This window comes from Diospyros lotus, chromosome 14 (assembly GCF_014633365.1).
Source record: "Diospyros lotus cultivar Yz01 chromosome 14, ASM1463336v1, whole genome shotgun sequence".
NCBI classification, from domain to species: domain Eukaryota; kingdom Viridiplantae; phylum Streptophyta; class Magnoliopsida; order Ericales; family Ebenaceae; genus Diospyros; species Diospyros lotus.
In genome coordinates this window covers 34,026,803-34,098,891 of record NC_068351.1, presented here as the reverse complement: position 1 = coordinate 34,098,891, position 72,089 = coordinate 34,026,803, and the positions used below count along the sequence as shown (strand labels likewise).

The window sequence follows — 72,089 nt, the reverse complement described above, 5'->3', positions numbered from 1 at the left end:
TGTCATTGTCCGATATTATTTTAATAATGACCCTCTCACGGATCCTCTATCTGCGGTAGGGGCTCCGGGAGGCGGGCCGTTACACATTACGTTGAAAAGAATGTATCATCTCAATTAGTAGTGCAGATCCAAATATTTTGCTTGTAATTCAGTCCATAATTTCAACGAAATCTAATTCATATTTAAATCACAAAAGTAAATTAGTCTTCAATTTATCTACGAATCGTGGAAGCAAAATAATCTCCAAAAAATTTTCAAATTTTCTCACTTTTGTTATTTATTTTTATTTCTCAAATCATCAGTTGATGCCACTTTTCTCCTTGTAAAGGTAAGTTTAGTATTTTTATTTTAAATTAATGTGTAACAAATCATCGATTGATGCCACTTTTCTCCACTTAAAGAGTATGTTTAGTATTTTTATTTTTAATTAATTTTTAATAATATAATCATGTATAATTGTTTAAGATTAATTAAGACATTATGGTCATTTTCTCTTTCTGACATATAAATCCGATTTTTTACCCAAAAAATAAAGTTGGAAAAAATTATTAATCAAGAATAAAATTATAGAGAAGTTAAATATTTAAAATTTTAAACTTTCAAAGGAAATTTAATGAATTTCAGCCATAGATTTGGGCTCATGATCTTGGTTTCCTTCTTCATTAATTAATTAGTTGAAATTAAAGTTCATCCTTTTCCTCCTTTTGATTAAATATATTATCTTTGAGTTACCAAAGCTTCAATGTTCAATTCATGTATCACTAATCATCATACATCTCAAAGTCTCTAAAATAAGCACTTAATTGTTGAATATTTGATACATCATTGCCATGTAACTTTGATGCAATTATAGTATGATTTTTTTTATATATCATGATCTAAGAGTACATGAATATAATCATATGAACCATTATTTTTATCTAGAATTTCAATCATATGATTGTAACTCATATTTTTTATTTAAAAATTATCATTTATTATACTCTTTTAATCCAAAGTAGTATTTGTAATCAATTACCTCTTTCGTTAAGTTTTTGTATATGGAAGAGGAGAAGAGGAAGATGGCTCGTCGATGATGACAAAGGATGAGAAGAGAAAACAGGCTTTGGCTAGAACAAATGAGGAAGAGATTTTTGAGTGGAAGGGGCGGTAAGAAGTAGAGAAGATAAAGAGAAGAAGACGATAAAAAATGATGATGTTATACCTATTCCTTTTTTATGTAATATATTATAAATAAAATTATTTTCAGCATCAATTGCACTTGTTTTTTTGTAGTTTGGATTATAAAATATTTTAAATACTCTTTAATATAATATATAGAAACAAAGAGTTGTTAAGAGATATTTAAAATATTTTACAATTTGAACTATAAAAAATATGTAGAATTCTACTTGTTCATAACATTATGGAGATTATTTTTGACTTAAATATCAGAGTGCTCGTGAGAAGAATTCTCGCATACCTTCTGATTATGCATTGCCTTGCAGCATTTCTCTTACGCAATCACCTCACTTTTCTGAACAGTTAAGCACTTTCTCGAGCAAATACTTTGCTATCCCGCTTCAGTCCTTTTGCTATTTGTTCAAGTTCAATAATTGCTTATTCGAAAGACTGCATCTAGTTGATCTCTTCCTCGAACAAAAACACGAGCTTCCCCTCGGACAATATGGTAATAACTCTCCCCCAAACAACAGCCTATTACTTGACTTTCGGCTTGTTGGTTGAGTTTCTTATTTAGTTTTATCTCAACTTGAGCTTCTCATTCCATAAATTTTATTTATTATATTTTTAATAATTAAAAATAATTAATCTAGTAAATCATTTATATTAGATGAAATATTTTTTATAATATAAAATATGGGTGCTCTAACAGTTCCCCTTTGTTTGTGATGGGATAGCAGCGCTGGCTGCCCCATTTTCATCTGCTCTTTGCTTCTTTTTCACGCCTTTAATTACAGAGAGAGAGATTGGGTAGGCCCGGTAGGGGATGGAAAGGGGCGTCTGAAGGCACAAGTGACCAACCCTTGGATGTTGTTGTTCTGTAAAACCCTGTTTGGGTAGGGGATGGAAAGGGGATTCTGAAGGCACAAGTGACCAACCCTTGGATGTTGTTCTGTAAAACCCTGTTTGGGTAGGGGATGGAAAGGGGATTCTGAAGGCACAAGTGACCAACCCTTGGATGTTGTTGTTCTGTAAAACCCAACAAAAACTTCAGAAACCCCTATTCCCTCTTCCTGGCCTGCCTGCCTTATGATGATGATGATGATCTGATACCCAAACAGTACGTACCCTAAACCTTAACTCTGCTGCTGCTGCCCAATCAACTGACACTACAACTACTACCACCATTTCAACCATCTCTGATCTCGTATCTTTGCTCCCTGCTGCAATTTTGATGGTGGTTGGGAATTCTGAAGCTATCACGCACCGATTAGAGTGGCCTTTCCACGTTTTTTAAATGTTTTTATTTTTGAAATATCAAAAAAAGTAAAAACAATTCTTTTAAAATTATTTCATAATATTAAAAAATATCAGAAATCCGTCTTTAATTTAGAAACGTATTTTCATTCACAAAGAGCTTTGAAACGGAACCAAATTAGAGATAGAATTTCTTTTTTGTCTTTACCTCAAAATTTTTAAAAATATTATGAATGCATATTTGATTGTTTTACGTTTGATTATTTTTTTTAATTTATTGTTTGTTTTTAATTAATAAGTTATGATTCATGGATGTCAAAAATTATAATTATATGTTTGTTTGAACGCATTATAAAATTTATGTTTATTTTTTTATTTGAATAATTATTTTTATAATTTTTTATATTAAAAATTATATTTACAAAAAAAATCTTATATTTTTTTTATTTACTTGTTTTCCCTATATTTTCGTTTCATACTTTTTTGAAAAATGTCATTCTCCCGTTTTCGTTTCGTATCATATCAATTTTTAGTTTAAATGAGTTTATTTGTGGAATATTTCTTTCTTTATATAAGTTGAACGAAACAAGATATTCAAAGTCATAATTAAGATTTTCGACCTCGGTAGCTATGGGTTGATAGATAATTCATTGCCAAACTAGGATAAACAATGATTCTCCTGAATTCATTTCGGATACTCCAAGAGTTCAATCTGTTAACTTATCTTCTTATATCTAAGTTGGATAGAAAACATATATTACCGTCTTATTATTTAGGGACAAGGACTCGTGGCAAATTAAGATTTGTTATTCTCCAACGGGACCGGCTCAAGGGATTGGGGGGCCCTAGGCCATTATTAATTTAGGGACCCCCAACCCTTTAACAAAAAATTAAAAATTTAAATAAAATTAAAATAATTATTTATTAGACTCAAGGGGTTGGGGGTCCTAACCACATGCCTCACCAACCCTATCCTTTGAGCCGGCCATGTCTCCAAGAATAGTTCGATAATTTTACAATTTGCCCTTTGGTTGTTTTTTCATTAAATTTCACAAATAAAAATGTTATTCGAATATTTATTTGTAATATACTTTTATAATATTTATATATGAATATGTCATATTTTATGTTATATTAATATAAATATATAATATGTTAATATATAAGTGTCACAAAAAATGTCATACCTAAAGAGTCCAAATAGCATTTTAATTTCACCAAAGTGATTATACGAGTGATAATGAATTATGTACACTTCAAAATTTTCCTGTTTCAATGGATATATCCATTTGGACACTTACTTTCTAAAAACACCTTTTTTTTGGTACAGATGTACATCGATACTCTGTATGAAACGAAAATAAAAAACAGATATCGTACAAAACAGAAACAAAGAAATGATATATTTTTTAAAAATAAAAATATAAAAAAACACGTAAATAAAAAAAATATAATGACCTTTTTGTGAATATAGTTTTTAATATAGAAAATTATATATTAAAAATTAATATATAATATATTATTTTCATATTATATAGTATATATTATAATATAAAAATTTTCCCTATATTTCTATATTATATAATATAAAAAAAATCATCTCTTTCTGGACGAATACGCATTTTCAAATTAAAAATGTGTTTCTAATATTTTTTAATATTATGAAATATTTTTAAAATTATAAAAACTATCTAAAAAATTTTTTTGTTTAGTGTTTCTTGATGTTTTGGTATAGAAAACATTTCAAAAACACCAAAAGAGTGCCCCTGAAGCGTTGCTATGTATCATAGTTGGACATTACACTCTCGTATTATGTAATATAAAGTATCGATACTCACAAATACCCTAGAATTTTATTTTTTTCAAAAATAAAAATTTTAAGAAATGAAAATAACCTCTAAAGAGTATTAAAAAAAATAGTCTAAGAAAAATTGATTAACACGACAACTCTAAGTCAGTGTACTTTAATTTTTGTCTTCATTGTTACTAAATTTTAATTTTTACGACAATTCAATTCATCTTTTGATTTTTCATCAAAAACTAATATGGCATACATAAATATAAACTTCAAAATTACTTGATTGGTAGATTTGTTTTAATCTTAACATTAAGTTATTTTAATGTTTATATTAATATATATCATTTAAATTTTTATTACGTTTGATAAAAAATTAAAAGAAAGGATGAATTATAAGTAGGGGTGTACAAATGATCAGTTCAATAACTGAATAAACTAAAATTCACTAACTGATTAAATTAAATTGAGGAGCAAAACCTAAGCAAACCAATTGATTAACCTGAAAAACTGAACTAATCAATAATCGAAAAAACTGAACTCAAATTGTATAAATTGAATTAAACTGATTAAATAAAAAAAATAAAAAAAATTAAAGTAATCGATAGAAAATATACAAAACTTAAGAAAACAATGTCATTCTATGAATATAAAAAACAATATCATTTTAAAGTTTAGTCAGTTCGATTAGCTTGGTTATTCTAACTAAAAATTGAACTGAAAATCAAAAATTAAATTTTTGAGAAAAATTAATCGAACTGAATTGATGCAAAAAAAAATAAATAAATTAAATCAACAAATTCGATCGGTTCGATTCAGTTTGCTCAAATAAATTGAACTTTTATTCTCTCTTAATTATAACTAAAAAAATAAAATTTAATAATTATAATATTAAAATTAAAATACAATAATTAAAACTTGAGAGTGTGTGACATGACAACTGGGCACGAATGAAAATCTTTTACACTGACTGACTGATGGAACAAACGGAAATACTATTTTTATATTTAGGTATAATATTTTTATTAATATTTTATATATTTAAATTCATATAATTAATATTTTATATATTTTTATATTTAGGTATAATATTTTTATTAAGATTTTATTAAACCAGTGTGAAATATCGAATCAAATCCATTGAGCAAATATGAAAATCAAACAAACTGAATAAATAAAAAATTAAAATTAAAAAAAAAGAAAAAAATAAAAAATACCAAAATAATGCCATTTTTTGACATTTTAGTAAGTTTAGTTATTTTATTTTATTTTTTTTAGTACGAAAACTAAATCAAATCAAAATAAACAAATTATAAAATCGAAACAAACTTACCCTTAGCTTAAATTGAATCGAACCAACAATTTTGATTAATTTAATTCAATTATTTTAGTTAAATTAAAATTTTACTCATATCTATGTATCATATATTATACATAATATCAAAATTAAGGGTTTAAATAATATTTTCTATCCATTAAATTATCTGGCTGTATATATATTGGAAATATTATTTAAATATTTAATTATAATATTTTTAATAATATTTAAATATTATATATTTATATTACAATAACATAAATATAATATATTAATATATATAAATATTAAAAAATATCCTAACTAAGTATATATATATATATATGATGAGTTCTAGACTCCTAGGCAGCCTTCTTCACTGGCGGAGAGGGACGATGGCATGACGCCCACTCGAACGCGAAAGAGTGTCAGAGGCCACAAAGAGAAGTAGCAGGTTCAGTCTTATGATGGTACGAGAATACTATATTTATTATAAATATATTTTCATAAATAATTTTAGTCTTATATATATATAATTTATAATAATTTTATTTAAAACTAATAATATATTTATTTAATATTATTAATTTTTAATAATTTTATATAAAATTATTATGAATTTTATCAATTTATAAGAACTATTTATTAAATTTATATAGCATTTTAATTATATACTGCAAAGAGAAAATACTTGAGAAGGCAAAATTATTAAATTCTTGTAAAGAATAACAGATCATGATTTGTTGCATGTCTCTTGCTCAAACTTATATTTTTGTTTTCCTACTTTTATTTTTTTTTATAGTTATTTAAATTTTTTATTATTTTAATTACACCCTAAACCTGTATTTTTTAGTTAATTTAATTTATTTACTTTGATTTTTTTGGTGTGACAATTCAAATTTTTCGTTATTTTACTTACACTCTTATATCTGCACTTGTAAGTTAATTTAACTCATGTACTTTAATGTTGATGAGAGAAATGCCCTCGGCCTCGTAATTACTCCAATACTTAGGCAAAACGGCCAATAATAGCAAAGATACGTGTTCACTAGAGAACTAAGCCAAAGTCGCTATTTAACCCAAGTTTGGGATAGACACATGACAGGGCCGTCTCAACAAACCGACTGGTAATCTTAGCCTTTACTCAATGAAGATTTCTCAGATTCCTCAACCTCAACCATCACTCTGAAGTTCATGGGGGTAGGGATTATCCTGAGCCCCTTGGAAACCGATTTCCATATCCATTCCATCATGATCATGGCTCCGCAAGGGACAGAATCCTTATCCCGAAAGTTCGAAATGAAAAGTCTTATCTTAATAGGAATGGGGAAAATCACCTTATAAATTCAAGTGATCAAGGCAAGTAAAAGGGATATTCTCCTTCAATTTTTACTAAATACTCTAGTTTTCATAATTTTGTGAACTAACTTGAGCATCGGAGTGATCACAGGGAAACAAGTCCCCAACTTCGTTTGCAAGTACTTAGTCCGAGACAGAAAAGGGTGATCGGCTCAAGCAGCTAACACGAATGTTCGATCCACCCTTGAGGATACTCGTGTGGCTTTTCAAAATGGCTGCGAAGAATTCCAAAATTTTGAGGCTTACGCGTCGGAGCTTGAAGGGGTTCTTTGGGGGTAATTCGAGTATATGAAGAAACTCGCGAAAGAGCGTTTCCCCAACTTGGACGTGAATTCTATTACCTTTGATGCTCCGGCCGCTTTATCCTCTCTAGAATCTCCTTAGGGGATAGCACCACGGTCTCCCCCAACAAAGCTCTCCCTGTCAAGTTTGAGTGGCCCTCAGGTGATATAGACGTTAGTATACGCCTAAAAATTGAAAGAATTGGAATGGCGGGGTACATTAAGGTTGGCTCCATATCTGCAGATGGATGACCTCTTTGAGCCTTAACCCTAACCACCTCAAGCGCTTGGGCAATTGTTTCATCATCACCTCCGAACGGATCTTGAGATGAGGCAAGCGGTGTTCCCAATCGAGGGGAAGGTTAGGAGTCCTTTTTATTCTTTGGAGCCCAAGATTTGGAGGAAGGATTCCTTAGGCAAGCCTCTGTACTGTTCTTCGGGACCTCTTGAAAGGTCTTAAGGTCTCTCTCGGCCGTCTTCTTCGACCTAGAGAGAGTAGGAGATTCTTTACCCTAAGAAGTCTTTAGGAGTTTTCTCAACTCTTTTCTTCAGTTTTGCAAGAACTAAAGAGCCCTTACTTTTGGGGAAATCTAAAATCATCCTTTTGGTAACGGGGGAGTAAGATATCTCCCAAAGGTCTTCAACTGCGTAGAAAAACTGAATGGAATCAATGTTCGACAATGACAAAAAGAATAAGGGAGTAGGAAAGAAAGATAAGGGCTAACACTCACAGGTCCCAACGTCTAGGCCCTCATTGGCAAGGGTTGGATTTGAAAGCCATTCCTCCTTGCAGTCCCTGCTGATCTTCAGGATCCTTCTAGCCGACTCCTGAACAGTCTCGATGCTCGGACACTTATGTTTGGTGTCCAAGATCCACCTGTTGCACACAAACCAGACCCTTTGTGTAGAGCCTGAACCCCGAAGGCGGATAAAGACATAGCGCTCCTTCCAATCATATGAATCCTTAGATCCCCCAGAAAACATGAGAGACGTGGTCATGGCCTCAGTTCCAAGACGCTCATTTGACACGAGAATGGAGCCTTCATTCACGACCCTCGACGAGATAGAAATCTAACCTCTTGGATCGCTGTTGGTGGTGAAGAAATAATCAAATAACTCCCCCCGAGGGGTTTACCCAAGCGATGCTACAAATAACGATGAAACCCATCAAATACCTTTATCCAAAATAGGATAGTTGGACTGGAACAATGGTGAGATGTTGAAAAAGTGACATGACCCTCCCTCAGGAGGGTAGGCGAAAGCCCTTATCAAAAGCACACTTGTAGACACAGAGGCGGCCGGTAACGGGATGGCATGCCCTCAAATGTGTGTTAAACTCGACCTCCCAATCTTCTGAAATGTTATACTTCTCCATAAAAAGCTGGCATTCCGACTCACTCATCCATTGCCATGGAATGGAAGAGGTAGAGTGAATTTCCCACTTGATTAACTCTGTGCCGGTTGAGTTAAGTCTTCTAGATCCAATAATCGCCATGGAAGAGAAATGATAAAGAAAGGAAAGACGAGGAAAAGGCAAGAAGAGAAGAAAAAGAAACAGGGTTGCAAAAGAGATCAAGAGGAAGAAATGAATAGAAGGGCAAGAGTCACGTAGTCAAGCCTTTTGTGTGGAGAATAAAGAGACCGGCAATGATGAGCATTAATTACCCTGATTTGTGCATCTCGAGAGAGAAAATTCAGACAACACCAGAAAAGACTGACGTCAAACCCGAGAAAATTAATAGTGATTCAGTGGAGGGACAAAGCCCCTCGTTAGAATTCGGCCTTCAAAGGGAAAGCCTCGGAGATAATCGGCGTATTATGCCTGAACCCTCGAAAGGACTTTGAGGATAATGCGGAAATCGAGCTCCTTCAGGATGATGGACTTACGAACTTCCGAGGCGCAGGCTGAACTCCACTTCGACACTCCTTAAGCCATCGGAGCTAAATGGCTCGAGAAGTGTGGAGAGGGGCAAATGATGAGGGAAATGCCCTCAGCCTTGTAATTACCCCAATGCCCCGATAAAACGACAAATAATAGCAAAAACACATGTTCGCCAGAGAACCAAGCCAAAGTTGTCATTTAGCCTAGGTTTGGGACAGACACGTGGCAGATCCGTCTCAACAAATCAACTGGTAATCTTAGCCTTTGCTCAAAGAGGATTTCTCGAATTCTTCAGCCTCAACCATCACTCTGAAGTTCATGGATGTAAATGAAATAACGAAAAGTTCAGGTTGTTATGCGAAAAAAAATCAAAATACGTAAGTTAAATTAACTCAAAAATACATTAGATGTAATTGAAATAACAAAAATAAAAAAATTGATTGTCTACAAAAAATATATATATATAAAAGTACATATATAAAAATATAAATTTGACCTTTTCTTAAAGTAATAATATAATAAGACATGCTCTCTTATTCAATTTTAATCAAAGAGATGATGAACAGATTTAACTTTCATATTCATTTTGAGAGAATTAAAAACAGATTGAGGGGATTTGTTGTAATCCTCCTCCGATCTAGAGATCAATCATCCATCAACTCCTCGTGATTGTTGAGCTTGAGAATTTTGAAGAAAATACTAAGGCTGCGTTCTCTTTACTTTTCAATTTTCAGTTTTGAGTTTTGAATTCATTTTCAGTTTTTTATTTTGGTAGTCTGTTTTTAAAAAATTGAAAATGCGTTCTCTTTGTCATTTTGAAAAACTATTTCTCAAAACAGAAAATTAGAAAACGCGTTCTCTTTGAAATTTTGAAAATAATTTTTTAATAATATTTTATTCAATAAATTTGATTATTTAGTAAATTAAAAATATTTAATGTTTATAAATTATTAAAAAATATCTAATTTTAAAGTTAATTAATTTTGTAATATTTTTTTCATTATAATAATAAAATATGAATAAATAAATAAATAAATATGTTTTCAGTTTTGAGTTTGTTTTGGATGAAAACACTCAAAATAACTTTTTGCTGTTTTGAGTTTTCTTTATAATTTTTTTTTTTGTTTTCAAAAATGTATTTTTAAAAACAGTAAAGAGAACGTATTTTCATTATTTTAGAAAATTAAAAACTAAAAATAACTTGAAAACAATAAAGAGAACGCAACATAAATATTCGATCTCTTGTAACTTATATAAAAATATGATCTTTATAAATAGAGTCATAATATTTTTTACTAACTTGATTATTAGAGACTAAGTCGGGAAATCTAATCCCGTACTTTCTTAGAGGTGCTCCCCTCAAGACAAATTTCGGTAACTAGTCTCAACCATCTTCATGGAAGTTTTGATATTTTATATGATAAAAAAGATTATATATCATAAAATAAAATTTGAAATGAAATAGAAAATTCAATATCTCAATCCATAAAATTAAAAATTATGACTACAAAATTAAAAATAATGTGAAAATCTGATAATTTTTTAATAATTCACTCATTATTCTTAAGTTAATTGTTACAACCATATAATAATAATAATAATAATAATATTATTATTATTATTATTATTATTATTTTTAAAAAAATAATCCAAATTTTACAACACTAATTAATGATTTATCGAGTGAGAAGTGAGTTTTCAAAATTAATGGTGGCGTCACATTTTGATTGATTTAATAAATATTAAAAATTAAATATTAATTAATAACTAAATATTAACACTAAGTGAGTTTAAAAATTCACTAAAATATGCATGCACGTGCATTAATTAATTATTTGTGGACGTGTATATTTATTTATTATGCACTTAAATCAAATAATTAAAATCTTAATTAGCAAAAAAAAGAAAAAGAAAATCTATCACCATAATATATAACATATTTTTTGTTGATAAGATATAATAAAAAATTTCTTTGTGCGAGAGAGTGTCTCAAGGGGTTTATGAGTGAACAATTTGAAAGTGACTTATAAGGAAAAAATTGGTTAGAGGCGCGATTAAGGCTCATCTACGAACCTTCCGATACTTAAATTAGTCTCGTGCTTGAAATATAGTAGATGGAGTTATATTTTGAGTAGAGAGTAAGCGTATCTTTTGTTAGATGAGGAGCCTCTCATTTATAAAAGGGAGGAGATTAACTAATAAGGGGAGAGTCACAATTTTCAACAAATATTTTGAGTTCTCTTTCGAATTTGTAGATGAGCATATTGAAGCACAAAAGTCTTTCGACGAGTGATTCATAAATTCTCGAGAAGATCTTTCAATGGCATCAAGGGAGGCTCCCAAGTGAGGTCACTCGACCTCGATATCTCAGTCACTCGACCATATTATCCTTCAACCAAGTCTCTCACAAGTTTCTCATGAATCTCTCACGAGTATCTCGTAGGTATGTTTCTCATAGGTCTCTCAAGAGTAAGTCTCTCGCAAGCCTCTCATTTAAGTTTCTTGATTACTCAAAGATGGTCTCCATTAGTCTTGGTGTTCCAATCATTTCATACTCTTGTCCCATGTTTTTATATAATACTTCTTCTTATGATAGGTTTTTGGGCTTTTTTTTTTTTTTTATTTGGGCCTAACCCTCACTTTCTTTAATACAACAATATTAATACACAAATTTCATTAAAAATGTCGAAGAAATAGACACTCTAACTAATTATATAATTAATATTTTGGGTTAAATTATTCAAAGTGTAGATTTTGGGTACAAAGCTGAGGATCACAGGCGGCGCAAGTGGATTCTGCAACCCAAAAAGGATAAGATTAAAGACTCTTCATTCCATTCTTTATCAGCAATGAAGATAACTACATATATGTATATATATATTAAGAAAAAAAGAAACTATTAACCAAAAAGGGTTACACCAATTGGTCCAACTTATAGAGGTGATGGCTTTGTAAATATTTTACACACACACACACACACATATATGTATATATATATTAATTATTATTTTTAGAAACATTACATTCACAAATAAATTTGATAAATAATTTTTATAAATTAACGTAACAAATAAAATTTATAATAAGTTTATTCAAAATTAACAAAAAATCAACTCATTATTATTAATTTTGGATAAAACTATTACTGAGTTTTATTAATCTGTGAGGGTGGGCTATCAAATTCGTTTGCAGATATAGCATTTTCTATTGTTTTGAGGGCAATAGTTAAGCAACAATAAACATGCATTTTTGTATCTTATTTTTATTATTTAAGTAATTCTTTTAAGTCATAACAAAAATATCATATTTTGAACTATTTAATCAATTAAAAAATATTTAAATGCTAAAATAAGATACATTTGTTACTATATAATCATTACCCTTAAGATAATGATCAAGGTTACCCTATTATATATATATATATGTATACATGTATTTTTAAGAACCTATATATGCATACATGTATTTTTAAGAACCTAGCGAAGGTCATAAATGAAATCAGCTCTACTTGTTTTTTAACCACTATCAAATCAACATTTATATTCTGAGAAAGCAAAGATGCACTGATACTTGAGAACAAAGCAAAGACTGAAAAGAGAAAATATAGACTGTAATGGGAAGCCTAAGCTATAGACTTGGGCTAGAGAGAATCCCTCCGTACGATTAACTTAGCATGATCACATTTATTCTCTAGCTAGCATATATAAACAACCACAGAGAGGATGGGAACTTTCACATGCATATTCTCTCTTTGTTGCATTAATGAAACAACAAAAAGGATCAACTAGCTGCCTAGCTTCTCATGCCCTAAAAGGGATTGCTTTGAAACCATCATTCCAACACTAAAAAGCCCATCAAGAAATCAAAACAAAAAAAAAAAAAAAACCCAATACTCTCAAGTTCAAGACCCTGAGCTATGGCCTTGATTAGTGAGCTTCATACGGCACACGTAACTAAGCCCTTTTAACAAGGAGGGGGGAAAAAGGAAAAATAATGTTTAAGGCATGGTTTTAGTAATTAATATGGGTACTAGTTAATCAGCCAGAGCAAATAATGAATGTTCCAAGTAATTAATATATAGACACTGGTCTGGCTAGATGGGAGTACTCCATGTGAGGGAAGGAAGCAGCTAGCTAGCTAGATAGCTAGAAACTTTAATATGTATTGTATATATTATTGTACAGATACACTTCCATACCCTAGGGATAGAGAGGTAGGAGGGTCTTGAGTAGCTGGTTTACTTCATCACGTCCCTCCAGCTTACAGATCATTCAACAAACCCTAAATATGCCGTCAACCAAAAGTGTTTCCAGGTCAAAATCAAATGTTTCCTCGTCCTCGTCCTCGTCCAGCCAGATCTCCAGATGGGTAATGGTCAAAATTCCATGGAATAGCATAAGGAGATGGGAATATTGAAGAAGAAGAAGAAGTAGAAGAAGGTGTTTGACAGAAAACTCCTGATCCCAAGTAATTACCCACTGATCTTCTAGCCAACTCACCTGGAAGTGAATTGTTCGCCGGAGCCGGCGGCTGAAGGTCGTTGGAGCAGGCGAAGCGGATCAGATCGGCGTTGGCGGCGTCGAGCTCTTTCTGCAGCCACTCGACCTGCGCCTGGAGGAAGGAGATGGCGCCGACGCAGCCGTAGACGGGATCTCTGACTCTGGCTTGGGCTTCGTAGGCGAGGGAGTTCACGGCGTCTTCTCTTTGGCAAGGGTGCAGATCGTTGAGCAGCTTGCTGACGTTGCTGGCGCCGAAGATCTTGTGGATATTCGCGAATTTCTCGGGCTCTTCCGGCGGAAAGTACGGCGCGAAAACGCAGCCACGCATGCATTTTCTTCTCAGGAATTTGCAGGCTGCGCATGGCGAGTTGTATGAGCTCGATGAAGCCATTGATTTCACTGCACCATCAAGCAGAGCAAGAAAAGGGAAAAAAGGACCCATCAAGCTGCAATCTAATACAGTTTCAATTTGTTTTCAAAAGAACTATTTCGGGTCTTGTTAGTCAAGAATCTTTTCCTTCTTCTTCTCTTGTCTTTGGACATGGATTGCTTTTGATCTGTGCTTGATTAATTTCTCTCAGATCACAAATCAAATCTTGTCTAGAATTTGAAGGTCAAATTAGATCCTCTCTCTCTCTCTCTCTCTCTCTCTCTCTCTCTCTCACACACACACACACACACACACGCGCGCGCACACGCACACATGCTGATCAGCTTCACAGCCCATCTGATCTCTGCATGTTTTTTCCTTTATCAGCTCTCTCTCTCTCTCTCTCTGTACACATGTACAGACTCCTAGATTTCAAGAGCTCAGATGCATCATCCATGATGATGAAGTAATAAGTATACTTCTGAACTGATCTCTTGACATGGGATCTGGCAATCTTTTCATAATTTTGGTAATTAATTAAGATGACAATGGACAAACAACCCAACCCATAGTTGTTGGACTAGTATATATTGGAAAACCCTAGATCGGAAACTTCAACTTATAGAAGGAGAGAGATGCGTAAGTTGGTAGCCTTTGGCTAGGGTTTCTCATTGAAACCAAAGAAATCCAAAAGCAAATCTTCATAAGAAAAGGCTATCTACATATGGAGAAGCGCGCCAAGTGTGTGCGTTTACCTGTCTGTGATCTAGGTTTCTTTGACCAAAAGGAAAGTTCATACCTTTTCTGATCTCTTGCGAGGAAGCTGTTCCAAGAGCAGCTGGCTCTTCCTGGAACTGTGCTTTCAAGGAAATTAAAAACTATACTCTCCCTCTCTCTCTCTCTCTCTCTATATATATATGTGTGTGTGTGCGTGTGTGTGGTGAAGATGGAAGATCTTCAAAGGAGTAGAGGGATGGAAGAAGATGAAGCAGCAGCTCTGCAAATTAAGGAGAAGCAGTAGTGAAAGGGGTGGAGTAGTGGTGGAGGAGGGGGGCCTGCAGGAGAGAGGGAGAGAGAGAGACACAGAGATTGAAGGCAAAAGAGAAAAGCACAATAATAAATAATTAGTGGTAGGAAGGGTGGAAAAAGATGACTATATTTTGACATTGACACTGCATCTAATTATAATAAGAACACTTATATCCCTATCCCGCCTGGGCGTGGGGATGCCACCCCTCTTCCCTTCTACCCCCCCCCCCCCCCCCCCCCCCCCGTCGCCATGGTAATTAATTCCTCTTTATCCATTTCACATTGTGTATATTACTAAATGTCTTTGGTAATACTTATTTATTATGATATAAATAGTTATGCCTACAGATCTTTGTTTTGTATAAATAAATTGTTATTATTTGTGATTCAATAATGTTGATTTATTATTTATTATATTCCATTGGTTTATTTGCATTGTATTTACGTAACATGCTACCGCTGCTTTTATTTTTGACATTATTTTATCATGTTATCTGTGACATATTCTACCGTGTTATATGGTTGGTTTTATTGGAGTCGTTGATCATCTCATCGGCTTATCCAACGGCTCATATCTCTTGCCCCTTTATGTAAAAAGCCTCAATGGAATTGTAATTGTCAGAACTCTTGATACATCTCACGAACTCTCTCAAAAAGCCACAAGAACCCTGATCCCTCTAATCGTTATTCTTTCTTTGTCAATGATGAAATCTAGTAAGAGAAAAAGGTAACCGAAGATTGTTTTGAGTACTGTAACAGCTTGTATATAGCTTGTGCTCTAGTATAATCTGTTTTCTTCAAATTGTAAGTTGATCTTGTTTATCTTATTGTCTTTTATATTTTATGTAATTTTTGTACTGTAATCCCTTGATTTCCCAGTTGATTGACTAGGGGCAACACCCCTTTTGTGACTAGAATCCATTTACGGATTCGAACATATAAACATGGTCTCCTTGTGTGTGTGCATTGGTTGTGTTTTATTTCATTTTTCGCTTTATTATCTCGGTGATCCTTGGTATTGTCGAGGTTCTTGTGTGTTGTGAATTGGCCGATTATAGAGAATCCCAACAAAATGGTATTAGAGCCACGTTATGGTGATACAAGAATGAGTACGAACAAGGAATCACTAAAAGGATTAAAGATCCGTAGTGAGTTGTTTCAGACTCAAGTGAGATTGAAGTTTGTACCAGAACTTCAACTCTGCAAGTATAATATTTTTTCTTGTTTTTTGCCCTAATTTTTATTTGGTATTGCTAATTGTTTTATCTCTTAATTAGTGTGAAATCCATATTAGAATTTGTACCAATACCAGTAAGTAATTACGTTTTACTTTGTTCATAAAGAGTCTACCTAGGGCTTCTTGTTATATCTTATATATGTTCTTATTTTGTGCTGTTAGTCCTTTGCTTTGCTATTGTATGTCCATATTTTATTTTTTGTCAAGATTTATTATATTAATAAAATGACACCTTCTAAGTTAGAAATAGAAAAGTTTGTGGCCATGGTGATTTTGGAATGTGGCAAAAGAAAATGAAGGCAATGTTGGTGCAAAACCTATGCTTTAAGGCACTGGTTGAGCCCAAGATTTAGAAAGACCAACCTCAAACCACAACTACCCATGAAAGGCAAGAAATGGATGAGTTGGCCTATAGCCTTCTAATTTTAAGTCTAGCTGATAATATCCTAAGACAGGTTAAAGAGGAGAACACGACAACAAAGGTATAGACAAAATTAGAATCACTTTACATGACAAAGACCTTGACAAATAAAATTTACTTGAAAGAAAAATTGTTTGGATTTAAAATGGACTCCTCTAAGACATTAGAAGAAAACCTAGATAATTTTAATGTCATCACCATATGTTTGTCTAATATATATAGATGAAAACATCTCAAATGAGAATCAAGTAATAATTCTCTTAAATTCTTTACCAGAGTCTTATAGAGAGGTAAAAACACCAATTAAATATGGTAGAGCCTCTCTGGCTTTAGAGGATCTCTTATATGCCCTAAAGTCAAGAGATATTGAAATTAAGAAAGAACATAAATCTAGTTTTGTTGAAGGTCTATATGCTAAGGATAAGTCAAATAAGAAATCTTATTCTAGAGGTAAGAGTGAGTCTAAATCTCAATCTAAGGGTAAAGAGAATTCAAAACCAGTGACCTATTGGTTTTGTAAGAAAAAAAGGTCATCTTAGAAAAATTGTCTTTTGAGGCAAAAGAATTATAGACAAGAAAATGTAAATATCTAATATGAATATGAGAGTGGAGAAGGGTTATGTAATACCCGAGAATTTTTTAAGGACTTAAGTGTAATTTTAATAAAGTTAAGTGTAATTTTTTATTGGGGTCTAAGTGAAATTTTCCAAACTTTTGGGGCTAAAATGTAATTTCTCAAAAGTTTGTGGGAATAAGGAAAAATTCTAGAAACTTGAGGACTTAAGAGCAAGGGGCTAAAGTGTCAAAGAATGAAAGATGAGGGATTGGGATGCAAAATGGTAGTGTGAAAATTGCCATGGCTGTTACAACCGCACAAGGCCACCGATATCAGCATCAAATGGTCGATCAAGGAAGGAGATAAGGCCATCAAGGCCTAAGGGATAAGATCAGGGCCATGGGGCGACCTGATTAGCTGAAGAAATGGCTATAAATAGCCGAGATTAGTGTGATTCGTGCAACCTGAGTGTAATTTGAGTGTTTTGGAAAACATTGAGAGGCATGGATAAGAGGCTTTTGTTCTAGAGGTGTGAGGGATCATTTCTGAAAATTTTGAAGAGTTTTCGTGTGGATTTGAGGGTGTTATGAAGCTTGGTCGAAAAGTCACGAGTCATCAAAGTAGAACATTAAACGGCCAAAACGAGGAGGTTCGGTCGGTTGTTTCGAGCTAAGGGATGTTTCATCGTGTTCGAAAGGTTGAGTAAGCTAAGAAGGAAGAATAAAATCAAAGAAATAAGCAAAACTTGGTCGGCGATGAAGAAAAGACCGAAGAAGATGATCGGCTTCGAACATGTGGATGCGAGCGCATGAGGTAAGAAAATAGAGGGGGAAAAAAGAAAAAGAGAAAAAAATGAAAAAAAAAATAGAGAGAAAAAATGGGGAAAAAATTCAAAAAAAATTAGGGAATTAAGTTTTATTAATTTTTCTAAAAATTTGACTAGGAAATTATTCGTGCACGCATTTCGAGGTCAGAACATGCATATTGAGAAGACTTTAAAAGCTAAGTCAAAGTAAGTGGTTGTCTTGAAAATTTATACATGATATGTTTTACCTAAATTGAGCATGACTTTGGCGAGGGTTGCCAAATTATATGCAATTTACATACATCTTGTCATATCTATACATGTTTTATTGCATCGATAGTCGTGTTATTGTATTGAGCATGATATTATTGGCATATTGATATTTGTGTTCTTCATGTTAAACATGATGGAGTGGAAAGTTACCCTAGTAGTATAGCCGTATTTCCCCAATGGAGTTTGCTGGATACCGCAAGAGTCTCTCGTGTAGTAAGTATTTGCCAAGATGACTGCCTAGGGTTCTGTGCTAGGGCTAGAATACTAGTGAAAGCTATACTAGGGTGTATGTTTAATTCATGTCCATACATCATACATTCATGAAAAACGTTTTAAACCCTCACTAGAAGTTTTATCTTCTAATTTGAATTTTATCCCTAGGATATTCAACGTTCCAAGCGAAACAAGCAGGTATAAAGGTAAAGAAGTTGCTGAAATCTAATCGCGTTGGTAGTCGTGTAATAAGTCATATGCCAATGCTAGGACGAGTTGTTTCAGTTATTTTATGTTTAATATGTTTGACGAATATTGTAATATTGTGGTTATTGAACGATTTTGTATGGGTTTATTTTCGTTGCAATTACAATATTCCGTTAGATTTCGATTCTACTTTCATTAGTGGATAGCTTATCATTGGGAGTGCTAAATTTATGTATGTTTTGGATTTTTAAAATACGATACTCAAAGATGGTATTGTGGGAAGAGAGTATATGTGAGGAGAAAACATGCATAGAGAAAAAAATCTTAGCATAGTGACACATTTTGGCAGGGTGGGATGTTACAGGCTAAGCATTTTAAGAGTCTTGGCATGATAGATTAGTGCGCATAGGCTTGAGAGGGTTGTAAGAGTTAAGCGAGTTTGGTTTTTGGATTCAAACCAGATTGGTAATCTAGAGTTTTGTGAATCCTGTGTTATGAGTAAATCTCATGAATGCCTATATCATGGGTGAATCCCATATGTTGTAGTTTGTTTTCTCTGTCTGCAAGGTTCTTCCCATGTTCCCTGTTTTCTTTCTAGGGCCTAATATGTTTCTTTCTTTTGTTGGTGGATATTCTAAAAAGATTTGGGTACTTTTCCTTAAGCATAAAATTGAATCTTTTAAGAAGTTTAAGGAATGAAAAATCTTAGTTGAACATCAAACAGGAAAGATGACTAAGTTTGAAAAATTGATAGTCAATCTAGAAATTAATTTGCCTAATCTTATAAGATTGATATGACCTAAACAAATTGATAATGTTTAGTTTAAGGTGGAAATGCATAAGTCTTAAGGTGGAATCTTTGGAAATGCCATGTCTAATGTGTCAGCCCTAATGCCTAATCATAATAGGCTTGATAGAGTTAGAAGATTATGTTGTCTTTAGTGGTTTGTATTAGTTGAGTTCGTCCAGCTCATAAGTTTGAACAAAGTAATAAATTTTTGCTCAAATGTGCTCCCGACGTAACTAAGAGAGTTGCAAGGTCTCTAGTCAAATCCAAAAATCAACCTTCTTTGAATCAAGGAGGAATTTATTATTATTTTTATTCAAATAATGTTGGGTTTATTATTAATTTATTATATTCCATTGGTTTATTTGCATTGTATTTACGTAACATGTTATTATTTCTTTTATTTGTGACATTATTTTTGTAAGCAACCCTGTCCGGATATCCCAACCACCCGGTCTATCTGAACGAAAGCACTTACGTAAGGGAAGAGAAAAAGACATAAGACAAAAATACCTTGGCATGCATACATAAAAAAATATAACAGCGGAAGCAAAACGATAAACATGCATGCCCATAAGTACCCCGCTGGAGCAATGGTCAAGGAGTATATATAAAATATACAGACACCTGTGCCAACAAATACAAGATACAGGGAGTAATCCGACACAGTCAAAAGTGAAAGACAAAAATACCGACAAAATATCAAAGATAACGGGGGCGGCTAACTGTACACCGAACCAACACGGCCGGCTACTAAGTGGAACGATCCTCGCCCTCAGCCTTCGCTTTACCCTTACCTGGAATGATGGAAAGCAAGGTGAGTCGCAAGACTCAGCAAGTTTAAAAGAAATGAAAGGCTATAAATAGAGAAAAGATCACCCCAAACACAGACCCGCACATACACACAAGCCATGAGACGCTACAACACAACAGTGCAGCATAATAAAACACATACCGGTCCTTGGGGCCCACATAAGACACCTAGCACCCAAGTCTCGTACCAACCTGTCGTTGCCCTGAAAGGCAACAAATATCCTCAACAACCTGTGCGCACTGTCCCGGGTCGGTACTCCCGTCACCCGTATCCACGTCAATACTCCCGACACCCGAGCCATAGGCTCCCTCGGAACGGTACTCCCGTCCGAGAACTAAATACTACCAGTAGCTATGCAATTCACATAAAATGCAATGGCATAATGAGCATCAACGTGATACAAGGCGCCCATACATCCAGGCATCAGGCCATGCTCCGCCCACATAGTAAACCACACGCGATGCATATGCCCGTGCTGGATGCATCATACCAAGTTAGGATGTCCGTGACCAAGCATAACCAGATCATGAAAGCCCCGACATGCAGCCCATACCCATGTGCATACCAAAATATGCAACAATAAATAAATGATACCGGTCATGCTATAATCACGTAGCGGTAGAGCCAGTCAACAGTGCTTGGCACCGGTCAACGGTTAGTGGGTAGGAGAGACCAGCCGGCGGCCTAAGATAGACCGTACGACAGTCACTCCGTCACCGAACCGTCGATCCTTGCCCTACTGCACAACCGCTCTAGCCTATAAACAACAAAAAATCCAATAATAATACCCGAACCGCTAAGAACCTAGCCCCGGATGAGTACGGCATCATTCCCAACAGGCAGGGGTGGCACAAACCCCCGTAGGCAACCAACGAATAAAATCCACGAGACCAGTTTAATAAATTAAATTTTTAAACTAACCGTTTAAAAACTTCATAATTAATTAATAGCCGAAATAAACGAAAGGAGGTCAAATAAATTGCCAACGAAAGAATCGACGAGGTAGGTAAGAAGAACTTGCCTTAACAGATATATCTTTAGGCTCGTTTGGTTCAAAAACAGTAAAAATTATACAAATTGCAATATCTCAATTATTTGCCAAAATTAACAAAATCAGACTCCAAACGAAATTTTGACCATACAGAATATTAATTACTAGCTTCTCTACATACCTGATAATTTAAATCTTCAATTAAACTTGAATTAATCTGGATTTTCCACCCAAATTTCCCAATTTTTCTCCCTCGCGCATGCTGCTTCTTATCTGGAAATTGCTCACTGTTTGCTGCATTAAAAATGCCCAAAATCGGGCTCCTCGCGCGCGCGTAGCCGTGGATCGAACCCGTGACCTCGCTTGCGCCCGCACGCCCGCTCTAGCCGCTGCCTTCAAACATATAACACGGCTCATTTAATTTAAAGGGGCCCTTGGTCCCTTTTTTCGAAAACTCACCAGCCCCCCTCCATCTTCCCTTAATTACACACACACCCCCTATATTAATTACACTAACACCCGAAACTTCTAAAAAATCACACAATTTGATTTATTTTAATTTTTTTCCTATTCTAGAAATTTTCTAAATAGCATAATTAATTATCCTAATTCCTTATTTCCTTAAAATCACATAATTTATTATTTTATTTAACAACAAGTTAATTTTTAATATTTCTTTTTAAATTAAATTAACACAAAAAATCCATAATTAATTTAACTACTATTTACGAGTCACTACAATTTTATCATGTTATCTATGACATATTCTACCGTTTTATATGACTGGTTTTATTGGAGTCTGTTGTTTTTTGTTTCCCAAAGAGGCCCAAGGATATGACGAATTATTCGGGTTTATCTTCATAGGCTTCGGCCCGGGATTGAAGTACCGTCAAAAAATATACCACCCATTGGCAGCCTATTAAAAGTCAGGCCATAAGCCCTTAATTAGGCCTTTGGAGGAGAAATGGGCTGAGCCCATTTGCTCAAGGCTTAAGGAAGCCCAAGCCGAGCCCAAGCCCAAGCCAAATGGCCCTTTTAGCCGTGCCCTAGCACTGTCATATATAAGGCCTCTTTTCTGCCTTCTTTGCCCTCATTTGACGGTCGAATTCTCTCTCTCTCTTTCTCTCTTTGCTCTCCTGATCCTTTCCTTTTGATGGCTAATCTTCGTGAGTTGGTTCTTCCCTTCTTCAACTAGATCTCATCCTCATGGAGTGATCTTCCTTTCCTTTGGGAAGCCTATGGTCGGTCAGTGAGTAGCCTCTATTTACTTGGCTCGACAGATCCGTTTGAGGTAAGCTTTCAGATACTGTTCTTCATCTCATATCTTTGTGATCGTTCTAGTTCCTCGGTGGATCTTGTTGTGAACGTAACCTGTGTGGTTTTGGGAGAAGTTTGGTGTTCTAGCCGAGAGGGTTTAGGGCTCCAATTTGGGGGTCTTGTGTGGCTTGTTCCTTGAGAGATTCCGTGAGGCTTGGTGTCCCTATTTTGGAGTTACCTGGGTGGTATAATCTGGACAGATCCAGATCTGAGCCTTGACGAGTTATTTACAGGGAGTTTTCTTTTACTATTACTCTCTTATGTTCTTGGCTGGTTTTCGATATCTTTTTGATTTGCTTATATTTTGCTCTAACCCTTTTCTGTTTTGGATTAGTTGTCTTCCGCAACAAATGGTATCAGAGCCTTGTGTGGCTCCTGGGTTGTGCAAAATCAAACCCTAATCGAAAAACCCCTTTGGTTTCTTCAATCGATTTTTTTCACGGTAAGTGGTTCTAGGGTTTATTTGAAACTCGAATTGGTTAACTCCTATTGCTTTGTGCAATGAACGATTCAGGGTAAACAAACCCCAGATCCGTGATCGACAGTCCGAGTAGCTTCGTCCTGACCGGCGCGTGCCAGTCTACACTCCGGCCGGTGACGACGCGTGTAGTGGCAGGCTTTGGCGCGTGGAGGTTGGCAGTTCCGCGAGATCCAACCCGTTTTCATTCTAGATCTCACTCTTGAGATCTAGCTCGGTAAACTTTATATCAGCTTGAGTTGTTTGTTCTGCTGTTACTGTTCTCAATTTTTTTGCCGATACATACCTTGTGCATTCTGATAATTTACTGTGTGTAATATCAGTTATCTTTTTTGGCTGTGTGCAAAACAGGTCTAGAATACTGTTTACTTTGTAAATCAGTTTTCTCTACCCTGTTTAGTCCTGTTTCAGTTCTGTTTATTATCCTCTTGAGAATCTGCTGCCTGAATTAAATCTTTTAAAACTGTGTGTTTGCATTAAATTTAATTAGGCTGCATATTCTGTGTGAAATTCATATACTTAGTGAATATGACTACACACTTTGAATTAGGGGTTTTCAATGGGAAGTGGGACTTTTCTATTTGGCAACAAAAAATGAAGGGAATTTTAGTACAACAAAAGGTATTTAAGGCCATAGATGGTAAATACCCTGAAAGTACTAAAGAAGAACAAAAATTAGAAGCTGATGAATTGGCATACACTTCAATAATCTTACACCTCTCTGATTCAGTGTTAAGAAAGGTAGGAAAACTTAACACAACTAAAGAGCTATGGGAAAAACTGAAAAAATTATATGTAAAGAAGTCTACACCAAATAAACTCTATTTGTTAGAAAAAAATTTCAGTTTTCAGATTGACCCCTCTAATGATCTAGATGACAATTTAGATGTCTTCAACAAATTAGTTCAAGATATCACTAATTGTGGTGAAACAGTATTTGAAGAATATAAGGCTGTGATTTTATTAAATGCAATTCCAGATATCTATAAAAAGGTAAAAAATGCCATTAAGTATGGTAAGGATATTTTAACACCTGAAATTATTATAGATTCTTTAAGAAGTAAAGAAATGGAACTTAAACATGAGAAAAGGCATGGTGAGGTCCATATGATGAGAGGTAGGTCCCAATTTAAAAATCAAGAGGGAGGTGGTAAGAAAAAGGGTAGAAGTAGGTCCAAATCCAAAAACCGAGGGAAGGGTAAAAAGTGCTATGGGTGTGGTAAAATTGGGCATTTTATTAAAGATTGTTATGCAGAGAAAAATAAAAATAAAGAAAATGGTAAGGATCAAGAAGAAGCTAATGTAGTAACCTCATATGATCCTAGTGAAGTCTACATGCTCTTAGATTCTGATTCTACTGAAATTAATGTTGCTGCAAAATCATACATGCACGAATGGATCTTAGATTCAGGTGCATCATTTCATGTTACATCACAAAAATATTGGTTTGAAAATCTGCATGAATCTGAAGGTGGGCATGCCATAGTATGCAGTAACTTAGCATTTAAAATCATTGGGGTAGGAAACATATCTGTTAAGTTAGACAATGGCTATGTCTTAAATTTAAAAGATGTTAGATATATACCCGAAATGGCTAGAAATTTAATTTCAGTGGGAGAATTAGAAAAGAGTGGTTTTACTGGAAAAATTGAAAATGGGGTGTTAAAAATGTTTAAAGGATCAATGGTAGTATGTAAGGGGGTAAGGAGAAATGGGATCTATGTATTAAATGCTGAGGTAATTAATAATATAGGATCTCATGTAGCATCAATCAATCTTGATACCACTATTAAGTGGCACAACAGGTTAGCACATGTGAGTGTTAAAGGGCTTAAGTTGCTAAGTGATAAAGGTGCTTTTGGTAAAGACTTTGTGTCTGATATCCCTTTCTGTGATCATTGTGTCCTTGGAAAATATCATAGGCTATCTTTCTCCTCTAATGTTCATAGAGCCTCTAGAGCCTTAGAATACATTCATTCAGATCTTTGGGGGCCAGCATCAAAACCCATATCAGGTGGTAATAGGTATTTTCTGTCTATGATTGATGATTACTCTAGGAGAGTTTGGGTTATTCTCTTAAAAGATAAATCAGAAACTTTTAAAAGTTTTAAAAATTGGAAAACTCAAATAGAGAATCAAACTGACAAGAAAATAAAATACCTTAGGACTGATAATGGTTTAGAATTTTGCAATTCTGATTTTGATAACTTGTGCAAGGAGTATGGAATAACTAGGCATAGAATAGTTCCCTACACTCCTCAACAGAATGGAGTAGCTGAGATGATGAATAGGACCCTCTTAGACAAAGTTAGGTGTATGATGATTAGTTCTAATATACCTAAGTCATTATGGGGAGAAGCAGTTATGACTGCATGTTACCTGGTTAATCTTACTCCTTCAGCTGCCTTAAAATGGTGATACTCCTTATGAAAAATGGCATGGAAAATGTGCCAACTATTCAATTCTTAGAACCTTTGGTTGTGCTGCCTTCACTCATCAAAATGAGGGAAAATTAGAGCCGAGAGCTAAGAAATGTGTTTTCTTAGGGTATCCTGATGGAGTCAAAGGGTATAGGCTATGGGATAGAAATCAAAAGGGAATAAGAATTATTGTTAGTAAAGATGTCACATTTAATGAATCAGAAATGCCCTATACAAAGCCTTGTGGTGACAAAATTAATGAGGATAAGAGTCCTCAAGAAGAGTTGAAAAACTCAAGCACCCAAGCTCCTATAAATTCAGATGAGGTGGAGAACACTTCTTCAACCTGTAGTGAAGTGGAGAGTCAAAATCAGCCTAAAGTAAATGAGGAGAGAGAAACAGTAGAAGATTTTCCTAATGACCAGCCATCAGTTTCTGATTACCAACTAGCTAGGGATAGGGAAATAAGGTCTCATAGGTTACCTCAAAGATTAGCATCAGATTTCGAATTAGCCTATGCAAGCTATCAAGACCTAGCTGAAAATGAGCCTAACACATATGAGGAAGCCATAAGAAGTAAATATTCAAAAGAATGGATAGAAGCAATGAAAGAGGAGATGAATTCCCTCAACAAGAACCAAACTTGGGAATTAGTCCCTAGAGCTAAGGATAAGTCCATTGTAGGTTGCAAGTGGATTTATAGGGTTAAAGAGGGTACAACTGATAGAGAACCAATAAGGTTTAAGGCTAGGTTAGTAGCCAAGGGATTTACACAAAAAGAAGGGGTAGATTATAATGAGATTTTTTCACCGATTGTTAAGTACACTACCATTCGTGTCATGCTTGCATTAGTTGCATATTTTGACTGGGAACTTGAACAACTAGATGTAAAGACTGCTTTCTTGCATGGTGATTTAGAAGAAAAAATCTTTATGTATCAACCCAAAGGTTTTGAAGACAAAAGAAAGCCTGATTTTGTGTGTTTCTTAAAAAAATCCTTATATGGTTTAAAACAGTCCCCAAGACAGTGGTATAAACGTTTTGACTCATTTGTTAAAACAATTGGTTTTAAAAGAAGTGAGTTTGATCATTGCTTGTATTTTCAGCATAAAAATAATAATGACTGTGTGTTCCTTTTACTTTATGTTGATGATATGCTTCTTATTGGTCCTGATGTCAAAAAGATAAATAGCATAAAATCTGCATTAGGTGGAGAATTTGACATGAAAGACCTAGGAATGGCCAAGAGGATCCTAGGTATGGAAATTGAAAGAGATGGGTCAAATTCTATGTTATCTTTGCATCAAACAGCATATGTGTTAAAAATTCTAAAAAGATTTGGTATGCATGATAGTAAATCAGTATCTTTACCTTTAGGAAACCATTTCATATTATCTAAAGATAAATCTCCTGATAATGAGGAAGAAAAGGAATATATGAACAGAATCCCTTACTCAAATGCTATAGGTTCTGTCATGTATCTCATGGTATGTACTAGGCCAGACCTAGCCTATGCAGTTAGTACTCTCAGTAGATTTATGACAAACCCAGGTCCCTATCATTGGGAAGCAGTGAAATGGTTATTAAAGTATTTAAGAGGCACCTATAATGTAGGATTAATATATAAGCATAAGTCTAATAATGTGATATTAAAAGGGTTTACTGATTCAAACTATGCTGGTGATAGAGACAATGGGAAGTCCACATCATCCTATGTATTTACTTTGTGTGAATCATGCATTAGTTGGAAGTCTCAGCTTCAACATATTGTTGCCCTCTCTACTACCGAGTCTGAATACATTGCTGCTACAGAGGCTATTAAGGAAGCCTTGTGGTTTAAGGGACTGTTAAATGAACTATGTGTTCTTAATGAAAATGTGACTGTTTTCTCTGATAGTCAATCTGCAATTCATTTATGTAAAAATCCTGTTTTTCATGAACGCACCAAACATATAGATGTGAGATTGCATTTTATTCGTGATATTGTATCTCAAAACATTATTAGATTGAAAAAAGTGCTTTCTGAATATAATCCTGCTGATATAGGAACTAAAATTTTGCCTGTGGCTAAATTTAAAAGCTGCCTAGATTTACTTAACATTGGCAAGGTTACCTGATAGTTGCTTATGCATCATCTGCATTATGTTGCATCTTGCTGCACATGTTTTTGTTTGTGTTTCCTGGCCTCTTTGGGAATCAGGTGGAGATTTGTTGTTTTTTGTTTCCCAAAGAGGCCCAAGGATATGACGAATTATTCGGGTTTATCTTCATAGGCTTCGGCCTCAGATTGAAGTACCGTCCAAAAATATACCACCCATTGGCAGCCCATTAAAAGTCAGGCCATAAGCCCTTAATTAGGCCTTTGGAGGAGAAATGGGCTGAGCCCATTTGCTCAAGGCTTAAGGAAGCCCAACTGAGCCCAAGCCCAAGCCAAATGGCCCTTTTAGCCGTGCCCTAGCACCGTCATATATAAGGCCTCTTTTCTGCCTTCTTTGCCCTTATTTGATGGCCGAACTCTCTCTTTCTTTCTCTCTTTGCTCTCCCGATCATTTCCTTTTGATGGCTGATCTTCGTGAGTTGGTTATTCCCTTCTTCGGCCAGATCTCATCCTCATGGAGTGATCTTCCTTTCCTTTGGGAAGCCCATGGTCGGTCAGTGAGTAGCCTCTATTTACTTGGCTCGACAGATCCGTTTGAGGTAAGCTTTCGAGTACTGTTCTTCGTCTCATATCTTTGTGATCGTTCTTGTTCCTCGGTGGATCTTGTTGTGAACGTAACCTATGTGGTTTTGGGAGAAGTTTGGTATTCTGGCCGAGAGGGTTTAGGGCTCCGATTTGGGGGTCTTGTGTGGCTTGTTCCTTGAGAGCTTCCGTGAGGCTTGGTGTCCCTATTTTGGAGTTACCTGGGTGGTATAATCTGGACAGATCCAAATCTGAGCCTTGACGAGTTATTTACAGGGAGTTTTCTTTTACTATTACTCTCTTGTGTTTTTAACTGGTTTTCGATATCTCTTTGATTTGCTTATATTTTGCTCTAACCCTTTTCTGTTTTGGATTAGTTGTCTTCCACAACAGAGTCGTTGATCATCTCATTAGCTCATCCGATAGCTCATATATCTTGCCCCTTTATATAAAAAGCCTTGATGGAATTGTAATTGCCAGAACTCTTGATGCATCTTGCAAACTCTCTCAAAAAGCCACAGGAACCCTAATCCCTTTAATCGTTGTTCTTTCTTTGTCAATGATGAAATCTGGTAAGAGAAAAAGGTAATCGGGGATTGTTTTGAGTATTGTAACAGCTTGTATATAGCTTGTGCTCTAGTATAATCTGTGTTCTTCAGATTGTAAGTTGATATTGTTTATCTTGTTGCCTTTCATATTTTTTGTAATTTTTGTACTGTAATTCCTTGATTTCCTAGTTAATTGACTAGGGACGACACCCTTGCCATGACTAGGATCCATTTACAGATTTGAACATGTAAACACTGTCTCCTTGTGTGTGTGTGTGTATGGGTTGTGTTATATTTCGTTTTCCGCTTTATTATCTTGGTGATCCTTGGTCCTGTCGAGGTTCTTATGTGTAGTGTATTGGCCAATTACAAGGAATCCCAACATAAATGTATAACATGTTATTGTATAAAATAAATAACTATTATTGAATATTAGATGCAATGTAATAATTTCATGTCTAAATAACATTTTCAATTACTAAAATCTTAACCTAGAGAGAAAGAGAGAGCTTTTATGATGAGCAGTGTAATGAAAGGAATAAATATGGCATCCAATAGTACTTGTAAGGATAAGCAATATGTCAGTTAAACTGAAATAATTGAACTGAATTGGCAAAAATTGTCAAATCAGTTCAGTTTAAGCTATAGATTAGTTTGGTTTGGTTTCTAAATTTGACAATTTCGATTATTTTAATTTGGTTTAGTCTCTATATTGAAAAAATTGAAATAACCAAATCAACTAAATTGTCAAAAACGATATCGTTTTTGCACTTTGTTATTTTGTTTTCTCAGTGTTTTTTGCGTTTTTTCAATTTCTTTGATTGATTTAGTTTTTTGTTTTTTTTTTTTGTTTTTCGATTTGTTCATTTTGAGAATCTATTTGGTCGGTTTGATTTAGTTTTAAACACAAGTTCAGTCTATTCAATTTGAGTAATTTAGTCAGTTTGGTAATCGAACCGATCGAATGCTCACTCCAAATACTTGAGTTATAATTATTTAAGAGTAGGAAAGGTTTGCACCCATCATTTTGCAAGTGTTAAGATTAATTATGGGCCTAGATTATTAGTTTTAATAATATTTTATGAGTTCTTCTACATTCTGGTTAAGGTGTATATAATATATTTTGATTTTAGATATAGTGTAAGAATTGTAAATTATTTTTAGTGTCCAAGCATTTCTTTTAATTGATTAATATTTTACCAATCAATAGAAATATTTGAATACTGAAAATAATACGTAATTATTATATTTAAGCAAATATTATTCATTTTTGAATATAACATAAGGTGTTGAGTTCGACTTGAGATCTAATTATGCTTACCAAATTCAAAATAAATATAAGATTTCGATAATCAATTCTAAGCTCGGGGTGATGTACAATTTATATCTTAGTGAGATTTTATAGAAGATCGGGCATATTGGGGTTTCAAGTCAAGTGTGAAAGTTATAATTTTTTTTTGTATCTCTCTTCTTATTCACGTAATAAAATTTCATTTCCCCTTTATAAACGTAAATACATTGTTAAACTATATAAATCTATCTATCTTTAAATTTTACAATGTGGAGGCATTGCAAAATTTATTTTTTATTTTTGTGATGATTTTTCTCAACATGAGAACTTATATTTTTTTAGCACAAACAAAGGCATTAGCCCGATTCAAAGCATTGGTCATTGAGGCCCATGCCTAGAGGCCCCATGAAGGGGGTCCAAAAATTAATAATTAATTAATTTTTTATATATTTTGAGATGTAAAATTATTAATTTTATTTTATGATAATTTTTTTTTTGAATTCATTCTCTATTTATTTTGTTATTTCATTTGAACGATGAGGCCAAACTCTTCAAGTCCATAGATCATTTTTTAATATTAGACAATATATAGTGAGATGCTATTTGGACGAAGAGGCCCCTAACTTCATAACTTTACATATTATTTTGTAATGTTAGGCAGTGAATAATGATGTGTAAACTAGTAATGCAATGAAAAAAAAAAAAAAAAAGATAAGTAACATTATTTTAGGAGAATAATTTGATAAAATGATTCTTTGGAGAACAAAAATTTTGTTTGAAAAATCTACACTGATTTGGGTATTAAAGAAAAAAATAAAAGTAAATCATTAAATTTTTAATTTGCATGACTTGTCTATAAATTCTTCACATTTTTTACTTATTCAATTTTTATTTTTTCATATCTTTATCTTTTTTTCTTGTCTATATTGTCAATTAAAAAAAAATTATTTTTAGAATTGAATACAAAAATTTAATTAGTGATTTTGCATCTTAAAAAGTAAATAAAATAAAATTTAAATATTTTTTAATATTTATTTATATTATTAAAGAATACTAAATTAACTCTTATCTAGAATCACAAATATTCTTAATATGACCACTTCAAAACTCCCATACAAAAAGAACGAGCACTGAAGCAAACTCAAAAGTTAAAACTTCATAGACTCACTAAGTAAAGAGAAATTTGTTACGATATTGAGCTAACTACATAAAGGATGCCTCAATTAATAGAACAACATCAAACAACCAAAAACTAAAAAACAATGATCAAACCTAAGAAAGGCTTAACACAAAATCAACCAAAAAACAAAAGAAAGGGGCAGGCACTAACTTGGCGAGCAGCTAGCTTCCATGCAAAGTTGGCTCAACTAATTTGAAGGGTTTTAGGCAAAAAAATTTGTCAAAACGTTTTTAAGAGTATTAATTTTTTTTTTTTTTTTGAAAAAGAAATAAATAATACACCTTTCTATGAGAAGATGTTTGTCAAGGGTTTCTCAAGAGTATTAAGAAGTAGAAAAATGCTACTTGTAGAGAAAGTTTTAGAGAAGGCTTTACCGAAAGCTTTTTATTTTATTTTTTATTTTTTTCATCATTTTCTGAATTCCACCCCCCAACTTCATTTTCATTCTCTCGCTTGACTCTCTTTCACCCCCTCTCTCTCTCTCCCTCTCCTTCACTCTCACTCTCCCTCTCTCCTTCCTGCCACAACAATCCGCACCATCATCCCTGGCTGACAACTCTAGTACCGTCGTTGCCTTCCATCGCAGCTTGTACCACCATCGCCCCTCCACCAAGATCGCATAGAAACCAGCAGTCGCACTTGCCACCATCACTCGATCTGTCGTCGCTCTTGCCACAGCCGCTAGATCTCCCTTCCTCCGTCGTCGATCCCGCCACTGCCGCACGATCCGCCGTCGCCCCCGCCACTACCGCTAGATTTGTCGTCTCTCTCACCACCACTGCTCAATCCTATCGCCCGCACCCGCCGCCGCTCACTGTTGTTGAGCCAAATTGCTCCAATCAACCTATTGTGTGTTTTGATGATTAACAAAATATAATTTTAGTAAAACCATTTTTGGTATATTTAAAACCTCTAATGTATTTTTGATATGTCTTAAGTATTATATTATTTTGTGTATCAAAATGAACCAAGTAATATTATTTTTTCTAAGTCTGGAATATTAGCACGCTATAAGGGAACATATTAGAAAATGTTTTCATTTTGAAAAACTAACTCCCGGTATTTTCATATCTAATATTTAATAGTGTTAAAATGATTTTTAACGAATTTTTTAAGAAATAGAAGGTATCTATTTTGGGGGTGGTAAAATCGTTAAATTCTGATTTTGTACTAAAACCCAAAATCTACTTTCTTATCTATTTGGATTTTAATTTTTTAGATATTTTTATTAAATCCAAATGGGGAGTACTTTGTTATTTATATTTAAGTATTAAAGTAAATGGAAGGTAAAATATAAATAAAATAAAATGAGGACATTTACTTAAACTAAAGAAATGAAAATAACTTGTAGTATATTCATGCTATATGGATTATGCCTTCAAACATTTGCTATATGTTTAAAATCCATTTTCGATCAAATCTGGCCCAAAAGTCGACTCTTATATATCTAGAGTCGACTCCCCTTCAGCTGGAGTCGACTCTTGTAAAGTGAGAGGCGACCCAGCCGAGAGCAGTTGATGCAGAGTCGACCTAGCAGCATTGATGTTTTTCGAAGAGTCGACTCTAGCATTAGAGAAGTCGACTCTTGTATAACTAGAGTCGACTCCTACTTCAAATAGGAGTCGACTCCTGTTTTAGAGAAGTCGACTCTCGGTTCCAACAGTCGAATTTTTCCTAACCGTTACAGATCCGTTGGAAGCTCTAGTATAAATATTAAGGTGAAATTTTTGGAGAAGGCTAATGCACAATCAAAATCTATCATCCTAAAGCACTTTCAAGCTCTCAAGCATTCATTTCAAAGCAATCCAAGGCTCAAGATCAAAGATACATCCATTGGAGCCCAAGGCAAAGGAGAAGAAGATATTCTCTCCAAGTTGGTAAAAATTGTATCATTGTATTTGCATATTTGCCTTGTATATTGTTCTTATATTGGTATCCATTTTAGTCCAAGTATGTTGGACATAAGATTGATTATTTGTATTTATTGTGGATTGTGAGTGGCCTCCTAGAGCCCAAGTAATCTAGGTGTATTTTGTTGTATTAGTTTCCGGGATGAACTAAGGGAAAAACCTCGATGTTGTGTAAAAGTTCCCTAGGTGAGCTTGTTGAAAACCTATGTGTGGTTTTAGTGGAACCTCAAGTGTCGGGTTGACCTTGAGAGAGTGTAGTAGGTGTTGGAGACACCGAACCACTATATTTGTTTGTGTATTTATATTGCTATCATTTTCAAACAACATATATATTTATAACAAGGGTATTTTGTTTATAAGAAAATCTCAAGCTTTTTAAAGGGGAAGAATTTGATTTAATTAATTTTAATCACTCAATGCACCCCCCCTCTTGAGTGGCCATTGTGTGTGTCAAGGGACCAACAACTGTATATTTTGATTAAACTGTAGCCGTCAATTTGGGTGATCTCATAATTTTTTTCATTTTCTGTTGTAGATTTGCCAATGAAATGTACGTAGGTGAATCTAAAATTTATTGGTAGTTGGGATTATTAGGTATTGGGTGCATTTGCATTCAAGTGTATTTGACTATTGTTGTAAAATTTTGAACGTTTCATTTCATTCTGTCTGTGTTTATACTAGATAATGCTACACGGACGAACGCATTGATGCATGGGTTGACAAACTATTTTAACTGTGACCTTATCAATAAGCTTAGAGTTTCCCCGGCTTTTCATTTTTTGAAGTTTCCATGCTTACCTGGACCTGGAGGCCAAAATTTCACCTGTTGAATGGTTTCTTTGTTTACGAGAAAGATAAGAAGGATCTTTTTGGAGGGTTCTTGTTATAGACACCAGATATAAATATACAGAAGCCTTGGAATTTTGCAACCTGCCCATGATCTTCCAATTTCTTCATTCTGTTCAACTTTAAACACCTCTTAGCTCTACTATTGCTTTTAATGGTCTTAAGCTTGCGGTGTATTCAACTTGCTATAAGTTCATGACTGCTTCAACCAGGCATTTTGAGATGCTTTTATTAGCATGGATAGCTTTATCTCCATGTCTTATGTCCGGATAAAAAAAAAAAAAAACAGAATAAAACCCATGAGCTCGGTGCTCGATCCTCTTTAATCTTGTGTGTTCTAAATGACAGTGTTCGAGGCAAATATACATAGCAATATTTTGTGTTGGATCAAGCAAAAGTTGTATAACAAAATAATGGAAAATAGAAAATTTTAATCCCTTTAATCAACACAGAGTTGCATAAACGAGTGAGGGGTCTATGGATGACCACATAAACTAAACAAGAGAGGCAAATAGAAAAATTACACTAATATATATATATATATAAATATATGTATCTACACACTGTGGCGCTTTTCTATGGCCGACTGGGGGGGCGATCTGAGGGAGGGACGACGGCGATGCTAGAGCCGGAGGGGGTGACGGCGATCAGTGCTCGCGGCGTTGGCTGGTGAGACGGCAACCGACGACGATGGCGCCATTCTTTCTCAAGGGCGAGGCCAGCCGAGTGTAGGGGACAGCGATGCAAGCAGCGGTGGCGGAGGTGACGGCGAGGACGATGGCGCGTTCTTCCCTCAAGGCCGAGGGTGAGAGAGAGATAGAGAGAGAAAGAGAATGGGTGAAGTTTAGGGACTGTGGGTGAGTGGGGGACAAAGAGAGAGTGGAAGAGGAAGAGAGAGAGAGAGAGAGGAAATGATGTTGGGCGGGTTTCAAGAAAATGAGAAAAAAAAATTAAAAATAAATTATTATTTTCGGTAAACCTTTCTCTGAAACTTTCTCTACAAGTAGCATGACTCTAAGAAGTAAAGAAGATAAATTCATCTTACAGTGATACAGTCTTCACGAACGGCTCGCCAATTATGTAAAAAAATCAAAAATTCAAGAAAAATGAAACAATGGAAACAAAAAGAACGAGAGCATATGTTAATTGTTATTGCTTTTGGTTGAAAGTTTGTAATTGATAAATTTTTTTATGGCTACAAATGAAAATTTTATAATAAAAAATAAATTTACAATCTTAAAGTCTATGAAATATTCAAGAAAAAATGGTAAAAATTGGAAACAATAGAAAGATAATGTAAAAATTAGAAAGAGAAAATAAGGAAAGCAAAAGGTTGTAAATTAATTGTTGGGTTGGGTGTTCATGTATCTCTATGAAATTTGAACTAAAAGTTAAATTTTATTTTGGCCTTAAATTTTTTTAATAAAATATTTATTATTAAAAAAATAATAATAAAAATATATATAAGTTACAAAACTTTAGAGCGTTAGGCAGCCATTTAGATGGCTTTATGGTTAAGCCAACTCTACTTCCATGCACCCTCTACTACAAATTAAGAAAATCATCTTTGTAGGGGTACTTGGAGTGAGCGATTCACTTTTTTTGGACAAGAAAACCACCTTTAAAAGACCTAAAAGGAACACATTGAGCTTCATCACTAAATCTTTAGATGATTGATCATCCTGCACAAAATGATCATAGTAAGAATATATAGAGAGAGAGAGAGACTAATGAAAATGGACCAGAAAAACAAAAAGAATAAATAAAACAAAACAATGCCCATGAATCCATTTGCATTTATTCCTATGACCCACCTTAATTTATGGCCTAGCTCGTTAGGTGGATTGTAGGTCGCCCATAATTGACCAAGCAAGCATGATATTAACAAGGTTTTCAGTAATAATAATATTGTTGAAAATGTCTAATTAATTCACACTATTATTAATTATAGGGGTGTGTGCGATACGGTTTGTCCGATCTGAATCATTTTCAACACACCAAACTGTTAGTGCGATTTTTCAATTAAACCAGACCGGTCTGGTTTAGGTGTGGCCAAATCGCACCGCATTTGCGGTCTGGTTTGATGCAGTTTACCGCGGATTGAAATGTTACTTAAAACCACTAAAAATGATATTTAAAAATGGTAAATAAAGATACAAATATTGATAAATAAAGACAATTAAAGGTAAATAAATAAGAACAAAAAATAAAAATAAAATAGTGTAAAAAATAAATAGGAAGGGCTGCCGGTTATTAGATTTTTATAATAATAAATTTTTTATTATTTTTTTGGATGATTTGGTTTAAAACCGAACCGTCAACTGTCCAAACCGCAAATCGCGCGATTTGAACAGGATCCAAACCGTTTTCAATTGCCAAAAAAAAAAAATTGACCGATTCACTCTGGCCGATTTTCATGATGCACCGATTTTTTTGAACACCCCTAATTAATTATTTGGAGGTTCAAGCAATGTTACATGTTGTGCTAATTAATTTTGGATATGTTAATTGTAGCTATTTGAGAGAGATTTCCAACAATATATTATATATGCATCCAATTGGATGGAATAAGATTTGTGGTCTAGTTAAATAATTCAATTATTACGTACCAAATGATGTCAAAAATAGCGACATCATCTTAGACAATGCTTTTAAGTGTGGATGGGGCATTGGCCTATATATGTCAACAAGATGCCTAAAAATGTGACACATTAATGCTTCAGATGGTGCCTCTTGTGAGCATTTCGAACCTTAATTACAACCTCCCCTTCTCCACCCTAGTCAGTCCCACTCTTATTCCCTTTTATCCACTTTAATATATTATATGTTTCTTCCGTGGCCAAAGAATATATTTTGACCAGCACTTGGAAGTAAAGTAATTTATAATTACTAAGTATTACTTAAATATTATTTTTTATATTATCTTCTTAATTTAATTATATTCCATAAATCTTGAAATTTTAAATCTTTTATAGAATAAAATAATAAGAAAAGGGTATAATAATAATAATAATAATAATAATAAAAGTGTAACCTTTTCATCATATATATTCTGTCCCTTATGAAAGAAAAGTTAATTAATTGTATGTAATTAACTCTCATTGCTTTGAATAGGAAAAATCACCTAAACCCTGTATTTATATATGGGTCCAAATGAGTTACAAAATAAGAACAAATTGAAGAGGTTAATTAATTAATTAATTAATTGCCTATGCTACAAGTCCACCATCATGTAACAGTGCCATGATCCCCCCCCCCCCCCCCCCCCCCCAACACCATTTTATGTTTACAATCAAGAGAAAACCTAAAAGCAAAAGTGACACAGATTTTCAATTTTTTATTTTTAGTTTTTAATATTGCTTTCATTTTTCTATTTTTTGTTCCTGGGAAATAAAATTTACTTTCAAGACCTCTTTTAAAATATATGTCTATCACAATATGTCATGTTTTATTAGTTAGAGCATATCATGTCTTACCGATTAAAGTATTACATATGATCTTCCAACTCATTTATTACCCAACGACAACATTTACTACTAAAAGATCCTACCCAAAATTCGAAGACTTCAGTTGGGAGATTTGGCCAAGAATCTTACTTAATTGTTGTGTGCTCGGATTGTATAAATGAGTATAATCCCAATAATTAAACACATCTAACTCTAAAATCTCTTTATATCTACTTAAATTCTTTTTTAAATATTAACTTAATCATCAAATACTATATATACCTAAAGATAAGGCCCACCCTTACAAGACTTTGGATATTGACGTGATTGGTAAGCCTCCCCAATATCATCCCATTCATGTCTAAATACTTTTTTTTTTTTGTAATTTTTCTTACTTATATTCTTTTATCACTTTTTTAAAAAGATTTTAAAATTTTTTAAACTAAAAAATATAATATAACCTCTAAAACCAAACTATAATAAATAATACACATTATATAAAAATAAAACATATTTATAATATCATAACCTCTAAAATAATTTAGTTATAGGAATCAATCATTTCTCCATTTCTTATCTGTTTCATTATATTATAATGCTATATAGTTTTTTGCACCTGGGAAGATCGCTCATTTGTTACTCTATGTGAGTTACTCTTTATATTGAGACTTGGAAGTCTAGATTCAATTCAAGTAATATCCTTTTCAAGTTCAATAACACTGTCTCAAATAGTGCTTCCATGCTCTAAATCCCATTCATTATCAAGACAAGACAATTTGGTCACATTTTGGACTTTTCTGTCAGAAGGAATATGAGGGTCCATGTTATTAATCCCACTCATTATCAACACAACTCTTCATATATATATATATATATGGATGCAAGAAGATACTGAGAATGTATCCAAATAGCTTCTCTGAGGGTGACCTTCACTGCTAAAGCTATAAAAAAAAGTATCCATTCATTTCTTTGTTTTGGCTGTAGCAGAGAGAGTCCCATAACTCATGATGAAGGGAAAGCCTTCATTGCTAATGTTCTTCTCACAACCATAACAGAAGAAGGCAGTTGACTCTAATCAATGCTGATTTTCTGGCTAAGTTTTGAGCTGTGAGCATCATAATATTAATAGATGACAATATCAAATCCAAATCCTATATAAGCAAGCAAGCTTACACAGATTATATCCTGCTGAGTTTACTATTCGAATGAATTACAAAAACAGAGTTGAGATTATTTGACTTTCAAAAGTCAATTAAGGTATGTTTGATTGCACACCTTTTTTTTTATGAAAAATAGTTAATTTTCACTCAAATTCTAACTTTTGTAGTGTTTGATTAGTATTTTTTTCAGGCAAAATGATTTTCCACTTTGGGTTAGGTGATGCCCATTTCCCACTTTTGCTAGAAAAGATTTTCCCATTGGAGGGGGGATAGATTTTTCAAAAAATCAACCCAAGGAGAGATGCAGCGATCTGGCAGAGGAAAAAAAGAGTGGTCGATGATTGCAAGGAAGAGGAGAAGTGCGGCCAGCAGTCGCAAGGATGAGGGGAAGCTCTACCGACAGTCTAAGCGAGAGAGAGGGCAATTGAACGATAGGGCGAGCGAGAGACAGCAGCCAAGGGGTGAATGGCGATGGCGAAAGAGGAAGCTCGGTAGTGGTGGCCAATGATGACGGCGATGGCAGCGGCGGTGACGGACTGAGCGAGAGAGAGGGCGAGTAAGAGCGGCGGCAATGGCATCCTCAAGCTGTATGTATATTTGTGTATATATATTTAATTTTTTGAATATTTTGTGTAGTATATTTGATTTATTTTTAGACAATTTCTTGAAATTCAATTAAGCCAATCAAACACCTTCAATTGATATTTTGATTGAATTTAATTCTAGGTAATTTAATTCCTCGAAATTCATTTTCTTTTCACCCAAATTTCACCCTTGCAACCAAACGCACCCTTAGAGGTAGAAGACTCCTTCCTCAACAAAACAATCCTTACAAAGCTCACTCCAAATGGATAGAGCAGAACAACTGTTAATGAGCTCAATTAGGAGACAGAAACTTAACAACCTAGACCTTATGCTTCAATAAAAAGTAAGTGTTTTGAAAACTCTTTCCTCAGCAAAACAATCCTTACAAAGCTCACCCCAAATGGATGGAGCTGAACAACTGTTAATGAACTCAATTGGGAGACAGAAACTTAACAACCTAAACCTTATGCTTCAACAAAAAGTGTTTAATGGAGATATGTATAGCCGGGAAGGGGGAAATTTACCTCCTGATCTCATTTCTGTACAAGCCGGCATTGGCAAATGAACAAGGTGCCCTTCTTGAGGAGGAAAAACATCCGTCTGCACCTAAATTCGTCGTCCTGAAATTATTCCCATTCCACTTCCTGGGAAAATATTTTGCCCGGTGCACCTAGCAGAGTAGAATCACCACAGATTTGGTTCAATATGAAGGACTTGATGAGCAACAATGAAGCTTCTATAATCAACTCCAACTCCTATCCAAATGTATGGGAAGCTTATGATGAAAATATTAGGGGGTCTCAGGTTTTCGCATCATTTAAAGGAATAAACTGTGGTCTGACAAGCTTCAAATCAGCTAGCAATACTATTTGTGATCAGAGCAAGCATCTTCACAAGGGTAGCACATTGTCCCCCCGCTGAGGTGATCAAATTGGGATTGGCTCAATTTCCGTGTCACCGCGCAGGGAAATTAGGACCTGCACCATGAAACAAGACATATGTTGTTGTAAACTTTGATGATATGAATATGCAGCTCTATTTAGGGCATCAAAAGTATATGCAACCAAACAATTTGTAGATGAAGTAGCATTGGATTCTAAAAGAAACCAAGGAGAATTTTAAGTCCCGTTTAGCATCCAAATTGTTTCTCACTCTTAAACCTTATTTTCCCCATTATGTGTGATCAGCTCCTGTTCCCACGAAAGCTTAATTTTACTACCCTTTTAAGGTTTCAACAGGAGGTAAGACAGAATAGAAGACCAAACAGTTAGACTTCACATTGTTAATTGATAGTTCGCCTTATTCTATGCAGAAAGTAGACGGTCCCGGCCCTCACATGTGCTGAGTGGTACTATCCTGTATCCACCAAAGGTTTAAAAATGAAGGGATCATATATAGATGACCAAATTGCCAGCTCTTTTATTACCAATTCAAGGTAAAGTCCTCACAACAAGATAAATAATAGAGGGACATGTGAATATACCTTCAAGGTTACACAAGGGTAATGTTCTAAAACATAATGCAACTCAGTCTCTATCAAAGCATTTGTCTAACCGAAGGTGGTGTTGTTTATCTATTCCCTTCTCAGTGATGAATGTAAAAGCAATAAAGGAGTGTCAAGTGTCAAGTGCGTACACAATCACTCAATGAGGAAGTATCATCCTTAGCTTTACCTCTTGAAGAAACATTCAGCTTGAGAATGTTGTCTCTGAATGAACACCAATACTTGTTGGCTCTAGAAAAGGTTTCATTAAACATCCATTTGGCCCCTCAGTGATTAATCCAGCTAATCCCAGGTATCTTTGTCATCCCTCCTTTTATACCAGCTCTTACTTTCCTCACATCATCCCACCTCCCATCACCAGCATATACCTTGGAAAGCATAACTCTGTATGCACTATGCTCGGGTATATTTCCGAATAGCCGTTGAGCTACAATCTCTGCCAACTCATACTTCCCAAAGGCATCACAGCATGATAAGAGTGCTCCCCAAACACTAGAATCCACTGGTTCTGGCAAGTATTTGATAAGAGCATAAGCCTCTTCCAACTCTCCAGCCATCCCAAGAAGCTTTACGAGGTAAACATAATGCTCTGTTCTAGCACTGATGCCAAATTCATCTTTCATTCTTCTGAAATATTCCCGACCATCTTTGACAAGACCGGCATGGCAGCAAGCACAAAGAAGAGCAGAAAAGGTCGATTCATCAGGTTCAAATCCTTTTTCTAGCATCTCATTGAAAATTTCAAAGGCCGTGGAAGCAAGTCCATGCAAACCAAGGCCGGAAATCACTGAATTGTATGAAACGGTATTCCTTTCCGGCATAGTTTCAAAAACTTTAAACCCCAAGCGCAAGAAACCACATTTGGAATACATGTCAACAAGAGCAGAAGATACAAGCACTTCTGAGTCAAATCCATGTCGAAGAACATAACCATGTATTTCGCTGCCTGGCCCGATCATTGCTAATTGAGCAGCAGCCGCAAGTAAACTAGCAATCAATATGGGATCTGCCTTCTCACCTTCCTCGTTCATTGTCTTGAAGAAAACCAATGACATTTCAGGTTTCCCCGATTGAGAAAACCCAGTTATCAAAGAAGACCAAGTAACAAGATCAGGCTGCGATAAACCATCGAAAAGTCTCAGCGCTGAATCCAGACACTTGCATCTCGAGTACATGGTCACAAGTACGCTGCCTACGTGAGCATGAGAATCAAAACCGGTTTTCAAACAAAAACAATAAATCCCTTGGCCAATTTCCAACAAGCAGGGGTCCGACAAACCCGAGATCACCCCCACCAAAGTATAGCCATCCGGGTGTTTCCCCATCCTTCTCATCATACTAAACAATTCTAAAGCTTTACCCCAATACCCACAGCTTCCATAACCAGAAATCATTGAGTTCCACAAAACTAAATCTGGTTCACGTATTTCATTGAACACAATGCTCGCTTCATCAACTAGTCCCAGTCTTGAATAAGCAGCAACAAGTGCACTGCCTAAGAAGGAGTCCCAAGCTAAGCCCAAAACTACCACTCTTCCATGGACTAGTCTCAATCCTACTAAATCAAAGTCTTCAGCACAGGCGCGTAAAATGCAGGCAAATGTGAAGTGATCGGGCTTCGTTTCTGAGCTAAGCATCTGCTTGAAAAGGCAAAGGGCATCATTGAACTTATTGGATCGGGCGCAAGCTCGGATTATGGAGTTCCAGAGAAAGACACTCCGGTGGGGCGTTTCGTCGAACAGGTTGCGGGCAGAGACAAGGTCGTTGTTGATGTCGTAGAATCTTATGATTTTGGTTGCGTAAAATGGGTCGTTTGAAAGATGGGTTTTGGCGATCAAAGCATGCAATTGTTTGGTTTTTGACAGAGTTTGATGAAGAGCCGACAGATCGGCGACAAGTGAGCCGAGTTTGATGAACATTTACACATAAGGCTACACTTTCACATTGTGGCCATCTTCAACCATATATGTGAAATGATGAATGTATATGTATGTATGGATCATAAACGTCTTATGTATGTGTAAGAATGTATATACATGCTGCCTTATATACGGGCACCTCTTTAATAATTAAAAATATAATATCTAATTTTTTATGCATAAAATATTAAAATTTATTATTTTAATTATTAAAAATTATTAATTTAAATATTTATCATTACGAAACATTAATGTACACACATTTTCATGAGTAAAAGTCACGTCATTAAATATCAATTAGCAAGATATATCAGAATAAGTTTAATACATAAATATAATATTTGATCCTTCAATAATTAAAAATTTTAATATTTAATACTTAATATAAAAAAAATAAATTTAATTAAAAAGACATGAATTTTAAATTTTATTCCAAATCATGGATCATAATATTTATGCATGTTCCCATGTATATATTCGAATGTGTATGTATACATGTATGCTGGTCAAATTTTTATTTTTATTTTTATTTTTATTTTTATTTTTATTTTCATAGTCACAACAAAAACGTAAAAATACAAAGATAAAAATATAAATTTGTCTATATATATTTGTGTGTGTATGTCTGTTTATGCATGTATGTATACTTGTGTTTGCATTTATATGCATGCATAAGGGTGTATACGTATGTGTATGCATGTATGCATATATATATATATATATTTACACCTGCACAAACAGAGCTTAAAATACAAAATAATATAAATTTACACACAGTGATGCCCAATATATAAGTTGAAATTGAAACGTGACATGGATTTGGATAAATTATGCTTAATAATAATAATTATTTTTTATTATGAATATATATAATTTTAGATATTTCGTACTCAAAAACTATTGCTTTTAAAATATAAATTCCTGTCATAAACACACAAGAGATTAAGGCTCCATGTGCTTGGGGGAAAACATATTTTTGAAAAATAATTTCTTTATTTTTTTGTATTTGGTATCAAGAAGATAATAAAATTAAAGAAAAATTATTTCCGACCAATGAAAAACCAAGTGTTAAAATAATGCATCTTTTCATGTCTTAAAAAGAGAAAATCTTTTTCCAGAGACAATAGCACCTCTTCTGTTCTTTTGTTTGTTTGTATCACTTCACGTTTCTTAATCTCCATCGCAATCTACCTTTCTGTCTCTCTCTCTCTACTTGCGTCACTCCACACACCGCCATCTCCATCAAGTTTCACCTCTTTTATCTCTCTTACAATTCACCTCTCTCCTTAATATTACCGATCTTGTGCGATTCTCCACCACTTGTATTCTCGATTTCGACAGAAAAAATAAATCGCAAACACACTTTTGACCTTTGCCTAGGCCGAATATCAAACTCATGACCTATTAATACTGATCCCAGCATATTACTGACCCGCTACTTAATCTATGCCTGAAGACTATAATTTACCTCTCAATCTCTACCTACGTCGTCGTAATCAAACAACAAAAATCATGACAAATTACACTCAAACAACAAAGACCATATGTCATAAGACACTTTTTAGAAAATTATTCTCCAGAGAAACTATTTTCCCTAAAAAAAATATATATTTTTCTCCAAACAAACGAAACCTAAGAGTTATCTGATAAGGTATTACGTAATTGGGTAAAGACAACGTTATGTTTCATTATTGGAAGATAAAATGCCACCTAAATTTATAAAATGTTAGATAAATCATACTTCAACAATGATTTCTTGTCAAGTTATACCAAATTAAGTCCGTTTTCTAAAAAAGTAAAGAGTTAATGTGTCCAAAGAAGTGTCACATTCTACAACAATCAAAAAAGAAATGTCACATAAATATATGAAATATTAGGTAAATAACACTTTTAACAACAATTGCTTTTAGAATATGACATATTAAGAGTTAATATGACAAAGATATAATATAATTGAAGCCACGACACGTGGCGCCTTGGCCTGGGCTTCCTCCATAAGAAACTTCCATACTGTTTGTTTCCTCACAGCCATTGCATTCTTGAACTCGTTCCGCTGGAAACAATTCAAAAGGCAAATTAAAAATTAAAATTAAATAAATATTAACTAAAATTATGATACAAAATTAAAAAAATATGATATAATACTCGATAGAATTAATAATGTATTAAGAAAAATTATAATATAATTAAAAAAAACTTTTACAATTATATTAACTCAAATTTACAATGAAAGTAAAATAAGATTCAAAATTAAACATTTAATTTAAAAGTTAGAAATAAAAAAAATATTCATGTATCAACAAAATAATACAAGCCATTTAAATAGTAGATATCACTAAACGAAAATAACCACAAAAGCATTTATACTTTTATGTTAGGGCATATTCCGAACATCACAAGATAATACTAAACAAGAAATAAACTAAACAAGCGAACAAAGAAACATGAAAGAAAACTATACAACTATGAACAAATGTAGAGAATGTCTTCAAGTCTACACTGAGAAGGTTAACTCCCAATTGTCCAGAAGACCGCTTCCCTAAGCATTATTTCAACTTTAGACTCCAGTATTATGCTAATAACCTCAGGTTACTCACCAAAATAATAACTTAGAATACTAAGAGCATATTCATAACACAAACTACAGTTTGTTAAAAATAAAGAGCTTGACCAACTCAACAAATCTGATAATCTCAATTCAACCAATTTATCGGTCTAACCAACCAACCCTTTTTTCTGCTCAATTTTTTACGATGAACCGGATTAGTTCGACCCGATTATCAGAATAATACACATAGCAACTTGAAAACCCAATTTGACTAAGAATCAACCCTTCAATTCCATCTATTGCTTCAATCAAAAGATGACAATGTAACTAAGAACCAAACAACCCTTGAGCTCAAGCGTAGTTGATCAACAACATTCATCAGAACCTCTTTTTCTGGTACAATGCATCATCGTGCCCTATTTTGGATATCTAACCTATTACAAGCCCTAGTGGACTAGAGCCGAGGAGACAGAAGAACTATGTTTTATTCTTTGATATGATTTTTTGATGATGAAAAATGATATTGTCTAAATAATTCTTTATTTGGTGCATTTAACTCATTTTATTAAGCGCCACAATCAATTTCATCCAATGCCAAAATCTCGTTCTCAAAATTCTTGATAGCATTCTTAAAAATAAGTTTTTATTATCAAAATAATCGTTTATTTTAGTTGTATCAAATTTGGTCTTGAAGCACTTAAAAAACAAAGAATCATGCTAGATGTACATCACTTTTGTACATCTTGGACTACATAAAGGGACATTATGACCAAAATACCCCTCGCCTCACATGCGCCTCACGCGCCTCTATACGCCTCATAAATGACCTTTTTGTCATTGGTATACCTTTATGTAACCCAAGGTGTACACAAAGGTGTACCAATAGCATTTTCCAAAAACAAAATCACTTTTTAAAATGCAAGGCCAAGTTGTCGACTGCATATGCTATCCAGTTGACTGCTTGTGCTTATGCTATCAACCGGCTGCCCAAGCCAGTTGACCGGCCTGATGTATGCTCTTGGCCAAGCACGATCGACCGCTACTACATCAAACCCAGTCGACCATTTTTTTTTATGCTTGTCGATCGTTTCTTGTAGGGTTTGCTCTAACCGGTCGACCATTTCTTAATCCTAATGATCATTTTCTTCACGTATGTCTTTAAAGGTTAGTTTTACAGATCATTTATTATGACCAACAACGACTAATAAATTCAAATGTCATGTAAAACCTATAAATATCAGCCTGATAATGCATATGAAGGGTTAGAGAAATCATTGCAAGCTTCAAGTGTTACAATCTTATTCAAGTGCTCTAACGATTTTAAATTTTCTCTCAAAAAGGCTTTGTCTATCACTTGTATCATTTATTTAAGTCTCTGTGTTTAATTTTTTTTAGAGACATTGTAACTGGGAGATTTATCTCTCACATCATCTCTTGTGTAAAAATTCATTGTACATTGCCTAGCAAAGTTGTTGGAGGGCCTACTTTGTTAAATAGGAGGTTGTAATTCTAGCTGTAATACTAGAGGACCTACTTGGGATCAAGTAAAAAGTTTTAGTGATTATTTTATGTTAGAGTGTTGTCTCAAGTAATCCTAATGATTAGCAGTAAGAATGCATTGGAATTTAAAAAGTATAGATAGGCGATCACCAACTTGTATTTAGAATTAAGTTGAGGGTTAAAACCGATAATACCCATACCGATTATAAAGTACCAAGAAGTTAATGTCCTATCTTATATAAATAGGACAGTGGTCTAGGCATTTAGGAAATGTATTATTCTCACGAGAAAGCAAAAGAGGAAAGGTTGTATCATAGAATAGTTCTTTGTAATCTTGAAAACTTGTAATCGTGAGGAAGAAGTTTTGTACTGATCGCATTTTAGTAAATCAAAGGAAGGCTACACTCAGAGGTTTTGGAGGCTAGATGTAGAGTTGTTCTAAGAGGCAATCTGAACGAGGATAAGACTCTGTGTTCTTCTATGGTTTGATTTAATTTTTGTCAATTTTTCATTATGTTTTCTTCATATCTATTTGATCTTCAAGTTCGTTTAAACTATGAGTGTATGCGCTTGTGAGGCAATGAATTCTGACTAAAAAAACTGATTCCAAGTGCTCCCAAGATAATAATTTGGTATCAGAGCTAGTCTTTAGGATCAAGAAAAGCCAAAAAATTTCATTGTTTGAATTTTCTGTTATAGAAATAGTGTCAAGAATGTCTGCCACTAGATATGATATTAAAAATTTTGATGGCCAGAATAATTTTGGCCTCTGAAAAATGAAAATGAGGGCTTTGCTAGGGAACTTAGGATTGGAAGAAGCTTTAGATGGTGAAACAAAAATGCCTAAGACATACTCGGATGAACAGAAAAAGAAAATTATCAAGAAAGCCTATAATACCTTGATATTGAGTCTAGGGGATAAGGTGTTGCGGGAGGTATCAAAAATGAAAGCCGCAGTAGAAATTTGGTTTAAATTAGAAAGCCTTTACATGACCAAGACCCTATCAAGTCGACTAAAGAAACTAATTCTAATTGCTCCCATAATAACATTTTAAAATCTTTAATGAGGAACTAAAATCGTGGATTAGACCATTTGAGCTGAACCGCTATAAATTGCTTGTGTCATTTTCGCATTTATCTTTCATTTTGCACCCTCAATAGGCTAAAATTTCATTTTCGCATTTATCTTTCATTTTCGCATTTATCTTTCATTTATCTTTTTAAGCATCATTCTCAATCACCATCATTTTGCACTAAAACCTCATCAATAGGCTAAAATTATTTAAGCTTAATCTAATTTTTAAAAACACCCCATTTACCCCCTCTTGGGTGTGCAGTGCCATTACTTACACAATCTAACAAGAACAATAGATTCGGCCAAAAAAGAAAAATACTAGAAAGACAAAGACCATCCTGGAGTTGTATCCATGTCTTTTCCTGTTCCCACTTTTGAGTATATTCTTGAATCTACAATGTAAGACCTTCCACCTATTATAGACTCAAAATGATAGGAAAAAGATTTTCTAACCAAGGCAGGATGCTTCACTTGGAATCAGATTTTTCTGCCAACAGCTAGAAAAGAAATTAGACCAAAAACAAACATGGCATAACTAACTTCTCGTGAACAATAAGAGTAATGCACACTAGGGAGGGTAGTTACAATAAAAGTAATGCTGTGTACAACGACAACACTCGCAAATGAACTAGGGACGCCCTTTTCGAGTTCTTTTTTTTATGCTTTTAACCCAAAAGGCAAAGGAAAAGAAAAAAAACAAAACGAAAAAAACCAGGTTCGAATGCCTGTAGTTTTTATTTTTTATTTTAAGCAGGAAAGCAAAAAAGTAACTAAAAAACCCTCAAGAGGTGAAGCCAAATGAACCAACAGTACATATAGTGATATGCCTCATCTGACCTTTATTTGGTGAGGATGTAGTGAAATGTCTCATCTCATCTTCACTATAAAAATGTATTGAAACTTGAAATTGCCCGAGTAGGGCAAATGCAAGAAGAAAAACTCAAACGTGCAAAACTAGTATCTTAATCTACTGGTAGCTAGCTGTCTTTAAGGTTGCAAATGAGCCGAGCAGTTCGCGAGCGGCTCAGTGTTTGGCTCGACAAAACTCATTCGAGTTCGTTCATTAAGATAAACGAATCGAGCTTGAACTTAATTTTGAATCTCGATTTGTAAACAAACCAAACTTGAGCTCAATAAAACTCAACTCGTTATAGCTTGTGAACATGTTTGTGTAGAGGCTCGTAAATACTAATAGACTCGATTAAAAGCTCGTAAACATACTCGATTAGAAATTCATGAATAGGTCATGAACAAGCTAATTTATAAATACATTAATACATTTATTTATAATTTTATAAATATATTATTTAACATAAAATTATCAAACTTTAAATTATTATAATAATATAATTAATTTGAATATGCTTAAAATTATTATATATATTAATTTAATCATTTAACATAATATAATATATGTATATATAATAAAACAAATTAGAAAATTAGATTTAAACAAAATAACAGATTATGCCGAGCTCGACTCGTCAACCTTTTGACAAGTCGAGCCCAAGCCAATCTTGACCTTGGTTCACATGAATCGAGTTTGAACTTGAGCCTAAAAATTGGCTCGCAAGCGAAGCCTAAGCTCGACGAAGCTTGACTAGACTTGGCTCAGCTCAGTTACAACCCTAACTGTCTTCTCTTTTGGGAAGATCAAGGGCCTAAGCCTTCAACTTTGGGATTAAATTTTGAGCTCTTTAATGGACGACGACTTGTGAGAGATGCTCTTGAATAATATATATATAAACTTATTCAGGATCCATACCACAACAAATTCTTTTTGGACAAGAAGTCAAAATAAAGGGGTGAGAGGCCCTTCTAAGGGAACAATCTATGGATTAACGATAAGAGTTCTGGTTAAAATTCTCACCTGTCATGGTGAAAATATAGACTGAGCTTTCTAATTTTCTCTAAGCATAGTTGTTCAATATAGAAGTAATTTGATCTTATAATTAGTTCATCAGAGCTCATCCGGGTGAAACACAAAAATTACCTCATTTCGTCAGTACGAGCATGATAATTTCAATGTCAAGGTCTCTCCTCTTCATCAGCATCAGACTCGCAATCCTCGCCATTCCATATACGAGGTTTTGGTTTTTTATCCATATCTTCTTCAGCCTACAGGGAGACAAAAACATTAAGTAAGGTTGATATAAAAGAATGGTAATATCACCATGAATTTGGGAGACCGATAAGGCAGTTTGACCATCAGTTACCAACCTCTTCTGGAACTTCTGTAATTTGAGGTGTGGTTTGAAATGGTACACTTGGTGCATGTGGCAATCTGGACAGTTGCTCAAGTAACATGTTCCTGAAATAATTATACAAGTTCGCTTTTCATGTCAAATACAACATGCATGGCAGGCAGGCATGCATAATTAAGTCTGAACAGGACTACGGACGGACATCAATTCAAAAATGTTGGAGACAAGAATATGTTTAATGTGTGGAACTCAATAACAAATATAAAATCTGGAGAGAAATATACATATATATATATAGAGAGAGAGAGAGACTCCTCTTTTGCTTGCCATAACAAATTTCCAAGCTTCATATAAAAATAACTAATCAATGCTACAATAGACCATGAGATTATTGTAACCAAAATGTACCGTATTTTTTCCAAATCCCGGGCTGAGTTCAGGTTCTCCACATTGCTTGGTTCAATGTGAAGAGTATAGTCTGGACCAAAGTATTCATAATATTCATTGTAAGGCAATTTATTATCAGGTTCCACCCCAACGGCTACAGCAGTCTACAACAATGTAACAAACTGAATTTCAATCAACAGCATTCTAGTAGAAATCAGAAGTTCTCAAATGAAGATATGAGAAGCAAAAGGCGCAGAGAAAGAGAGAGAGAGACCTCATAGCACCAGCAGCGGGCAACATTCCTAATGGTATAGCCTCCCCCACCCAATACCATCAGAGGAACATTGAATGATCTAAGATAACGAAGGCAATCTGCATGGCCTCTCACAGACAAGTTGAAGCCCCCCAGTCTGTCACCAGCCAATGAATCTGCTCCACATTGGAGAACAACTGCATCTGGCTGGTATACCTCCATAACTTTTCGGAGGATGGGCCGAAATAGACCACGAAAGCTGTCATCGTCCATTCCATCATTCAAGGGGACATTTAGGGCATAGTACTTACCATTCCCAAATCCAATGTCTTTAATATGCCCAGTTCCAGGAAAGAAATCCCCAAATTTATGGAAAGACACAGTCATCACTCTGTCAGTGGTGTAAAATGCCTCCTCCACACCATCTCCATGGTGAACATCAATATCAACATACAATACGCGCTGCCAATAATGTCAGGAGAATCAGAACAACTTGTGACAAGAAATATAAAAAGAAAAAAAAAATTAATAAATGAACATGAGTTAGTTTCTGTAGAAAATATTACGAAATTAGAAAGAAAGACAACAGTGTTTGAGTAAAGGGGATATAAACAAAATTCAATGTTCAGTTAGATATTGCTTACTGTAAATGGGAAAGAGCATAACCAAGGACAGAACATCTAAAACTCATATTATGCTAAAATCAAAACTTGCATAAAAATAGCTGATTGCATGAATTTTAATCTAAGGGGAAAAGGAAAAGAAAAACATTGCAATTGAATACAGTAATCTTCTCAATGCTTATAGTGTCAAGGCATTTATCCTTATCACAGTCAATCCCAAGCCCAAATAAGGGAAGAGGAAGAGGATGTAATATATCATGGAGATTATGGCTTTATAGAAAAAAAAAATAAGGATGTCCCTAGTGCTCAAAGCTCCCTGCTTGCAAGCTTTGAATTATAGACTCAAAAAATACAGCATATCAAGCCTTTATCTCACCATGTGGGTTCGACTACATGAATTCTAGATTCCCATTCATTTCTATCCATTGCCTTATTGCCTGTAAAGCTTATATATCACGCCTTAGTGTCTCCAACCAATTCATTTGTCCTCCACCTCTTTTACACTCCTTGTCCCATTACAACAGCTCTCCTCACGGGTGGCCTCTATTAGTCTTTTTCTCAAATAACCTTATTTCTTCATCATGTCTCTCACATCTTAACTTCAATAGGAGCTGCTCCAATCTTATTTCTAATTTCTTGCATGGTCGCACATCCATTATAGAATCCTTATCTCGATTACATTCATATTTTGCATGCATTAGTACTTCATTGACCAACATTTTATGCCATACAACAAATCTAGTCTTATAGTTGTCTTATAAAATTTTCCTTTTAACTTTAATAGAATCTTATAGAGGAAGGAAAATGATGATAAAAAATAAAGCAAAAAATCAACTAGTGGTCTCTAAAAGTGCAAAAACAAGTTATTTTCAAGGAAAAAAATGTGTGTCGAAAGATGTCAAACTTTAGAAAGTGAGCTAATCCAATGTGACTTGAGATGGTTATTGTGAGAAGTTAGAGGTAGAACTCCAACTTGAAAAGCCAGCTTAATAGGTGGAGAGTTCCTCCTCCTTATATATAGCTTAGGTCTCCCTTGTGGAGGCAATGTGGGATTCTCAACACTCCCCCCCACGCCGAATCTTCTCCAGTAACTGATACATACCCAGGTGATCGGGCAGGGTACTGGTCCATGACCATGACAGCCAAGGGTTAGCTCTGATACCATGTGAGAAGTTAGAAGTAGAACTCCAACCTGAAAAGCCAATTTAACAGGTGGAGGGTTCCTCCTCCTTATATATAGCCCAGGTCTCCTTTGTGGAGGCAAAGTGGAATTCTCAATAGTTATCATTATTTGAAACAAAACAAAAGTTTTTCTAGAAGAGTCAAACGAAAAAACTTCAAGTCAAGGAGTTGTGGCGGAGTAAAGAAGTACAAGAAAAAATCAAAACTAAGGGAACTTGCTACAAGACTCTATATAGATATCGTAATGAAGAAAATCCAAAAACGTATATTTTGACTTTTAAAAAAAAAAGGAAGCAAAGAATGCAGTTGGCAAAGCAAGAACAAAAGCTTGTGAAAACTTATACTACTAACTTCACTCAAAAGGTAAAGAAAATACATATATGATGCAGAACCCAAAGGAAGAACACAAGAACAAACTCAAATTAATTCAATAATCAAAACTACTCTAAATTACAACCTAAACTACTATATATGAACACTCCCCCTCGAGCTGAAGCTTATATGTCAGATGCACCCAGCTTGATGCAATATATAACTCACTCTAGGACCTCTAAGGGATTTGGTAAACATATCAGCTAAGTGATCGTGTGAGCTAACAAACACAATAGTTATATCCCCAAGTGGCAATCACTCTCTGTGTGTTTGATTCTCTCATGAAAGACTTGAATAGAATCAATGTTTAAAGCTGCTTGGTTATCACAAATAAGTGTCATAGGACCCACTTCACCAAATTGCCAACTCCTTAAGAAGTTGCTTTAGCCATATAAGTTCATGGATTCCTAAAGCCATGGCCACCTATTCAGCTTCTGCACTTGACCTTGTAACTATACTCCGCTTCTTACTTTCCCAGGAGATCAGATTCCCACCAATAAGAATGCAATATCCAGAAGATAAGCACCTAAAGGAGAACCTGCCCCATCTGCATCTGTATAACCAAAAATTTGAGCATGTCCCCCATCAGTATATAAACCCCTTCCTAGAGCTCCCTTTATATATCTAAGAATCTGAACCACGACATCTCAGTGGCTATCACATAGTGAATCCAGAAACTACCTGCCAAAACTCATTGCCTCCTATCAAGTCCACTGTTGCTGTGTAAGATATATATGTGGTGGCAAAGACCAACAGTGGTGGCAGCAGTGTTGCTGGAAAGTAAGGTTAGGTGTTACTGTGTTTTGGCAATTAGGGTTTTTAATTAAAAAAGGTTACGCCCTACTACCATGTGAAAATGTGTTAGTCAAATTGGCAATGCACCTCTGAGTATGACATATATATTAGGTCAAATAATATAAGAATGGAAATATACACATATTTATACAAATATATGCTAACACTAATAACTATAATTCTATTCCAATAGATTTATCCCAATCTAATTAGGATTCAAATAGAACTTGAAAACTAAAGGATTATCTAAAAGATAAAACAAACGAAAATATGAAATAAATAAAATAAACAATACTAAGCCTGATATTAATTTTTGGTCCTACATCAATTAGAACCTTTCTCTATTATTTTTTATTTCCTCATTTGCTATATTTGTACCCATAGAATCCCATGTTCTATAACAAAACTTTAATTTATTCATCCTAGAAAAATAAACTTTGGCAGTCTCTTGAGCATCCATCAGATGATTTCTTTGGGACTCTATTAACTAATAATAAATAAGAAATCGGGTTTGTTATTCCATTTATGTTGATTAAGTAAACAGTTGACTGAATAAACCTGAGGTTTTTTCTACTTTTCCTCTATTTATATTTTTTTTATCTATGTAGCGTAGTGCCAATCCAACACAAGTTCTTAATATTTTTTAATAGTGTATATTGTTTTTAGTAATATTAAAATTGAATGTTATTTCATTTGAATATATTTTGTTTTTTTGAATATATTTTGTTTTTTCCATTATATTATTTTTTAAAAATTCCTAACAGTGTATCGAACAAATATAATTCATAAGAGTATCTATTTATCTTCGTCCCATTGGTTTGGTTCTTTTTTACTTAGGGTAAATGATGGTTTCATTGGATTCATTTTGATACACAAAGTTGTTTTTTGGTGCGGTCTATCAATTTTGATATTTATCGATATTTTTCTTTTATTTGAGAATTTCTTGTGTTTTCATTTTATGTGATCTGTTTATTTTATGTTCAGAATAAATTCTAATATTTTTAGATTTCTTGTTTTGCTAATGTTTTGATTCCCTCATATACTTTATTTATTTTAATTCTGATTGTATCTATACACCTTTTTATTCTATTTGGGCTGGTAACTCAACAGTAAAGTAATCTGCTTTTAACTGCAGCCAGGATATTTTGCATATTTGGATGAAGCAAGGGATTCTCCAGACCATTGGTAAAGTTTGGAAGCCAAAATTGATCTCGAAAGGAAATGAATGGAGACAATAGCATGTCATGTCAATGGAGAATTCTGAGAAAATTTCATTTTTACTGGATCAAAACAACACCTTGTTTAAATTCTTGAAACCAAACAAATGAATTTGATTTAAAGTTAAGGGCGAACAGATAAATGGATAAAGACCTATAGCTTCAACTAATTCAACAGAAGGAGAAAGCAACAAGCTTACATTCTTAATTTGAATGTTTACCCAATCTAATTATAAGTTAAAAATAGATTCTTGCATGTTGCGAGGAAGGCTTTTCCCATGTGTGGATTATCAATTTTTTAATGAATCTTAACTACTGTGACTCTCCATTATGGAATGGAGGTGGATGTGTAGAAGAAGCTGCATATCGATAAAGATAACTTTTTCCCAAAATCAAAAGAGGATTGAGTTGGAAAAATAAAGGATTTCTAACCATCCTTTTATCGAATTTAAACAATTAATAAACCAAAAAAAAAGTAGTTGTAACTGGAAAAGAACAAATGGTGGAATTCAAAATATATTAACTCTGATCTGAAGATTAGTTAAAATCCCCAAAACCCACCACTGTCTTCCTTCCCATATGATCTGAAGATTTTAACTCTCTCACATTCTAATTCATTGTCATTGTTTATATTTTTTGGGGTGTAGGGTTAATTACACTAGAAGCTGGCACGCTCCTCTAGAAAAAGTAAAATGAAAGACAACTAAGAAGAGCAAAATGAAAAGACAACTAAGAAGAGCAAAATGAAAAGACAATTAATGAGAGCAATTATTTAAATTCAATAAATCTTGAATGAGTTGAGCATTTCTAGGTACTGAAGCTACATCGGACACCAATTGCAAACACCAAGAAATCAATCATTCCCAAAAGAGAAAGTAATAGATCAACCCTAATTCCTAAATCAAGAACCGAACAATTAAAGAGAGATAGATGTAAATATTACCCTGTGAACCTTGAGGAGTTCAAGAATCCCCAAAACGATGTCATTCACATAGCAAAACCCGGAGGCCTCAGACTTCTTGGCGTGATGAAGCCCTCCAGCCCAATTGATGGCGATGTTGGCATCTTGGCGGTTGAGCTTAACGGCGGCGCCAAGAGAGCCACCGACAGAGGCCTGGCAGAAGGAGAAGAGGCCCTCGAAGATGGGGCAATCCTCGCCAATATTGAAGCGCTTTAGGTGGCGGTAATAGGTATGGTCATGGAGGGTGCTAGGGGAGACAGAGGAGAGGAAGTTGACATAATCATCTGAGTGGAAGCGACGGATGTCAGCAGGGGAGGCGGGGAAGGGGCAATTGATCTCCATGCTATGATGGAGGGAGTAGTGGATGATGAGGTTGTGGGCCATGCAGATACGATGGGGTTTCATAGCGTGGTGCTGGCCGTAGTAGTAGTCACCAATCGACGGCTCATAGAAGTATGTCACTTGTCGTTTCTTTGCATCATGACCGGACGGCAACGATGCACCATCGTTAGACCAACTCTCCATCTCCCTCTCTCTCTCACTCTCTCTCTTCTAGAAATTGAAGGACTTGGCTCGGGAGGAGAGAGAAATTTGAGAAGGGGTTAAAACTCAGGAAGGCGAATAAGCCAAGTTTTCACACTCCCCTTCCCCTTTGGTAGTTTCATATATTAATAAATTCATCAAATGTGTCAATAAAATATAATATTTTTACTAGATAAAAGGGGTAAGGCCAATTTTGAGCGATAATCCACATGTTAGCTCGAGTCAGTTTCACATCAGTTTCTAGAAAGTGGTTCACATATCCCCATAATGCCATCTGTCACAACTTACTATGCAAAGATCATCCAATAGATTGATCAAAACAATCCCCATAATGCCCTCTAGCTCAACTTACCACACAGAGACCATCTAATAGATTGATCAAATTAACGCCTTGCTAAGCATCAGTGGCAACACCTTAAGTCACATTCATCCATTAAACCAAGATCACACATAATGAGAGGGCCCAAAACTAACTCAATTAAATTATAAAAATAAAATCAAACTAATCAAACCTAATTAAATTTGACTTCTTTTTCTTTTTTTGTTTTTTTTTTTTTTTTTTGGGGGGGGGGGCAAGGGGAATGAGTTGGTTTAGGTTGAATCACAATTTCAAGATATATGCAATGGTATAAAATAACATAAATCCTAAAGGAAAATAGTAAGCAACCAAGTATATAAAGATTTAAGGAAAAATATGCTCAGTACTTCTTAAATTTGGCATATATGCAAGCATTGATATTATGAGAATAGCAACCTTTATTGACTTTACAAATCTTGTTGCACTAGCCTCTTACCTTTTTTTAACATCAGTTTAATTTTTTAAAATAACTAAAATACCCTCATTTTCAAACTCTATCCCTATCTCTCTCTCTTTGTTTTCCTCTGCTTGCAATTTGGGGAAGAATCTGAAGATGAGGAAAGAAGAAGAATCACAACATTAATGAATTAATATATCAAGGAATACTGCATTCTGCATGGTAGTATATTAATCTTAGGGCAGAGTGCCAAATTAGCCACAGCACTTTGGCCTAGGAGCCAAATTAGTCACTGTACCTGATCTCTAAACCCTAAACCACTGTATTTTCAAAAATCAAACCATGTTAGCCATTATAATAGATGACGTTAGGTGATGATCCCCAATTGGCTAGTGTATTTTGGCCTGGGGGCCAAATTAGACACTGTACTTTAAAAAAATAATAATAAACCACTATACTTTTAGATCTTAGGCCGAGTTAGCCATTATTATAGATATTGTCCTAACGTCGTTAGACAGCATTTTAATTCCATTAACAACATCAACTATATCCCCAATCAAACCCTAATTCAAAATTTTCACTCAATCACAATCCAAACGTCCATGATCACAATCTTAGTTTCATGCACTGTAAGGTGATAATTATTATTAATTTATTAGCTTTATTCATAGTATTGCCTCCTAATTGTCTGAGGATCTCAACCTGTATATAAATTTTCTCAAGAAAATGACGGGTAAGCACAGACTACAGCACAGTTGGGAGGAGAACTAAAAACCCACAGCCAAAAAAGGAGGCTTTTAGCACAGTCAACTTCTAACACAAAAAGAGATAATGTATTGAAGGCAACAAGCAGCAAAAATAACCAAAATTTGATCCTGCATTTCCATATAATTCCAAGACATCATCAATTCAGTATAGATCAGACCAAAATCTTTCACAAAGTACCAGTAAATGATATCAATACCATATGATCAAAACCTATGGACGCAAAACTCAACTTGCAACTCACTGTAGTGTAGCCATTTTGATAGTGAGTTCAATGCAGTTTAAGTTAGTTCAATTGGTATTGGTTCCAACATTAGCAGCTACACCAGCTTCAGGAAGAACATGCCAGAAAATGCAACATTTTCATGGGGAACAAACAACTAGATTATGAGAAATATGAACAAACATCATGAAACAGCCATCTTCTCATTCAGCCTCACAGAAACATTCTAAAAATGATTTGCTGTGTGTAGTATGACTGCAGAAATATGAAACAATACAATTCTACTACAGAATCATCATGACACCAGGAGTACAAATTAAACAGTATGATTATTTGGCATATTTGTTGGCAACTCATTCCACACAAAAATATTTGACAAATATCATATATTTCTACTTACCTTGCATGCAGTTATTTCATATATTTTCTTGCATGTACTGTTATTAACAGTGTCTTACCTAGCATGTAGTTTTTCACCAAATATTTATGAAATATTTATTTTTTTATTTCCTCATTTGTTCTATTCAGACCTATTCTGCTATTCTTCACAAAGATTACCATATCCTATAACAACAAAACTTTAATTTATTGACCTAGAAATATAAAAATCCTAGAAATATAAATTTTGCCAGTCTCTTGAACTTCAATTGGACAGTTTTCATTAGGACTCTATTAACAAATAATAAATAAGAAATCAGTTTGCTTATCCCATTTAAATTGACCAAATATACTATTGATGAGATTTTTTCTACTTCTTCCTCTATTTATATTTTTTTATCTATGTAGTGGTTGTGTCAATCCACACAAGTTTTTAATTTTTTTAAAAGTATATTCTGTTTTAATATTATTAAATTTGAATATTATTTCAATTGATATTCATTTTGTTTTTCCCAGTGTATTCTTTCAAAAATTCATAATATATAGACAACAGCATGTCAAACAAATATAATTCATAATTGTATCTATTTATCTTCATCCCCATCAGTTTGGTTTTCTTACTTAGGGTAAATGATGGGTTCATTGGATTAATTTTGATACAAGAAGTCTTTTTTGGTGTGGTCTATCAATTTTGATATTTATCTATATTTTTCTTTTATTTGAGAATTTCTCGTGTTTACATTTGGTCTGATCTGTTCTTTTTTATGTTCAGAATCAAATTCTAATTTCTAGTTCAATGTCTTGATTTCCTTGAATACTTTCTCTATTTATTTTGATTCTGATTGTATCCACACACCTTTTTATTCTATTTGGGTTGCTAACTCAATGGTAGGGATTCATCCAAACCATCGGTGAAGTTTGGAAGCCACAACTGATCTTGAATGGAAATGAATGGAAAAAATAGCATGTCATATTAATGCAGAATTCTGAGAATATTTCATTCTTACTAATCAATACCACCCTTGTTTAAATTCTTGAAAATGAACATAATAAATTCAATTTAAAGTTGTCAAATGGATAAAGCCCTACGGCCTCAATTAATTCTAAGGAAAAAGCAATGAGCATATCTTCTTGTTGGAATATAAAACAAGCTCACGAGCTCGACAGGTACCGAGCTCATCAGCTCGTTAGCTCGGTCATTATCGAGCTCCGCATCCTGTCAGCTCGGTCATTACCGAGCTCGGCAGCTCTGCAGCTCGGTCATTAACCCGGCAGCCCTGGAAGCTCGCTTTCCTTCAGCTCGGCAGCTCGCTACTCTTTCAGTGACTGATATTGATTTGTTCCTTATTTAGTTTGTTTCCTTTTACTGTTGTTCTGATTTGTTTCCTTTGTTCTTGTTATCTTATTTATTTCCTTGTATTACTAGTTGATTGTATCTTGTACAATCTTTCCTTATTGTAAATATTTCCTAAGGTTGTTTAGGCATCTTTCTCTTCTTGGAAGACTGCCTAACTTAGAATATAGGCTGTATATATTCGGTTCCTACGAATGAATTAAGTGATTTTGGATCATTCAGTTCTTTGGTTCTCTCTTTCAATATGGTATCAGAGCCAGGTTTGATCCAATCCATTCTTTCGATTGCTTGAAATCAAATTTCTTTGATTCAAGTTAGTCCTCTCTTGGTTGTTTGATTCAGGCTCGTTCTCTCTCTTTTACAAGCTAAAGCCATGAGTGAAACCAATGAGTCTGAAAATACCAACGAAGGTACAAATGGGTTCCCTTATCTGGAAATTCCGGTAGCGACTGGATTGCTAGCGGAGACTTGCAGCAGATACAAGCTGCATTTAGGCTGACCGGCAAGAATTATCTCAAGTGGTCTCAACTAGTCAAGACTTTCCTTAAAGGCAAGGGGAAGCTGAGCCATTTACTCGACGTTGGACCAAAGGAGGATGATCCAGCATATGCTGTGTGGGACGAAGAGGACTCACTAATCACGTTCTAGCTCTGGAACTCAATGGTTCCAGAGATTAGTGACACGGTGATGTTTCTCACTACAGCTAAGGAGATCTGGGACGCCGTGAGGATGACTTATTCCAAGGTAAACGATGTTGCCCAGACATATGAAATCAAAACAAAAGTGATAGCCACCAAACAAGGAGCTTGGTCTATAACCGAATATGCAAGTTTATTGCAAACCTTGTGGCAAGAGTTGGATCACTATCAGTGTATCCAAATGAAGTGTAGTGAAGATTCTACCATTCAGAAGAAGTGTATGGAAAGAGAGAGGACATATGACTTCCTTGCAGGCCTTAATGCAAAATATGATGCGGTGAGAGTTCAGATTCTTGGTAAGCCTGAGTTTCCATCTTTAAATGAAGCAATTTCGATTGTTAGGGCCGAGGAAAATAGAAGAGGAGTAATGCTTGAAGTGCAGCCTATGGAGAACTCAGCTTTATTATCCTTAAAAGGTGGTCTCGATCAGGAGAAATTTACTAGGTGGGAAAAGGGAGGAACATATTTCACCAAGATCACAAACAAGGACAAACTATGGTGTACCTTCTGCAAAAAGCCCAGACACACAATTGATAGGTGTGCTGGAAACTTCATGGTAAACTAGAAAAGGGGGAAAAATCAAAAGGGCAGTCTTATGTAGCAAATGGTATAACCAGTGTAGAGAATGAGCCTACAGAACAAGTAAATTCAATAGAGCTATTGAAGGAGGAGGAGATCGAGAAGTTAAGAAACCTGTTGGATTCCATTGAAAAGAGATCAAGTGCAAATACTGGTGCTTCTAACTTAGCCTTCACAGGTATATCTTCTACCTCATTTAATTTACATGCTTCAAACAAGGTTTTTAAACATACCTGGATTCTTGACTCTAGGGCAACCGATCATATGACACCATTCCCTACAAATTTTTTGACCTATAAACTATGTCCTAGTACCAAGAAAATTATGCTAGCCAATGGATCATTCACAACTGTGGCAGGTCAAGGAGATATTCTCATTGACAGAAACCTAATCTTAAGAGATGTCCTTCATGTCCCTAAACTTTGTACCAATCTAGTTTCTATCCAAAAATTGACCCATGATTCTGACTGTCATGCCATCTTCTATCCTTCCTATTGTGAATTTCAAGAAAAAGAATCGAGGAAGATGATTGGGCGTGCTAGGGTAAATGATGGTCTCTATCATCTTGAAGATCTAAGTGGAAAAAATAATGGAGGACAATTTCCAGTTTCATTTTTAGCTCAATCCAATAAAGATGTAATTTGGCTGCATCATTTCCGATTAGGGCATCCAGCTTTCAAAGTTCTTCATGATATGTATCACTCTTTGTTCAAGGGATTAGATATTACGAGTTTTCAGTGTGATGTGTGTGAGTTGGCTAAACACAAAAGTGCCTCTTTTCCTCTTAATAATAATAAGAGTTCTCACCATTTTGACTTGATTCATGGTGACATTTGGGGTCCTTCTTTAGTCACAAATTTATCTGGAACTAAATGGTTTGTGGTATTTGTTAATGACTGCACACGGATGACTTGGCTTTATCTCTTGAAGTCTAAGTTCGAAGTGTGCAATATCTTTCCCAGTTTTTGTGAGTTGATCAAGACTCAATTTGAAACTGAAATCAAACGGATAAGAACTGATAATGCTAAGGATTTCTTCAATCAAACTTTGTCTAGTTTCTTACAAAAACAAGGTATAATTCATGAGTCATCATGTGTGTATACCCCTCAACAAAATGGGGTAGCTGAGAGAAAAAATGGGCATCTTCTAGCTGTTACCAGGGCTTTGCTTTTCCACAATAATGTGCCTAAACATTATTAGGGAGAAGCAACATTGACAACAGCTTATTTAATTAATAGGCTTCTTTCTAAAAGTCTCAACTCAAACAGTCCTATTCAACTTCTTTCAAAAAAAATTCCAAATTCTAAGTTGTCCAATGGAGTCAATCCTAAAGTGTTTGGTTGTGGTTTTTGTTCATAATCATTCTCCTCAAAGAAGTAAGTTAGATCCTAGAGCACTTAAATGTATTTTTGTTGGGTATTCCCCCACTCAAAAGGGTTATAAGTGCTTCCATCCACCATCCAAACGGTTTTTTATTTCGGCTGATATTAGCTTCATGGAGAACAAACCATACTTTGATAAAACTTATCCTAAGGGGGAGACCGATTTCCTTGAGACATCTGACCGAGAAATATTTTTTCCTCTATCTTGTGAGTCTTTTCCTAATGCTGTCTCTTCCCAGCCGAATAACATCTTAAAGGATTCTCTAGAAATGGGTCACAAGGAAACTGACCTACCATATGCAAGTCCTCTTAAGGTCTATACAAGAAGAAAGAATCTGGTCCAGACCCCTATGCCAGCCGAATCATCTCTCCCAAATTTAGATTCTTGTGCCAATCATCCCGAACCTACTTCATCTCCTGGTTTGCCCAATTTATCCCCTAACTCGGTTGCCTCTGAACCTCACTTTGACTCCTCTACTCAAGCTAAATTTGAGTCGTATGACTTAAACATCCCTATTGCTCTCAGAAAAGGAACCCTCACTTGCACTAAACACCCTATTCATTTGTTCATGAGCTATTCCCATTTGTCTCCAGCTCATAAGGCCTTTTTAACCAATCTTCATTCCATTCCAATCCCAAAGACCGTGTCTGAAGCATTAGATAATGAGTGTTGGAAGGATGCCATGATGAATGAAATGGCAACACTTGAGAAGAACAATACTTGGGAATTGGTTAAACTGCCAAAATGGAAGAAGTTGGTAGGGTGCAAGTGGGTGTTTACTGTTAAATACAAGTCTGATGGGACCTTAGAAAGATACAAGACTAGGCTGGTGGCTAAGGGGTATACCCAAACATATGGGGTAGACTACCTAGATACCTTTGCTCCCGTGACTAAGATGAACACAGTCCAAATATTACTCTCCTTAGCAGCTATGTATGACTGGCCCTTGCCTCAATTTGATGTTAAAAATATTTTCTTACATGGAAAGTTAGAGGAAGAAATGTATATAGATATCCCACCAAGATTTGGAGTGCAAACAGGAGCAGATAGTGTTGTTTGCCGGCTGAAGAAGGCTCTCTATGGACTGAAACAGTTCCCTCGCGCCTGGTTTGGGAGGTTTGCTTGAGTTATGCTTGGTTTGGGTTACAAGCAAAGTCAAGGTGATCATACCTTGTTTATACATCATTCACTTGCAGGAAAAATAACGGTCTTGTTAGTATATGTTGATGATATTATCGTTACCGGGAATGACAAGGCAAGGATAGACCATTTGAGGGGTTGTTTGGCAAGAGAATTTGAGATCAAAGAATTGGGAAAGTTAAAATACTTTCTTGGTATAGAAGTAGCTCGATCCAAGGATGGAATCTTTATTTCCCAGCATAAATATATTCTTGATCTTTTAACTAAAACAGGTATGCTTGGCAGCAAGGCTGTTGCGACTCCCATAGAACCAAATCACAGGATTGGGGCTAAGTGTGAGTCAAGGGCAGTCGATAAGGGATCCTATTAGCGTTTGGTTGGAAGACTCATTTATTTATCTCACATTAGTCCAGATATAGCCTATGTTGTGAGAGTTGTCAGTCAGTTTATGTATGATCCTAGAGAAAATCATCTCCAGGCAGTGCATAGGATTCTCCATTATCTTAAAGGGTCTCCTGGTAAGGGTGTTTTGTTTAAAAGAATTAATGATCTCTCACTAAAGGTCTTTACTGATGCAAATTATGCCAGGTCCCTAGTAGATAAGCAGTCCACCTCCGACTACTGTACATTCCTTGGTGGCAATTTAATTACTTGGCGAAGCAAAAAACAGAATGTTGTGACTAGATCAAGTGCTAAAGCTGAATTCCAGTCTATGGCATTAGGTATTTGCGAGCTTCTTTGGTTGACAATTATCCTCACAGATTTGAAAGTTCAATGGGTTGCACCTATGCGCCTATATTGTGACAACAAATTAGCTATAAGCATAGCTCACAACCCAGTTCAGCATAATAGAACTAAGCATGTCAAGATTGATAGACACTTCATCAAAGAGAAACTTGACAGTGGCCTCATATGCACTCCTTTTGTTCCTACCACTGGGCAGCTAGCCGATGTTCTTACTAAAGGTTTATCAAGACCTGTTTTTCACAAGATACCAAGCAAGATGGGAATGTGTGATATCCACTCTCCATCTTGAGGGGGAGTGTTGGAATATAAAACAAGCTCACGAGCTCAACAGGTACCGAGCTCATTAGCTCATTAGCTCAGTCATTATCGAGCTCCGCATCCTGTTAGCTCGGTCATTACCGAGCTCGGCAGCTCTGCAGCTCGGTCATTAACCCGGCAGCCCTGGAAGCTCGCTTTCCTTCAGCTCGGCAGCTCGCTACTCTTTCAGTGGCTAATATTGATTTGTTTCTTATTTAGTTTGTTTCCTTTTACTGATGTTCTGATTTGTTTCCTTTGTTCTTGTTATCTTATTTATTTCCTTGTATTACTAGTTGATTGTATCTTGTACAATCTTTCCTTATTGTAAATATTTCCTAAGGTTGTTTAGGCATCTTTCTCTTCTTGGAAGACTACCTAACTTAGAATATAGGTTGTATATATTCGGTTCCTACGAATGAATTAAGTGATTTTGGATCTTTCAGTTCTTTGGTTCTCTCCTTCAACACTTCTTAATTTGAATGATCACCCGATCTGATTAAAAGCTAAAAGTAGATTAGTGCATGTTGCAGGAAAGGCTTTTCCCATGTGTTGACTATGGATTTTTTAATGAATTCTAACCATTGTGGCTCTCCATTTTGGAATGGAGGTGGATGTGTAGAAGAAGCAGCCTATTGATAAAGAGAATTTTTTTTCAAAGTCAAAAGACTAAGCGGGTTGAAAAAACAAAAGATTTCTAACCATCTTTTCATTGGATTTATCCTACGAACATAAACCAATAAAATTAATTGTAGTTAGAAAGAGGATAGAGAATCTGTTGATAAACTCGAGGTATCTGTCTTTTCTTACTACAAATGCCTTATTTTGACATAACCCCCAAAATCCTCTCTCTATCGTTCCATTTTAATTTCAAATGTAGGAACCCACCACTGTATTGCTTCCCACCTGATCTGAAGATTTTAACACTCACTTTCTAAGTCATTGTCATTGTCTATGTTTATTGAAGCAGTCACCAATCAAGACTCAATCCAAGGCCGACCTGACCAAACCGGAACAGTAGTATTGAAACAGTAGCAAACAGTATTTTAATATTTCATATGTTTTAGGATTCTATTTGATTTATGATTCTACTTCATGTTTGATTAGAGTTTTATTTTTATTAGGATTCTAATTAAATTTTACTTAGGATTATAGTTGGATGATTTTTTTTTAATTAGATTTTAGTTACAAATATTAGATAGATTTGGATTAACCAAACACTATAAATATGCCTAAAATCTAGAGTTTGTAATCAAATTTTCTCAATACAAATTTCAGCAACTTATTTGGGTTTTCTTAACAAAATAGTCTTGTTTTTGGGTCTTCTTGAAAGCCAACCTTCGGTCATTGAAGTTTATTCTTTCAATGGTTTATTTTGGTGTGTTTTTTCACACACGCATTACACGCTGCATCAAGTGATATCAGAGTGGTTCATTAACCAATCAGATGATCAATCCTGAAGGTAATGATAGCAACTAGCCTCCTGACGGTGATCGGGGGCTGCCCGCAGTTTGGAGAACAATCAAAGAACAACGAGAAATAACTCGTACAATGCAGCAGCAATTGGAGCGAATCCACAATCAATTGGGCGTTTTACAACGAATTAAGGATAATTGGAACTGGACTAATGGCGTGAATCAAGCCAGTTACGTTAAACTGGGAAGACTAGCCATTAATCTTGTCCTCGTTAATCCTAGAAGACCAATGATGGATGATAGCGACGATGAGGATGATCTTGGTCATATGATAGCCAACCCTAGTGGTAGAGGGGTTAGGAGGAATGCGCAGCAACACAACCATTGGGGAAACGATGAGTATAAACTAAAGAATGGTTTTTCGGTGAGTTTGGAACTTGATCTCGAACATTATATTGTCCCAGCAACCTCAACGTTTGCAAACTCAGGTTTGGTTTATGTTGCTAACATGACAGAAACTCCAACGTTGTTGAATCATACTGGGATATTTTCCAATCCCGAGGGCTCAGGCATTACTTCACAATCCAATGATGGTAGTGTTTCTTCTGATCGGCTTGCGATTGTAAAGGACATGGAGGCCATGGTAGCAGATCCTTCTACAATTTATTCGGGCTTTGACATGGTTGAATCGAAGGCAATAAGAACATATTCACCTTTGCGATTACAAAAACAGGATGGTCACAGGGGTCTCTTTGTGGATAGGGGTGTTGGATCTCCTAGGCTAGTTAACTCGGATAATGCAACTGCTTTCGGTATTAATTTGAAATTAGATTCCGAAACTAAGAATATTGTAGCAGTTGTTGCTATAACTGATCAAGTACTTTGACCAAATGAGGATTCAAGCATCAATATTTTAAGTGATGGAGAGAGTGCTGGTAGGCATGGAATAAACCTATATTCGAAACAGTTGCAAAATAATGCTTCTCCAGGCAAGAAAAATCTACGAATGAATTCAGAAGCTGTTGAGGAGTCAAAATCAAGAAAGTTGATGAGAGGAGAAGGACTTGTGATAAAATCTACCAGATTAGAGAAGTGCTCAAGATGAAATATTCAACGTCCTCAATCTAACAGTAATAATACAATGGAGGCAAAGGGCAACAAACATGGTGACAGTTGGACTCATGCCAACAAAGATAGAGCTAAGAGGGGAAGGAATGTCTTTGCTCATGTTCCCTTAGCAAAAAAGTTCAAGCGGTTCAGGAAGATGTCAAGCAAAAGTTGCACAAATAAGAAGTACAAGGCGATAGCTGATAAACATAGGAAGCACAAGTTATTTGAGGTTAGAGATGAAGTCGTGATATTCTTGAAGAATGAACGGATTCCAGTAGGAAAACAAAATAAGCTCAAGCCAAAAAAATATGGTCCTTACAAGATTACAAAGAAAATCAATAATAATGCTTATGTTGTGAATTTGCCCAATCATATGGGTATTTCCAAACATTCAATGTAGCTAATCTCTCTTTTTACGTGCTAGACGTGGATTTGTCCTACTCGAATCAAAATTCAAGGTTGAATTTTTTCTCAAGTAGAGATTAATGATGCTGTCACCAATCGAGACTTGACCCAGGCCAACCCGACCAAATCGGAACAGTACTACCGGAACAGTAGCATTAAAACAGTAGCAAATAGTATTTTAATACTTCATATATTTTAGAATTCTACTTCATTTTTTACTTAATTTAAGATTCTATTTCAAGTTCTACTTGATTTGGGATGTAGGGATAGTAATTAAAGGAAAAGCAATCACTAGAAGCTCACACGCTCCTCAAGAAAAGTAAAACGAAAGACAACTAAGAAGAGCGAAATGAAAAGACAACTGATGAGAGTAGTTACTTAAATTCAATAAACCTTGAACGAGTTCGGCATTTCTGGCACCGAAGCTATACCAAACACTAATCGCAAACATATTCACAAAAAAGAATTTGAAAATCCTTCACCACTCATCGAATTAAGCTCAAACCTAAAAGCAAACACCAATAAATCAATCATTTGCAAAAGCGAAAATAGTCAATCAACCCCAATTCCTCAACCAAGAACTGAACAATAACATAGAGAGAGATGTGAATATTACCCTGTGAACCTTGAGGAGTTCGAGAATCCCCAAAACGATGTCGTTCACGTAGCAAAACCCGGAGGCCTCGGACTTCTTGGCGTGATGAAGCCCTCCGGCCCAATTGATAGCGATGTCGGCGTCTTGGCGGTTGAGCTTGACGGCGGCGCCGAGGGAGCCGCCGGCGGAGGCCTGGCAGAACGAGAAGAGGCCCTGGAAGACGGGGCAGTCCTCGCCGACATTGAAGCGCTTCAGGTGGCGGGCGTAGGTGTGGTCATGGAGGGTGTCGGGGGAGACGGAGGAGAGGAACTCGACGTAGTCGTATGAGTGGAAGCGGCGGATATCGCCGGGGGAGGCCGGGAAGGGGCGGTTGATCTCCATGCGGCGGTGGAGGGAGTAGTGGACGATGAGGTTGTGAGACATGCGGATGCGGTGGGGTTTCATCGGGTGTCCCTGGCCATAGTAGTAGTCGCCGATCGATGGCTCATAGAAGTACGTCACTCGCCGTTTCTTCGCGTCGGGACCGGACGGCAGCGATGCGCCATCGTTACTCCAACTCTCCATCTCTCTCTCTCTCTCTCTCTCTCTCTCTCCCTCTCCTGCAGATCGAAGGCCTTCGGGAGAAGAGGGAAATTTGAGAAGGGGTTAGGAGTTAAGACTAAACAGGGGGAAGAAGGTAGCTTTCAGTCTCCTCTCTCTCCTTCAACCATTTTTATACGTTCAAATTCTCTTCTTTTTTTTTTTTTTTTTTAGTGTAATTATTTAAATTTTTTTATTACTCCAATTACTTCGTTGTACTTTAAATTAATTTAATTATAATATTTTAATTTTTTAATAATAATTTAAATTTTTAATTATTTTAATTACACTATCTATATTTTTTAAATTAATTTAATTATTTTAACGTGTAAAAACAAAAAAGAATTTCACGTGAAAATATATAGATTAAATTAATTTAAAATATATATACAAAATATATAATTAAAATAATTGAAATTTTGATTTGTCACGTAAAAAAATTAAATTATAAGAATTAAATTAATTTAAAAATATAAATTTAAATATATAATTAAAATAATAAAAAATTTAAGTGTATGTATAAAAAAAATATTGAGGCAAAAATATGAATTTAACCATTTTTATATATTAATAAATTTGTCTATGTCTCTAAATTAAAATATAATAATTTTTACTTAGATAAAAATAATAAAGAGAAGATCATTTAATATATTAATTACATCAATTCTTATTAAGCATAAGTGTAATTATACAACAAGATAGGTTACACTTTCTTATTAAATGTCTATTTGTGTTATTTATTATTTATCATATAAAGTAAAAAACTAAATTCAAAGCGATTGTTAAAATAAGTAAAATAATATTATATCAAAATAAAATTTAAATACTTTCAAATCAAATTATGAAATGACTAAAATAAGGATGAAAAATATGTCAAAACTTTTATAAGACTATTTGTTAAATTTTTTGAAATGTATTTTGAGATATATGAGTCATTTTTCTTATTTATAAGATCAAAGATAAATTTATTTGAAATGAAAGAGAGATAAATTTATTTAAAAAATTTAAGATAAGAAGTCGCGTGCTTATTTTCTAAACATTATCAGACAAATTTAATAAATATAATAAAAAATACTTTTATTCAAAATATTTTCCACATCATTTTTTTCAACACATATTTTAATTAATAAAAACTACCATTTTCTTTTTATATAACTCAGGTTCCAAGTTTCGCCTGACTAATCCTGAAAGCGGACAGCTTTCTCTCCCAATTACCTATTGAGTAAACTCAAATGCGATCATAGCTTATAAATATACAAAGTAAAACATTCAATTCACATCTTCACATAGGATAAATATCACCACAAGAATCTGATCTGTAATATTTCTTATGAAACTCCATATATTTTATTATCGGACCATACTCGTAAGGGGTAACAAAAACTACCTTAATCTCTAAGAGGGTGAGGGTACCTTATAGAAGTCGGGTGCTAACGTAGAATTAATTGTTCATAATTGTAGATAAACATCGCTTTATAAACCAATTGAATTACTATAATGTCAAATACAATATAATTAATTGTATCATACCACAATAAAAATTGTCAATAACAAGTTATGATATTCCAATCTAATGATGGCTCCATTGCTAGGTCTTAAATGTGGGGGATAAATTCATAAACGCATTAACGTCAATATTTTTCTTAGTCAAAAAGATATTTACATAATTACCCCCACTATTAGTGAACGACAACAAACCATTGGTTTAAATGACTCAATTTGTTGCTAAGGTGATATTTTCAAAACACAAAATAATTTAAGTTGTGAAAACGACCATTCAAGCTTAGTTAGACCATGTAAAATTATTAAATTTAACAGTTTTATTTGAGTAAATAAATGTTTTATATTATTATCAAAATATAATAATACATTTATTTATCCAAAAAAATATCTCATTTAGAATGCAAGAGAGTGTCACCAAGAGACTTGCAAAGAAGGAACTTGTTAAGGGCGCAAGTAAGGTCACCCAGACCTTTTGATACATAAGTTAGTCTATTGCTCAAAGTAAAATTATATTTTCAATTGGGTTGTGAGCGTAAGTTTCCTAGAGGAGTCTCTTATTTATAATGGGGATGAGGAGACAGACATGTGAACAAAGACTCATGATTTTCGACGAACATTTTGAGTTTTCTTAAGTGAGGATATCATAATAGATGACTTACGAGAATTTTTATATATATAAAAGTATAATGGTATTGAAAAAATAAATTTTCTCCCAAAACTTGCATTAGTGATTTACAATTAATACTTATTGTATTAATAATTTAAATCTTTCAATTGCTTTGAAATAATAAATAGTAATAAATTTTTTTCCAAAACTTGCATTAATAATTTACATTTAATACTTATTACATTAATAATTTAAATCTTTCAATTGTTTTGAAATAATATATACTAATTATTGTAAAATTAATAATGAATTTTAAATACACGAGTTTTTCAATGCTAATCATAGGATTTTCAATACATTATTATGTGAATACTAAATATTTAATTAATCCATCAATCAGTCAAAAATAAATACTATTTATGAGAAATATAAACAGACACTTCAACTATTAATTAAGTCACAGAAAATTGTTCATTTATATAAAATTATATCTTTATATAATATAATATAAATATTATATATTATATATAATATATAGTATAATAGTATGCAAATATTTCTTCCCTTAAAAAATATGCCAAACTATTTTTTACATCTACAATTTGTATTAAACTTGCATGAATTTTTCAATACTATTAATTAATTAAAAATAAATATTTTCGGTTAGATCTTCTCATCAATTAATCTGTCAATCAATTAAAAATAAATACTATTTATGATAAATATGAATAGATACTTAAAGTATTAACTAAGTCACAAAAAATTATCCATTAAATAAAATCTTATCTTTGTATAATATAATAATATATAATATATTATATTAAAGTATAATAGTTTGCAAATTTTTGTTCGTTCCAAAAATCTGTTAAGCTGTTTTTTGTCTCTTAAATTTGTATTAAATTTGCATGGGTTTTATGAGAAATATTAATAGATAACTTAAGCTATTAATTAAGTCATAGAAAATTGTTCATTTATTTAAAATATTATCTTTATATCTTTATTCTATATACATTTATATAATATTAAAATATGTTAGTCAAACAAAGTATTTTGTCAAGTGTCAATAAATGGTGAATTTTTTCTCTCAAAAAATTGCATTAAATCAAAGGTAGTGATTAATTAATTATTAATTACTTTAATAATTATATTATAGTCTTGAAAATGTGATACCTTAATAAATTCATAAAAAATTATTTAAGGTTGTCAAATGCTAGGGTTTTTCAATACTAATTAATATTTAAAGTATCACAATTTTAAAACTATGGAAGAAATCAAATTCATATTTTTAAAATTTTGTTATTATTGAAAAAACTTATTCTTACTCATATTTAAGAGTTTTAATTTATATTTATAATTATAATATAATAAATAGAAAATAACA

The 72,089-nt window shown here is 34.4% G+C and overlaps 3 protein-coding genes across 5 annotated transcripts; all 3 read right to left on the bottom strand.

Annotated features, from left to right (window-relative positions):
- Positions 1 to 13,069: 13,069 nt before the first annotated feature.
- On the bottom strand, positions 13,070 to 15,044 carry LOC127790434 (LOB domain-containing protein 25-like). Its single transcript, XM_052319954.1, has 2 exons — positions 14,701 to 15,044; positions 13,070 to 13,930 (listed from the first exon to the last, which is right to left on the bottom strand). The coding sequence occupies exon 2, from the start codon at positions 13,920 to 13,922 to the stop codon at positions 13,353 to 13,355; it is 570 nt and encodes a 189-aa protein (XP_052175914.1). The 5' UTR covers positions 13,923 to 13,930; positions 14,701 to 15,044; the 3' UTR covers positions 13,070 to 13,352.
- Positions 15,045 to 39,293: 24,249 nt separating this feature from the next.
- Positions 39,294 to 42,586, bottom strand: LOC127789762 (putative pentatricopeptide repeat-containing protein At1g64310). 2 transcript variants are annotated; one of them, XM_052318735.1, is made up of 2 exons: positions 40,731 to 42,586; positions 39,294 to 40,072 (listed from the first exon to the last, which is right to left on the bottom strand). In XM_052318735.1, the coding sequence occupies exon 1, from the start codon at positions 42,516 to 42,518 to the stop codon at positions 40,866 to 40,868; it is 1,653 nt and encodes a 550-aa protein (XP_052174695.1). In that variant the 5' UTR covers positions 42,519 to 42,586; the 3' UTR covers positions 39,294 to 40,072; positions 40,731 to 40,865. The 2 variants fall into 2 exon arrangements, with proteins under 2 accessions (XP_052174695.1, XP_052174694.1); XM_052318734.1 differs by having other exon boundaries at positions 39,295 to 40,072; positions 40,769 to 42,586.
- Positions 42,587 to 44,360: 1,774 nt separating this feature from the next.
- On the bottom strand, positions 44,361 to 68,691 carry LOC127790268 (histone deacetylase 6). Of its 2 annotated transcripts, none has more exons than XM_052319648.1 (6): positions 68,041 to 68,691; positions 50,507 to 50,947; positions 50,254 to 50,396; positions 49,862 to 49,952; positions 49,635 to 49,759; positions 44,361 to 44,571 (listed from the first exon to the last, which is right to left on the bottom strand). In XM_052319648.1, exons 1-5 carry the CDS (start codon positions 68,581 to 68,583, stop codon positions 49,670 to 49,672), a joined length of 1,308 nt encoding a protein of 435 aa, XP_052175608.1. In that variant the 5' UTR covers positions 68,584 to 68,691; the 3' UTR covers positions 44,361 to 44,571; positions 49,635 to 49,669. The 2 variants fall into 2 exon arrangements, with proteins under 2 accessions (XP_052175608.1, XP_052175609.1); XM_052319649.1 differs by lacking the exon at positions 68,041 to 68,691 and adding an exon at positions 55,618 to 58,738.
- Positions 68,692 to 72,089: the final 3,398 nt, after the last annotated feature.

Excerpts from the sequence above, each read along its gene's own strand:
- LOC127790268 (XM_052319648.1), bottom strand. The coding sequence starts at position 68,583 with ATGGAGAGTTGGAGTAACGATGGCGCATCGCTGCCGTCCGGTCCCGAC. Across the intron at positions 49,953-50,253 it reads CGGGATTTGGAAAAAATACG|GAACATGTTACTTGAGCAAC; the intron begins GTACATTTTGGT and ends TAATTATTTCAG. Across the intron at positions 49,760-49,861 it reads TTACAGAAGTTCCAGAAGAG|GCTGAAGAAGATATGGATAA; the intron begins GTTGGTAACTGA and ends GTCTCCCTGTAG.
- LOC127790434 (XM_052319954.1), bottom strand. The coding sequence starts at position 13,922 with ATGGCTTCATCGAGCTCATACAACTCGCCATGCGCAGCCTGCAAATTC.
- LOC127789762 (XM_052318735.1), bottom strand. The coding sequence starts at position 42,518 with ATGTTCATCAAACTCGGCTCACTTGTCGCCGATCTGTCGGCTCTTCAT.